General features: G+C 37.4%; 6 protein-coding genes, 2 long non-coding RNA genes and 1 pseudogene across 11 annotated transcripts; 2 read left to right on the top strand and 7 right to left on the bottom strand.

The window, feature by feature from the left end:
• Positions 1-800: 800 nt before the first annotated feature.
• On the top strand, positions 801-4,217 carry LOC103411525 (G-type lectin S-receptor-like serine/threonine-protein kinase RKS1; annotated as a pseudogene).
• A 2,897-nt stretch (positions 4,218-7,114) lies between these two features.
• Positions 7,115-10,636, top strand: LOC139196586 (G-type lectin S-receptor-like serine/threonine-protein kinase At1g11410). 2 transcript variants are annotated; one of them, XM_070822864.1, is made up of 8 exons: positions 7,345-7,646; positions 7,841-8,611; positions 8,698-8,835; positions 8,944-9,086; positions 9,257-9,467; positions 9,588-9,825; positions 9,949-10,099; positions 10,181-10,636. In XM_070822864.1, exons 2-8 carry the CDS (start codon positions 7,843-7,845, stop codon positions 10,481-10,483), a joined length of 1,953 nt encoding a protein of 650 aa, XP_070678965.1. In that variant the 5' UTR covers positions 7,345-7,646; positions 7,841-7,842; the 3' UTR covers positions 10,484-10,636. The 2 variants fall into 2 exon arrangements, with proteins under 2 accessions (XP_070678964.1, XP_070678965.1); XM_070822863.1 differs by having other exon boundaries at positions 7,115-8,611.
• Positions 10,637-10,854: 218 nt separating this feature from the next.
• Positions 10,855-11,650, bottom strand: LOC139196289 (receptor-like serine/threonine-protein kinase SD1-6). Its single transcript, XM_070821979.1, has 2 exons — positions 11,507-11,650; positions 10,855-11,046 (listed from the first exon to the last, which is right to left on the bottom strand). Exons 1-2 carry the CDS (start codon positions 11,648-11,650, stop codon positions 10,855-10,857), a joined length of 336 nt encoding a protein of 111 aa, XP_070678080.1.
• A 6,291-nt stretch (positions 11,651-17,941) lies between these two features.
• On the bottom strand, positions 17,942-19,136 carry LOC103411524 (G-type lectin S-receptor-like serine/threonine-protein kinase At1g61480). The gene is made up of 4 exons (XM_029103604.2): positions 18,811-19,136; positions 18,514-18,674; positions 18,313-18,420; positions 17,942-18,204 (listed from the first exon to the last, which is right to left on the bottom strand). The coding sequence occupies exons 1-4, from the start codon at positions 19,134-19,136 to the stop codon at positions 17,942-17,944; spliced, it is 858 nt and encodes a 285-aa protein (XP_028959437.2).
• Positions 19,137-20,893: 1,757 nt separating this feature from the next.
• On the bottom strand, positions 20,894-24,717 carry LOC103421745 (G-type lectin S-receptor-like serine/threonine-protein kinase At1g61480). Of its 2 annotated transcripts, none has more exons than XR_003773766.2 (7): positions 23,204-24,705; positions 23,007-23,114; positions 22,631-22,833; positions 22,325-22,535; positions 21,975-22,198; positions 21,734-21,884; positions 20,894-21,622 (listed from the first exon to the last, which is right to left on the bottom strand). XR_003773766.2 is itself a non-coding variant. In XM_008359788.4 (7 exons), exons 1-7 carry the CDS (start codon positions 24,498-24,500, stop codon positions 21,323-21,325), a joined length of 2,508 nt encoding a protein of 835 aa, XP_008358010.2. In that variant the 5' UTR covers positions 24,501-24,717; the 3' UTR covers positions 20,894-21,322. The 2 variants fall into 2 exon arrangements, 1 of the variants encoding a protein (XP_008358010.2); XM_008359788.4 differs by having other exon boundaries at positions 21,961-22,198; positions 23,204-24,717.
• Positions 24,718-27,980: 3,263 nt separating this feature from the next.
• LOC114825191 (uncharacterized) lies at positions 27,981-31,262 on the bottom strand. The gene is made up of 4 exons (XM_070821978.1): positions 31,055-31,262; positions 28,844-29,218; positions 28,593-28,736; positions 27,981-28,494 (listed from the first exon to the last, which is right to left on the bottom strand). Exons 1-4 carry the CDS (start codon positions 31,260-31,262, stop codon positions 28,145-28,147), a joined length of 1,077 nt encoding a protein of 358 aa, XP_070678079.1. The 3' UTR covers positions 27,981-28,144.
• An 8,746-nt stretch (positions 31,263-40,008) lies between these two features.
• LOC114825023 (G-type lectin S-receptor-like serine/threonine-protein kinase At1g61480) lies at positions 40,009-43,983 on the bottom strand. Its single transcript, XM_029103234.2, has 7 exons — positions 42,324-43,983; positions 42,127-42,231; positions 41,807-42,003; positions 41,476-41,686; positions 41,048-41,285; positions 40,790-40,940; positions 40,009-40,715 (listed from the first exon to the last, which is right to left on the bottom strand). Exons 1-7 carry the CDS (start codon positions 43,612-43,614, stop codon positions 40,416-40,418), a joined length of 2,493 nt encoding a protein of 830 aa, XP_028959067.1. The 5' UTR covers positions 43,615-43,983; the 3' UTR covers positions 40,009-40,415.
• Positions 43,984-45,581: 1,598 nt separating this feature from the next.
• On the bottom strand, positions 45,582-50,216 carry LOC108173423 (uncharacterized). 2 transcript variants are annotated; one of them, XR_003773758.2, is made up of 8 exons: positions 50,156-50,216; positions 50,030-50,067; positions 49,683-49,884; positions 47,282-47,765; positions 47,079-47,186; positions 46,530-46,784; positions 46,290-46,355; positions 45,582-45,899 (listed from the first exon to the last, which is right to left on the bottom strand). It is a non-coding gene; the product is annotated as an uncharacterized lncRNA (long non-coding RNA). The 2 variants fall into 2 exon arrangements; XR_011581652.1 differs by having other exon boundaries at positions 47,079-47,138.
• Positions 50,217-51,265: 1,049 nt separating this feature from the next.
• LOC108170637 (uncharacterized) lies at positions 51,266-52,475 on the bottom strand. The gene is made up of 4 exons (XR_003773763.2): positions 52,352-52,475; positions 52,092-52,163; positions 51,855-51,965; positions 51,266-51,573 (listed from the first exon to the last, which is right to left on the bottom strand). It is a non-coding gene; the product is annotated as an uncharacterized lncRNA (long non-coding RNA).
• Between the last annotated feature and the right edge of the window lie 863 nt (positions 52,476-53,338).

The following is a 53,338-nucleotide window of genomic DNA, read 5'->3' as shown; positions in this document are numbered from 1 at the left end:
CACCACCCTTTTGGTATGTCCAAAAGTAAAGAAGCATATATTTGAAGTCTCTGCTAAAATATACTACATGATGATTACATAAAAACCAAACCTCTCGTCTCAATGCAGATCACAGAAAAGGGTCCTTGTTGGATTGAAAAAAAACGCTTTGAAATCACCAACGGGGTTGCTCGTGAAATTCTGTATCTTCATCAGGACTCAAGACTTAGAATTATGCATAGGGATTTAAAAACCAGCAATGCTCTTCTAGATGCTAAGATGAACCTAAAAATTTTAGATTTCGGTATGGCAATAATTTTCAATGGGGATCAACTGCAGGATAAGACCAACAGAGTCATTGGAACATCATAAGAAAAACGAATAATATTTGGCTACTTAAAGGATAAGTATGATTTTCTATTCAAAATTGTTTGTGGCCGAGTTATAGAATTTCATGTTTAAAATCGAAATCATTATTTTTATAAATAACTTTATAAAGATTGTCTTTACAAAAAAGCAATTTATTAAAGTTGTTTAGTCATTAAAATGTATAAAAACAGATGAACGAAATTGGTAAAAGTATTAGAAACTGTCTATGTATTTCCTACAATAAATTGACTAAACGAACTTATTTTTAATTCATTTTTTACGAATATGATCTTTACATAATGATTCATAGTGGTTTATGGTTTTGAGTAGTGAGTAGAAGTTCCTAGGAGTTTCTATTATCTTAAGTAAGAGTTTCTACAAAATCCTGTAATTCGAAAACAAAGAATTTTGAGTTGGAGATCTTACTATTTTTCAGAGTCAAGGTATTATTGAAGAAAAAATCAATAATCAACTTTGACGCAACTGATTAGCAATTTAACTGTCAACATCCAACTCTCCTTGATTTGATTCGAGCTTGCCGGTTGCCGGCCAAATTATTCAAACAACCACAGAAATTCCAACAGAAAAACATAAACATCAGCGACAATTCTTCATCGTGGATGCGAAATCCCGAATCCCCAGAAGAGAAATGTTGTTCTTCAAACCTCTGTTTCTGTTGTTCCTCCTCCTCTCGCCACTCTGCGCATCCCGTATCCCGAGAAGGGAAATGTTCTTCAAACCTCTGTTTCTGTTCTTCCTCCTCCTCTCGCCACTCTGCGCATCCATTGACACCATAACACTCAACCAACAGCTCAAAGACGGCGACTCTATAGTCTCCAAAGACAGAAAATTTGAGTTGGGATTCTTCGGGCCCGACAACTCTAGTAGTTCCAGGTACGTCGGAATCTGGTATGCAAATCAACCTGAAAAAAACAGTTGTTTGGGTGGCAAACAGGGACAAGCCCATCAACGATAGTTCTGGAGTTCTAGCAATTAACAGGTACGGAATTCTGGTTCTTTCTGCTGCTGGGAACATTTCCATTTGGTCCACGGATGCGTCTGTCCATGTCCAAACCAGAAGCACTTTTGTAGCTCAGCTTTTAGATTCCGGAAATTTAGTGGTTTTCCAAGAAAATAAAAGTGAGAGCTTTATTTGGCAGAGTTTTGATTACCCAACTGACACTTTACTTCCAGGAATGAAAGTTGGGTTCAATTGGAAAACTGGGTTGGAATGGAAATTGACATCTTGGAATTCCGAAAAGGACCCTGGAACCGGGGACTACAGTTTTAGGGTAGTTCCCAATTCAACTGCCACCCCTCTAATTGTTGTGTTTAAGGGTTCGAGCAAGTATTGGAGATCTGATCCCGGGCCGTGGCCGACTTTTGTGAGCAATGATGAGGAAATGTCCTATTATTTTGTTCCGAATGATAGCGACTCTGTAGCACGATCGGTGTTGAGGGATTATGGATTGTATCAACAACTGAAATGGAATGATGCTGATGATCATTGGGAGGAATATTGGGCTGCACCAAAATATCGGTGTGACAAGTACGGACAGTGTGGTGCTAACAGCAGATGTAGCCCTGACAATTTTAATGCGTTTCAGTGTGAGTGCTTACCTGGGTTTGAACCGAAATCTGTGAATGATTGGAATCGGAGAAATGGGTCAGATGGGTGCGTGAGTAAGCGAATTGGGGGGTTGAAATGTGAAAATGGGGACGGGTTCGTGACGGTTCAAAGAGTGAAAGATCCAGATGCATCGATAGAAGCACGGTTGGTCAGAAGCATGAGTGCTAAAGAGTGTGAGCAGGCGTGCTTAAACAATTGTTCGTGCACTGCGTATATGAGCATAGAGTGGGAAGGGCGGCTGGATTGCATGACATGGCAAGATGATTTGATGGACATTGTAGGGCGCACAGAGTTGGGACGAGATTTATATGTTCGCGTGGACAAAATTGAATTAGGTAGTGATTTTGCCGGTCTGGTTAGGTGTCCTTACTAGTTCTGTTTTTCATAGTTTCCTAATCCTTTGTCCGACTTGAATGTGTAGCTAAGCATACCAGTAAATCAAAAGGTTTTTTGAGACGGAGGGGTGCTCTGGCTATTCCAATAGTTTCGGTACTGCTGGCATTGGTACTAATCATTGTGTTTGCCTGCTGGCAGCAAAAGAGAAAGAGTAAAACAAGAGGTATGAGAAGTAGTCATCCCCTCTGAATTGTTTAACGGTTTGATCTAAATAAAAGCAATGCGATTTCATCTAAATGAATGTCTACAATTGGTTCATGTGATAGCACGCACAGACTATGCGGAGGTAGATGAACTTGAGGAAGCTAAGAGACACCCTGAGTCGCAATATTTCAGTCTGAGCACCATAATAGCAGCCACAGATAACTTCTCACCCATTAACAAACTCGGCCAAGGGGGTTTTGGCATTGTTTATAAGGTAAATCCCAATTCAGAAGTCCTACACATTTTACAATTGAATGATTTCTTCTAAGCAGTATACAATAATTTTGTTCTGTTTCTTCAAGTCTCCGACTGTTTTTTGTTTTGTTTTTTTGTTTTAAAGCATGAAAGCCTAATAGTAATACTGATTCGTTACTTCAGGGCCACTTGCCAAATGGTCAGATTATTGCTGTAAAAAGATTGTCAAGAACTTCAGGACAAGGGGTCGAAGAATTCAAAAATGAAGTTGTGTTGATAGCAAGACTTCAACACAGGAATCTGGTGAAACTTTTGGGCTGTTGTATAAATGGAGAAGAAAGGATATTAGTCCTGGAACACTTGCCAAACAAAAGTTTGGATTACTTTCTTTTTGGTATGCCTAGAGGAAAGATTCATTTGTTCATATTGTTTCTGAAATGATGTATAGATATATAACATGTATTTACATAAAGAGAAATATCTTGATGCAGATCACAGAAGAAGGTCCTTGTTGGATTGGGATAAGCGTTTTGAAATAATCAATGGGGTTGTTCGTGGGATTCTGTATCTTCATCAGGACTCAAGAGTTAGGATTATCCATAGGGATCTAAAAACCAGCAATATTCTTCTAGATGCTGAGATGAACCCGAAAATTTCAGATTTCGGCATGGCAAGAATATTCCAGGGGGACCAACTGCGGGATAAGACCAACAGAATTGTTGGAACATAGTAAGAATTTACTTATGCTCAAACATTTATTGATGCAATGAATAACCAAATATTCACATCATACATTCAATTTAACTATAATACTATTATTATTTATTTGGCTTTAACTCTTTCTTTTTATCATATGCAGTGGCTATATGTCACCAGAGTATGCAGTGTTTGGGAGATTTTCAACAAAGTCGGATGTCTTTAGTTTCGGGATCATATTGTTGGAGATTGTAAGCGGCAAGAAAAACAACGGTTTATATCAGGAGGATCATTCCTTGAATTTGATAGGACATGTAAAAAACACAAATTTTGGTTGCAAGTTACCCCTCCTACTTTTTTCGTGCCTGGTCTCATACGAAATACTGTCAACTGCAGGTTTGGCAGCTGTGGAGAGAAGACAGAGCTTTAGAAGTTGTGGATTCGTCATTAGAGTCATATCAGTCCGAGGAAGTCATGAGATGCATTCAGGTTGGGCTTTTGTGTGTGCAAGAAGATTCAGCGGACCGCCCAACCATGGCAGCCATTGTTTTCATGTTGAGTGGCGAAACATCTCCTCCAGCTCCTAAGCAGCCTGCATTTGTCTTCAGAAAAAAATCTCGTAGTAATGCCGATCCATCAGTTTCGAACGAATCATGTTCTATAAACAACTTGACAATAACTAAATTTCAAGCTCGATAATGATGCAGGTTCTTTTGCTTGCATAGTTATCAAACTTCTATTCTTTTTATTCCCATTGAGTCTGTTTCTATACTCTTGGCATGTCACGGTTTAGTTAATTGTTATATACCGCAGCATTTGTTGGCCTCTGTATGACATACCGGCAATGCGTTAGAAAGCAATGTGCGATTTCTATACATGCGTAGGCAACCAGAACACGAATTTTTAAGCAATAATGTGAATACGGATCCGGTCTAAGCGATTGGGAGTTTGAGCTCAGATGACGTAGAAATTTTAAGATATTGAAGTATCTTTCTTGTTGCAATAATTCTGATTTTATTTATTTTTGTTATATTGTTCTCCTTAGTCTTTCCATTTTTTCGAACTTGCTATGATCACATTACCAACATTACCAACATTGTCAATGTATAGGTACCAAAGTCAATTGTAGCTATGATCCCTTAACTTTAACTTAATTAGAACAATGGTCATTCAACTAAAAATTCATTACCATTGGTTCCCCAACCATGGTCTAAAATATCCATAATATCCCGATATTTCCATCGAAATTTCCGTGTTTTTGGACTACCGATATTTTTTTAGACTTCGATATTTCCGATATCATCGATATTTTAGACCTTGCTAAGTCACTCATATATCTTACCATGCAATGTATAAAGTGCAAAATATTGTACTAATTCATTATATATAAATGATTATGGTGTGTTTAAACTTCTTTCATTAATTTACATATTTTCTACACGCACAATGTTTACCAGCTCGCTATATAATCAACTTAAATCAGTTATATCTATCATGCAATGCATTTTCTTCCAATTTTTTGTGATAAACTAATAGATAATTGACTAAATAAACATCGTACAAAGTTTCAATAAAAATTTCCAAGTTTTTCTTACAATTTCGGTGATTTTTATTCAATTTTTATCGATATCGATAATATCCTGATATTTCCATTGAAATTTCTGTGTTTTTAGACTATCGATATTTCTGATATCATCGATATTTTATACCTTGCCCCCAACTCATCAAAACGTGCAGTTATGGTTCCTCAACTAAAAATTCATTATCATTGGTCTCTCAACTTTAATTCAACTGGAGAAATGGTCCCTTAACTTTAACCCAATTGTAGCAATGGTCCTTCCAACATAATTTGTTTTGACAAAAAAATTGATGTAGTTGACGAAAATGACCATAATTACACACTTTGATGGGTTGAGGGACCCTAATTGTATAAATAGTCATTCCAGCATAACTTATTTTGACAAAATTTTGATGAAATTGATGAAAATGACTATAGCTACACATTTTGATAAGTTAAGGGACTAATGGTAATGAATTTTTAATTGAGGGATCATTGCTACAATTTGATTAAAGTTAAGGGGCCATTGCTATAATTTATTCAATAATTAAAGAAATTGAAGAAACTAGGAGACACCCCAAATTGCAATTTTTCCAGTTGCTGGGTAAACTACTCTACTCAATAAGCAGCAGAAATTCCAAGAGAAAAAGATAAATATCAGGATAATTCTTCATCGTGGATGCGAAATCCCAAATCCCCAGAAGAAAAATGTTATTCTTCAAGCCTCTGTTTCTGCTCTTCCTCCTCCTCATGCCACCTGCACATCCATTGACACCATAGCACTTAACATTTATTTAACTATAAACTATAAACTATTATTTGACTAGAAGTCCTAGATGATCTACACAGTAAATCTTGTTTGTCTGTGAAGTGTAATCATATAATGTACACTGCGAAGTGAAGTCATACCTTTTGAAGAAAAACTTAAAGCATATAAAGTGCTTAGCAGTAGCCCAGTTGGTGCGGGTGAGTGGAAATATGGGTTAGTATAAGGATTTCATTCCGTCCATTGTAACAAAAAAAATAATAAATCATGCACGGACGTATGCACTGTTTTTCTCTGTCGCCGTCTAATGTTGGCAGCTGTGGCATGAACACAGAGCCTTAAAATTTGTGGATAGTCATTCGCGCCTGACGAAGTCATGAGATGCATTCCAGTTGGCCTCTTGTGTGTCGAAGAAGAGACCATCCATGTTAGTTGTTGTTTTTATGTTGAGCCGCGAAGCATCTCCTCCATCTCCTCAGTAGTGTGCATTTGTTTTGAGAAACAATTCATGTGGCGATGCTGTTGATCTGTCAGTTCCAAAAGGATCATACTCTATCAACGACTTACAATAAATAAATTCGATACTCGATAACGATGCAGGCGATTTTTGCTTGCACATTAGTGTTATTCATTTACATATCATGGAAACTTGATATACAAAAGATTTGATTTGTAGTATGAACCCTCCACATGAGTAATTTTTTGATGTGACATCACACCTTCATGAGTAATTTTCCTTTTTATTGTGGTTTTATTTGTTTTGTTGGAGAAAATGGTGGCACACGGCCTGAAGCCCAAATCCTTTCAGACTCAAAAACAAAAGCTACTACCCATTCGAAAAGTCGGCCCATGGTTGACAAATCTATCGGTTGCTCTGGTTTCGGTCCAATAACTTGCTAGACCTATATCCATAGTTCCGAAAATATGAAATATATGCGAGGGAGGTGATGAAATAGAAAGTCATCGTGTATTGATATATGTTCTTAATTACTTGAACTATAAGTTGCGTAGCCCAATGCTTATCACCTAATATTTAAGGATTATTAATCTCAAATGGTTTAAATCGTTCAAACGCACATTACCTTATGTTCGTTTTGGTAGTCAAAGGAGAAATTCTGTCTTATAGTCAATATAACATTTGAGTCAAATAATGATAAAATTGTGGGAATTAGAATAAGCTCTAAGTCGAGTGGCATTATGAAACACAAGAGGCGAGTACTGAGGGACATTATTAGATAGCGGTGTCATTTGAATTGTGTCGGTTTTGAATGTCAACTTATTCAAAACGAGGGCACTACAATATAATCAACAGATGATTATGTTGGAGAACACAACCAGAGATCCCAAGCCTTAATTCTCATTCAAATCCTAATTACTAGTGTTAGAGACAAACCTAATATAAAACCTATTGAAGCACAAAACTCCAGCCGATTATTCTTCGACGAAGCTGATATGACTGTCAACATCCAAAGTCTCTTTGACTCGAGCCATGCTTGCCAGTTGCCGGGTAAACTAGTCCACTCAAATAAGCAGCAGAAATTCATCGTAGATGCGAAATCCCAAATCCCCAGAAGAAAAATGTTATTCTTCAAGCCTCTGTTTCTGTTCTTCCTCCTCCTTATGCCATTCTGCACATCCATTGACACCATAGCACTCAACCAACAGCTCAAAGACGGCGACACTCTAGTCTCCAAAGACAGAAAATTTGAGCTTGGATTCTTCAGCCCCGACAACTCCAGTAGTTCCACGTACGTCGGTATCTGGTATGTAGATCAACCTCAAAAAACAGTTGTTTGGGTGGCAAACAGAGACACCCCCGTCAACGATAGTTCCGGAGTTCTAGCAATTAACAGGTACGGAAATCTGGTTCTCTCTGCTGCTGGGAATATTTTGATTTGGTCAACGAATGTGTCTGTCCATGTCCAAACCAGAAGCACTTTTGTAGCTCAGCTTTTAGATTCTGGAAATTTAGTGCTTTTCCAGGAAAATAAAAGTGAGGGCTTTATTTGGCAGAGTTTTGATTACCCAACTGACACTTTACTTCCAGGAATGAAAATTGGGTTCAATTGGAAAAGTGGGTTGGAATTGAAATTGACATCTTGGATTTCCGAAAACAACCCTGGAACCGGGGACTACAGTTTCAGGATAGTTTCCAATTCAACCGCCACCCCTCTAATTGTTGTGTTTAAGGGTTTGAGCAAGTATTGGAGAGCTGATCCCGGGGTGTGGCCGAATTTTGTAAGCAATGATGAGGAAATGTACGATTATTTTACGCCGAGGGAAAACGGTTCTGTAGCACGAGCGGTGTTGAGGGATTATGGATTGTTTCAGCAGCTGAAATGGAGTGATGCTGATGATCAGTGGGAGGAAACTTTCGCTGCACCAAAATATCGGTGTGACAAGTACGGACAGTGTGGTGCTAACAGCATATGTAGCCCTGACAATGTTAATCTGTTTGAGTGTGAGTGTTTACCTGGGTATGAACCGAAATCTGTAAATAATTGGAATCAGAGAAATGGGTCGGATGGGTGCGTGAGTAAGCGAATTGGGGGCTTGAAATGTGGGAATGGGGACGGGTTCGTGACGTTTCAAAGAGTGAAAGATCCAGATGCATCGATAGAAGCACAGTTGGTTAAAAGCATGAGTGATAAAGAATGTGAGCAAGCGTGCTTAAGCAATTGTTCATGCTCTGCGTATATGAGCATAGGGTCGGAAGGGCGGATTGATTGCATGACATGGTACGATGATTTGATGGACATTTTAGTGCGCACAGAGTTGGGAGGAGACTTATATGTTCGCGTGGACAAAATCGAATTAGGTAGTGATTTTGCTGGTCTGGTTAGGTGTCCTTACTAGTTCTGTTTGTCATGGTTTTCTAATCCTTTGTCCAACTCGAATGTGTAGGTAAGCATACCAGCAAATCAAAAGTTTTTTTGAGACGGAGGGGCGCTCTGGTTATTCCAATAGTTTCGGTACTGGTGGCATTGGTACTAATCATTGTGTTTGCCTGCTGGCGGCATAAGAAAAAGAGCAAAACAAAAGGTATGAGAACTAGTTGTCCCCTCTGAATTGTTTAACGGTTTGATCTAAATAAAAGCAATGCGATTTCATCTAAATGAATGTATACAATTGGTTTATGTGATAGCACAGACTACGTGGAGGTAGATGAACTTGAGGAAACTAGGAGACACCCTGAGTTGCAATATTTCGACCTGAGCACCATACTAGTGGCCACAGACAACTTCTCGCTCGTTAATAAACTTGGCCAAGGGGGTTTTGGCACTGTTTATAAGGTAAATCCCAATTTAGAAGTCCTGCACAATTTATAACTGTATGATTTCTTTTGAGCAGTATAATTTTGTTCTGTTTCTTCAAGTCTCCGACTGTTTTTTTTTTTTTTTTTTTTTGTCATTTTAAAGCATGAAGGCCTATTAGTAATAGTAATACTGATTCATTGCTTCAGGGCCAGGTACCAAATGGTCAGATTATTGCTGTGAAAAGATTGTCAAGAACTTCAGGACAAGGGGTTAAAGAATTCAAAAATGAAGTTGCGCTGATAGCGAGACTTCAACACAGGAATCTGGTGAAACTTTTAGGCTGTTGTGTAAAGGGAGAAGAAAGGATATTAGTCCTGGAACACTTGCCAAACAAAAGTTTGGACTACTTTCTTTTCGGTATGTCTATAGCAAAAGATTCATTTGTTCATACTGTTTCTAAAATGATGTCGAATATACTCGAAGCTTCATAGTGAGATATATAACATGTATTTACATAAAGAGAAATATATTGTGCAGATCACAGAAGAAGGTCCTTGTTGGAGTGGGATAAGCGTTTTGAAATCATCAACGGGGTTGCTCGTGGGATTCTGTATCTTCACCAGGACTCAAGAGTTAGGATTATCCATAGGGATCTAAAAACCAGCAATATTCTTCTAGATGCTGAGATGAACCCGAAAATTTCAGATTTCGGAATGGCAAGAATATTCCAGGGGGACCAACTGCAGGACAAGACCAACAGAATTGTTGGAACATAGTAAGAATTTTACTTGTGCTCAAACATTTATTGATGGAATGAATCACCAAATATTCACATTACATAATCAATTTAACTATAAACTATTATTTGGCTTTAACATTTTCTTTTCATCATATGCAGTGGCTATATGTCACCAGAGTATGCAGTGTTTGGGAGATTTTCAACAAAGTCGGATGTCTTTAGTTTTGGGATCATTTTATTGGAGATTGTAAGCAGCAAGAAAAACAACGGTTTATATCAGGAGGATCATTCCATGAACTTGATAGGACATGTAAAAAACACAAATTTTTGTTGCAATCTACCCCTCGTACTTTTTCATGCCTTGTCTCAAATGAAATACTGTCAACTGCAGGTTTGGCAGCTGTGGAGAGAAGACAGAGCCTTAGAAATTGTGGATTCGTCATTAGAGTCATATCAGTCCGAGGAAGTCGTGAGATGCATTCAGGTTGGCCTTTTGTGTGTGCAAGAAGATCCAGAGGACCGCCCAACCATGGCAGCTGTTGTTTTCATGTTGAGTGGCGAAGCATCTCCTCCAGGTCCTAAGCAGCCTGCGTTTGTATTCAGAAGCAAACCCTGCAGTAATGCTGATCCATCAGTTTCGAAGGAATCATGTTCTATAAACGACTTGACAATAACTAAATTTCAAGCTCGATAATGATTCAGGCTTTTTTGCTTGCACAGTTATCAAACTTCTATTCTTTTTATTTCTCTTATAATTGAGTCTGTTTCTGTACTCTTGCGTGACTAAAAGCCCTAGATGATCTGCACAGTATATCTTGTTTGTCTGTGAAGTGTAATCATATAATGTACACTGCGAAGTGAAGTCATACCCTTTGATTCTTTGAAGAAAAACTTAAAGCTTATAAAGTGCCTAGCAGTAGCCCAAGTGGTGAGGGTAAGTGGAAATATGGGTTAGGATTAGGCTAAGTTAAAGGATTTCATTCCGTCCATTGTAACAAAAAAATAAATAAATTAAATCGTGCACGGACGTATGCACTGTTTTTTCTGTGTCTCCGTCTAATGTTTTTATCGTGACTTGTTTACAGAATCGGAAAGTGGTTCTCCCGGATTGCTTGAGAATGACGACAAATCTGTTTGACCTGCATTCCTTCCTAGCCAAAAACCAGGGCTTGGGCTTTTTGGCTGGGGCATTGTTGCATCTGGACTGCTCAGCATGAAAACCACAGATGGCATTAGAGGCCTATCGACCACCTGCTCCTGGACGCATGAAGTGCCATTTATATATTTATATCTTTTATCTTTTAAACATAGTTATCTATGTGTTTAATTGGTGTGTAAAGCATTTCGGTAAGATTAATCAGCAAACGAGCAGACATTAATACTCCAAAAAAGTCACGGTGCACTTTTCCTTTTTTAATTAAAAAAAAAAGGTTTATCAATTTAGCACACCAAGAAACTATGAAAAACTTCTTGAAGCACAAGGAAAAAAAAAAGCCACACTATAAAAGTGCAATGTACGAAGATGGACTGAAAAAGTGCAATGTACGAAGATGGACTGAAAAAGCCACACTATGAAAAACTTCTTCATCTACTAAGTCCAATCCCCTGCCTTCGTTCCATATGTGCCATGACTGAAAAATTCATAGAGATTGCTTAAGCTATGCGAAAGAGAAAGTGCATACAATTTCACATTAGTATTTTTAGGATGTGAACTTACATATGCTAGGAAGCCGAGCTGTTTTTCATGGTGATAAAAGCTGGTATTCTTCATCCCGCTAAGAATCTCCAACAGCACAACGCCAAAGCTATAGACATCAGATTTTTCAGAATGTATACCGCCCATGGCATACTCCGGAGCCATATAGCCCCTGCACATGCAACTCATTAGTATTTAACAGACAAAAATAGCTGGCTTGTGTTTAGAATGATAATACGCTAATCTGAGTGATGTGAGAACAATTCGGAGAAATGTAAAAAAATGGTGCTTACCGTGTTCCCACAACCTTGTGAGTATTCTCTAGATTTTGTGTCCCTTCAACAATACGTGCCAATCCAAAATTTGAAATCTTTGGATTCATATTCTCATCCAAGAGAATGTTACTGACCTTCAAATCTCTATGGATTACCTTTAGACACGAATCGTGAAGGAGATAAAGAAGCCCTCTAGCAATCGGAGCTTTGGATCTAAGTAATGCACCCATTCAAAATGTAAGGTATGGTGTCACTCATGCATCCCATGTATTGTACAAAAAATTATTCAATTCGGAACAAGACAGCTAACAAAGAGAACTTGCAGCCATGAATAAAGTCGAGTGAAACTAACTGAATAGAATAGTATCCAAGCTTCCGTTTGGCATGAACTCGTAAATTAGTAACTTCTCTTCCTGTTTCACACAGCAGCCCATGATCCAAACAAGATTTTTATGTTGGAGTTTGGAGATCAACAGCTTCTCATTCTTGAACTCTTCTACGCCTTGCCCTGAGTTACTTGATAGTCTCTTTACTGCTATTTCTTTCCCTTCTTTTTGCTTACCCTACAATAAGTCCACAAATTAACCGTTCAATCCCTGTGCGTCTCTTGCAGCTAATAATTTTCGTTTGGGATGCCCCTTCCCCGAGTTTGTTTGGGATGCTGAAATTGTTTGGGATGCCCCTTCCCCGAGAGAGAAGGAATACAAACTCACCTTGTAAACAGGGCCAAATTGTTGTGCTAGGACAGCACCAAACCTTATGGAACCAACTCAAGCTAACCCACAGGAAATTTATCAAATGAAAATGCAAGAACAAAATATTAAAGAACACCAAGATTTTAACGAGGTTCCTCAACAGTCAGTGTAACTGGAGTACGTCCTCGGAGCAGTAGGAGCTCACCCAATAATCCACTATCAACCAAATGGGAGTTTACAAAGTGTTGGCAATCTCACAACCCAAATAACCCAATACACCCAATAGCTCTCACACACCACATAAACAAATAGAGAAAGAAATATAATGTATAATTTCTTCTCTATACATATAGCTTAAAGCTATTACAACAACAATTATGATGGATGATTGCTAACCAAAAAGAAGAGCACTTTCTTCTTCTCTTCAACGAAGGGTTGCTGCACCCTTTATATTTTTTCTAATGCTCTGCAGCTTGCACTCCTTTTCTCTGCAGCTCTCTCCTTTTTCTTCTCTAAAACAAAATGAGCTTTTATTTCTCACCCTTTCTTCTACCCGTGACTTCTCACATGGACCAAAGAAAAACTTTAGACAAAGTGTGCTTTTCTTTTCCCCAAAACAAGGAAGAAACATCATCATGTTGTCTTTTTTCTTTTGAATTGTTTATAGCCAAAAGTTGGCCACTTGGCCACATACTCCAACAATCTCCACCTTGGCCAAGTTCCGAAATCACCGTGATAAGCCAACCAACACAAAAACACTCCCAAACACTAGCAAGAGAACAATTCATGCAGAGCCAAATGCTCCAAAACTCCTACTGCTCAACGCCTTCTTTATATAGGCATAATGTGAGCCAAGTTCAAACAGTGAACAAACTTGGCTACACCAACAACCTTAGTCAACATATCAGCGGGGTTGTCTTTAGTTGGAATCTTCTGAAGAATGATTTCCCCTTCACCAACAATTTCACGAACAAAGTGATAACGCACATCTATGTGCTTGGTCCGCGCATGATGAACCTGATACTTAGCCAAATAAATGGCACTCTGACTATCACAATGTACCTCCACCTGCTTCTGATCAACCCCCAAATCTCTAATCAGCCCATGTATCCAAATGGCCTCCTTTATAGCTTCAGCAACTGCCATATATTCAGCCTCTGTAGTAGACAAGGCAACAGACGACTGCAAAATGGACCTCCAACAAACTGGTCCTTTAGCCATAGTAAACACATAGCCTGTAGTAGACTTCCTTCCATCCAGATCACCTGCATAATCTGAATCAACATAACCAACTGCAAAATGACCAATACCAGAGTCATCCCTCTCAAAGCATAAACCAACATCTCGAGTACCATGGAGATATCTCAATATCCACTTAGCTGCTTGCCAGTGCTCTTTACCTGGATTATGCATATATCGACTCACCATGCCAACTGCATGAGCAATATCCGGTCTAGAACATACCATTGCATACATCAAACTACCAACCAAATTTGCATATGGTATATTTTTCATTTGCAGCTTCTCTTTATCAGTTTTAGGACACTGTAAAGAACTCAATTTAAAATGAGGAGCCAAAGGGGTACTAACCGGTTTGGTTGAATCATGAACTCCAAACTTCCGAATCAACTTCTCAAGGTATTGTCTTTGATTCAAACTGACCAAACCCTTCTCTCTATCTCTAGTGATCTCCATGCCAAGGATCTTCTTCGCTTCACCAAGATCCTTCATCTCAAACTCATTCTTCATTTGCTTCTTCAATTTTTCAATCTCTTCAACATTCTTTGAGGCAATCAACATATCATCAACATATATCAACAAATAAATGAAAGACCCATCTTGCAACTTCTTGAAGTACACACAATGATCATATTGACTTCTAGAATAATTTTGGCCTCTCATAAATTTATCAAACCTCAAATACCATTGCCTTGGAGATTGCTTCAAGCCATAAAGTGATTTCTTCAATTTGCAAAACAAATTCTCCTTCCCTTTCACTATATACCCATCCGGTTGACACATATAAATCTCTTCATTCAAATCACCATGTAGGAAAGTCGTCTTCACATCGAGTTGCACAAGCTCAAGATCATATTGTGCAACAAGAGCTAACATAATATGAATTGAGGAGTGCTTCACAACTGGAGAAAATATTTCATTGTAGTCAATGCCCTCCTTTTGTGCATACCCTTTAGCAACTAATCTTGCTTTAAATCTCACATTGCTTTTCTCATTAGCATCTTCCTTCTTGGCATACACCCATTTGCAACCGATAGCTTTCTTGCCCTTAGGCAATTTAGCTAACTCCCAAGTCTTGTTCTTCAAGAGAGAATTCATCTCATCACCCATGGCATTGCACCACCTATTATTCTCCTCACTCTCAATAGCTTCCTCAAAATTGGATGGAATCTCTTCAGTGATAATAGGAAGAGCAAAAGCAACATAATCACTATACCGAGCTGGCTTGGTAATTTGTCTCTTTCTTCTGTTCTTGGCAATAGACTCTTGAGGTGAAACTTGCTCTTCAACTTGAATAGAATCTTCAAGTTCAACTTCTTCAACATCCTCATGGTCTCCAACTTCTTCACTTGTAGTGGCTTCGACATCAGCGGAAATAGGATTTGAAGTACCAGAGGCAACTTTCTCAAGCTCCACCTGTTAGACATCTTTCACATTCTTCTCAGAGTCTTTGAACATACTTTCTTCATCAAATGTCACATCTCTGCTGATTACAAGTTTTTTCATCTCTGGGCACCACAACCTGTAACCTTTGACACCACTACTAAAACCAAGAAAGATAGCCTTTTTGGCTCTAGGATCAAGTTTATTTTCAGTCACATGAAAATATGCAGGTGAACCAAAAATACGGATATAGTCATAATCAGAAAAAGGTTTTCCAGTTCATACCTCCATTGGTGTCTTACCCTGAATAACAGCTGAGGGTAACCGGTTGATGATGTGACATGCATAATTAACTGCTTCTGCCCAAAATGACTTGCTTAAACCCGACTGAGACAACATACATCTAACCTTCTCAAGCAAGGTTCGATTCAATCTTTCTGCAACTTCATTTTGTTGTGGAGTTCCCCGAACACTGAAATGTCTCACAATTCCTTCTTCTTTGCAAACTTTAAAGAAAGGATCGGATGTGTATTCACCACCATTATCCGATCTCAAAATCTTAATCTTTCTCCCAGTCTGGTTCTCAACCATTTTCTTCCAACCCAAGAAAATGCTTAACACCTCACTCTTGTGCTTCATAGTGTAGACCCAAGACCTTCTTGAATAATCATCAACAAAAGTCACGAACCAATGTCTACCACTCAAAGAGGGAGTCTTTGTAGGACCCCAAACATCCGAATGCACATAATCAAGAATGCCCTTCGTCTGATGTACAGCAGTACCAAACTTCACTCTAGTTTGCTTCCCCAAGACACAATGCTCACAGAAATCAAGCTTACAAGTCGTGGCACCTTTTAGAAGACCTTGTTTCACAAGCCCTTGTAGAGCTTTCTCACCGGCATGGCCTAATCTCATATGCCACAGTCTAGTAGTATCTGAATCAGATGTGCCCATATTTTCAGAGACTACAGATGCTTCACCTGTCACAGTATTTCCCTGCAATAAATACAAATGGCCACATCTAGGAGCTTTCATCACAACAAGTGCACCATAAGTAACTTTCAATGTCTGTCCATCTGAATGAAACCTGAAACCCTTGGATTCCAAAGTACCAAAAAAAATAAGATTTTTCTTCAAATTCGATACGTACCGAACACCTGTCAACTCTTTAACCATGCCATCATGCAACTTCAAACGAACTGTACCAATCCATTTTGTTGTGCAAGGATTGTCATCTCCCATGAACACAACGCCACCATCAAACTCTTTCAAGCTTGAAAACCAATCCTTGTGAGGAGTCATATGATGAGTACAACCCGTATCCAACACCCACTTAGTAGCACAATCAAATGATGAGGAAGTGGTTAAAGCAAAATCAGAAAAATCTGTTTCAACCTCATCAACATTAGCTTCAGAACATTCTTTGCCTTTGGTCTTCAATTTAGGACAATCTTTCTTCCAATGGCCCTTATTACGACAAAAGGCACATTCATCCCTTTCCAAAGGTTTTCTACCTTTAGAGTTTCCTCTAGGTCGAGACTGTGATTTTTTTCTACTAGAAGATGACTTCCTCTCCGATGATCTACCTCTAACAAATAAAGCTTCAGAGGTACTATCATGATTTTTATCTCTATGCCTCATTTCATAATTCATCAAGGCATTTGACACATCTTCAAATTTCACAGTTTCTTTACCGTGCATAATAGTGGTAACAAAATGCTCATAAGAGTCCGGCAAGGAATTCAACAATATTAAGGCCTTATCTTCATCCTTAATATCCTCATCTAAATTTAACAAGTCAGCAATCAACTTATTAAAAGTATCAAGGTGTCTAATCATTTTTGTACCTTCTTTGTATTGAAAGCGGTAGAGCTTTTTCTTCAAGTGTAGCCGGTTCTCTGCACTCTTCGTCATATACTTGTCTTCCAATTTTTACCACAACACACTTGCTACCGTCTCCCGCATCACAAAATACTTCTGAGTTTTTGCAAGGCATAACCGAATTGAAGAGCAAGCCCACAAATTTAATTTCTCCCATTCCGGCTTCGACATAGTTTTCTGCTTCTCTCCTAAAGCGGCAAGTAGATCTTGTTGAGCCAACACATCTTTGACCTCACATTGCCACATCCCGAAGTTGTTTGTGCCATCAAACTTTTCCACTTCGAACTTTGCATTTTGCACCGTAGTTCTTGCAAACCCGGAGCTACTTCCAAAAGGATTCTCATCTTGCCCGTCTGACATCTTTGGCAACTAGATAGTACCCAAGAGCAACCAGTGCTCTGATACCAATTGTTGTGCTAGGACAGCACCAAACCTTATGGAACCAACTCAAGCTAACCCACAGGAAATTTATCAAATGAAAATGCAAGAACAAAATATTAAAGAACACCAAGATTTTAACGAGGTTCCTCAACAGTCAGTGTAACTGGAGTACGTCCTCGGAGCAGTAGGAGCTCACCCAATAATCCACTATCAACCAAATGGGAGTTTACAAAGTGTTGGCAATCTCACAACCCAAATAACCCAATACACCCAATAGCTCTCACACACCACATAAACAAATAGAGAAAGAAATATAATGTATAATTTCTTCTCTATACATATAGCTTAAAGCTATTACAACAACAATTATGATGGATGATTGCTAACCAAAAAGAAGAGCACTTTCTTCTTCTCTTCAACGAAGGGTTGCTGCACCCTTTATATTTTTTCTAATGCTCTGCAGCTCTCTCCTTTTTCTTTTCTAAAACAAAATGAGCTTTTATTTCTCACCCTTTCTTCTACCCGTGACTTCTCACATGGACCAAAGAAAAACTTTAGACAAAGTGTGCTTTTCTTTTCCCCAAAACAAGAAAGAAACATCATCATGGTGTCTTTTTTCTTTTGAATTGTTTATAGCCAAAAGTTGGCCACTTGGCCACATACTCCAACACAAATCCCCCTTCCCCGAGTTTGTTTGGGATGCTGAAATTGTTCGTAGCAATTGATATGCTGTCAAACCTATAGAGGAATAGCTCCGACCGCTCATGTTCTCTTATATATTCTTGAACAGTGCCGCCACTTGAATTTTCATTCAGATCAGTATGTTCAAACTTTGCTGTTGCCTTGATGTTTCCTAATTTGGCAACTACAACAATCAAATAAACAATCGTTAAGATCCAATCTCAAAAGAGTAAGCTTGCAACTAGTAAATATGCTTAACTGCTACCCCTCTATATCATTATCTCTCTCTTACCCCTTCGGTTAGCTTGCAATCTGTGAAAAACGTACACTATGGCAACCAAGAAATTGATAAAACAAATAGCCGAGAGGCCGGCAATTAACTTTGTTCGCTTTCCTTGACCTGAAAAAAATGAATTTATAGTACGAAATGCATGAGACAGAAACTAAAGATACTGCATATTTAAGTTGTTGCGTAATCACTATTATAACTTACCAGATTTTGTGTGTTGGAGGCGAATAAAAATATCTTCTCCATTAGATGAAAACTCCTGAATATCTATTAGTTCATTGGACCAGATCAAACATCCGATGTTGTCAACATACACGTAAGCCAGGCAAGAGCAATTACTTAGGCATTGTATCTTGCACTCTTCTCTATCCAAGAACAAAATTAATTCATGAAAATCTGGTAGTTTTACACTTGACATCTTCGAAAACGTCTTCATTTCCTCTCGAAGCAACTGACTGACTTGTGGTACTTTCACAAAACAATTTGGCTTGCCTCACACACCCTTCTGCCCTGTTTCCTCTGCTCCATTCCTCATGTGACTTCGGCACGAACCCTTTCAAACACTTGCAGATTGGAGATTCAGAAGATTTGCAAACCCCAAAAGGCCCACATGCTCCATACTTGTCACATGGATTCTTTGCCGCTGGGGCTTCCCAGAAAGTTTTCCAGTTCTCGCTATGTTTTGTATAGATAAGCCTTAATACACCTTCGAAAGAGACGTCCATAAATGCTTCAATAGTTTTAGCAAACAAATTAAAAGAGAAATACTTTGTTCCCTGCTGCGCATTATCCTCGAGATTAAATCCACTTCGATATTGATCATCCATTCCTGGCACGCCGATGAACTTTGATTTATCCCACGGCCCGATTCTCCAATAGGGAGTCGATCCATTGATCCAAATTACCAACAAGCATTCGCGGTAGAAGTGTGTCACTAGGATAATGAAAGCTCTCCCACAAGTACCGATCAGCTGGTACACCTACATTAAATTTGACAACAAAGTTTCCATTGTCCAAAAGAACTGCAACAAGCTCCAAATTCCCATTGCTGCTGATTGTCAAACCAGCCAAGGTATCTGTAACTGCAAGAGGCTTTTCTCTGTTGGCAACCCACACGACTTTTCGAGGAAGTATATGTTTGTACCATATCCCCACGTACTTATTAGCAGAATTATTAGGACTGAAGAATCCCAACTCGAAAACGTTGCCTGCCGAGACAAGAGTTTGTCCCTGAGCTAACGGTCGCAACGGAGTTATGTCGTGAACTTCTACGGCACGAGAAACCAGTGACAGAAGAAGCAAAGTGAAGAAAAGTAAGGTGAAGAAAACACAAAAACTTTGAGTGTTAAGAACCATTTGTATCCAATTAACTTTTGTTCAATGATCATTAAAACAATGAATGATGGCACTTAAGTACTGAATTTTTAGCTAATGTGGTGTTATCTACTTATCGTCCGAAACCTTAATGACGATAATTAGGTGGTGGTTAAATGTAATCAAGTATCGTTAAGTTTTTTTTTAAGGGAACCTTAACGAAAAGCTCCCGAGATTGTTCACTTTAAAGAAAAATCACATTTTAAAACTAAAAATTCAATCCTGGTACACTTTAAAGAAAAATCACATTTTTACGATAATTAGGTGGTGGTTAATTGTAATCAAGTATCGTTAAAACTCAAAGTTTTCAATCCCTTTTCATTAGTTTTTTTTTATTTATTTTTTATCAAGTTTACTTTCTCTGGTAGGCTGGTAGGCAATGGCAGATCCAGGATTTGAATCTTGAGGGTCCTGGTGTTTTTTTAGATAGAAACAGAGCGCAAAGCGCTAAAAAAATGTTTATTCACTGAGACATTTAATCTAACACTTGGCGGGCTTGTTGTTGACCGCCACCATATTGTGCACACGTCAACAGATAACAGCATATGCCGAAACAATCTGATGAATGGTATAGAGAATTTGTCGAGTGCTGTTGACGTAACCTATCGAGATATGTCTAGCATGCATTACATCAAACACTTAGAATGCACAAAAATAACAAGTAACAAACACTCGAAATTTTTTCGAAAGATCTTCACATGTATATGTTTTGGACTCCAAATGGTCCTGGCACAATCTTGATCCTCCTTCCATCTGCCCCAGTGGCAGGAATGGTCAACTTTGTCACACCCTTAATTTCAGTAGTTTGATAGTCGATTATTCTGTCGGCATTAGCTTACACTCTTTTGGGGTTGGTACTTTTGGGTCCCTTTGTTTGTTCCCAGTTTCTGGTCTCCAACCCTTTTACTAACCATAACTTTGAGAGTATTTGGGAAACTTGAAGATGTCATGATAAATTAACAGGAAAAAGAAAGAAAAAAAACGTATAAAAGTAATGCTTGCGTGAGAGGACCAGTGACGAATTGTCTTCACCCATCATAATAAAATATTATGAGCAGACAACGATTTTGTAAATTTCTACAAAAATTATTATCAAGTATTTTCTCAAGTCATTATAAAGTATTTTCTCGTGTCATTCTCGTCGTATTCGAAGTTTTTTAAAATTTATATTGGACATGATGAATCTTAAAAAATAAGAACACGAACACGATTAAAACACGACGATTAAATTAGAATAAGTATTACATATATTAAAAAAAACTACTCACCTAATCAAAATATGAAATGCTTGCCTCTAATTTTGGAGTCAATGAGTTTTTATATTTATGATACTGCCCCACCCCCCACCATAAAAGGAACTTATAAACTTCAGGTTTTATAAGTTTTTATATTTACAAACTGCCCTCAATTGTTTTATATTTACAAAACTGCCTCAAACTTTTTATTTATCTCCAAAAATGCCCCCAATTTTTTTTGAAATTTACGGAAAAGCTCTTGTCTTGTCTTGACCTTGTCCAAACCGTATCCGGGGCGTGTTTGACATTCCCACACTTCGGGGTTTCGGAGTGTCTGTGCAACCAAGTTTGGAAGGCATTAGAGGATGTTAACATTTCACTGTGAAATAACATTTAGCTTCTGCCTATCGTCCTTCAAGAAGCGTTATGGTGGCTTCATTGGCGGAGCAAGTATTGTCATACCGCGGCCTACGATCAGAAACTGAGTTTTGGAAAGTGAATATAGGCCGCTTAGGTTGTGGACGATGTGTCTCACTACTTAGCATGAAAACCACTTCCGGCATGGTTGGCCTATCTGCAGCATTGTCTTGTACACAAAGAAGCCCAACATGCAAGGATCTCGTTGCTTCTGATGCGGAATATGAATCCGCCAATACTTCGTCTACTAAGTACAATCCCTTGCCTTCACTCCAGTTGTGCCATATCTGGAAACAGTCATGTATATCGGCTACAAATGTTAGATGATGTTGTATTAAGCTTCATATAGATTGTTTAAGCTTCACAGTTTCACATTAAGATTGAGAGTTTGAACTTACATAAGGTAGGAAGCATAGCTCTGTTTCATGGTCATAGAAGCTGGTATTCTTACAGCCGCCAATAATCTCCAATACCAAGACCCCGAAGCTATAAACGTCAGATTTTTCAGAAAATATACCGCGCATGGCATATTCTGGAGACATATAGCCACTGCACAGGAAATTCATTAGTACTCAACTAACAATTATCCACTAGAATTCTGAGATTACAAAGAAACGAAGCTTACAGAGTTCCCACAACCTTCTGAGTGTTTGCTAAGTTCTGTGTTCCTTGAAAGATACGTGCCAGTCCAAAATCCGAAATTTTTGGGTTCATGTTCTCATCCAAGAGTATATTACTTGCCTTCAAATCTCTATGTATTACCTTCAAGCAGGAATCATGGTGGAGGTAAAGAAGTCCTCTGGCTACACCTTGAATAATATTGAAGCGTTTTGCCCAATCAAGCACTCCTCTTCTCATTGGATCTAATCAATGAACACATTATAAATGTAACGAAGTATTGCATTCATATATCCGATGCATATAGTACAATGAAAACATCGATCTTAACTAGAAAATGAAGGCAAATATAAAGGGCCAGTTAAACTAACCGAATAGAAGAGTATCCAGGCTTTTGTTTTGCATGAACTCATAAATTATTAACTTCTCATCGTCTTTGATGCAGCAGCCCATCAACCTTACGAGGTTCTTGTGTTGGAGTTTGGAGATCAACAGCATCTCATTCTTGAACTCTTCTATCCCTTGCCCCGAGCTGCTGGATAGTCTTTTTACTGCTATTTCCTTCCCTTCTTCTAGCTTACCCTACATGCATGAGGTCCACATATTACACATTACATTTATGTCAATATAATTATATATTTTCCTTTGAAATGAAGAAAACGCAAACGAATAATCACCCTATAAACTGCTCCAAATCCTCCTTCTCCGAGCTTGTTTGTGATGCTGAAATTGCTAGTAGCAGTTAATATGCTATCGAAATCATATTCATAGATTAATAGCTCTGATGGATCATGCGTTCGAATATATTCCTGAAGACTTTCCCTTGATGAATCAATTGTATCAGTCAATGTAATCTCACTTCTCGTCACTTTGATGGTTCCTGATTTTGCAAGTATAAAACAACCAAAATTCAGAGTCAGAGAAACAACAAAGAAGTCAGATCAATATGCTCATCTAATTACCTTATTATATCAAAGGTTACAAAGATATATGGCATCGTAAACTGATGAATTGCTAATCTATTGACTGCATCCCTCTACCTCACGCTCTTACCCTTTTGGTTGGCTCGCAACTTGTACAAACCGAACACAATGGCAGCCATGATGATAAAACAAATCAATGCGAGGCTGACAATTAACTTTATATGCGTTTGTTCTTCACCTGAAAAGATGAATGTGTATGCATAAAGTATAAGACAGAAAACAACAGATATTTGTAAGTAAAGTTGTGCAAACAATATTGTCACTTACCGAGTTCTGCGTTTGCTAAGCGAATATAAAGATCTGCTCCACCAGAGGAAAACTCTGAAATATCAATAAGGTCTTTGAACCAGACCAAACACCCTATAGCGTTAACGTAAGCATAAGCCAGGCACGAACAATTATCTCGGCAAAGTATCCTGCAGTCTTCGTCATCCAAAGACGAATATTCATGATAATCTGGTAGTTTTACACTTGACATCTTCCAAAACCCATCTTCTTTTTTGCTCAAAGAGACTGACTGATTTGTGTTACTCTCACAAAACAATTCGGTTTGCCTCACACAACCGCTTGTCCTGTTTCCCCTGTTCCATTCATCTACTGACTTAGGCGCAAACCCTTTCAAACACTTGCAGATTGGAGTTGTTGAAGATTTCGAAGCTTCGCATACCCCAAAAGGTCCACATGTTCCATAGATGTCACATGGAAATTTTGGGGTCTCCCAGTGAAGATTCCAGTTTTCTCCATATTTTGAATACATATACTTATGTTTCCCTTCTGAGGAGATGTACAGATATGCTAGAGTCTTGCCGAATAAATTGTACCAGAAATACTTTGTTCCCTGCCGCAAATCAGCATCCAGATGAAATCCACTTAGATATTGATCATCCATATCCGGTATGCCGATGAACATTGCTTTATCCCATGGACCGCTTCTCCAATAAGGAGTTGATCCATTAATCCAAATGAAAACCTGTGCCGGGTTCTGCGGTGTCAATCCAACCAAGAATTTCCCGGTTGATGGATCATTCTCACTTTTCCAAGAAGTCGAGAAACTCCGCTTTCCAGATTTACTATTGAATCCCAGCAGCATACCCGGTAGAAGAGTGTCGCCAGGATAATCGAAGCTCTTCCACAAGTACTCATCTCCTTTTTTGAGTTCGATGACAAAGTTTCCGCTGTCTAAAAGAAGTGCAGATGGAGAACCATTCGATGAAACCGAAATGTTCGTTGACCAAACTTCATTCCGCTTCTCATCTACGAGCTGCAGATTCCCGTTGCTGGTGATTGTCAAGCTAGCCAATGCGTCTGTAACTGCAAGAGGGTTGTCTCGGTTGGCCACCCATACAACTTTCCGCGGAAGTATACTCTTGTGCCATATTCCGACGTACTTATTACCAGAACTGTTAGGACTGAAGAATCCCAATTCGAAAATGCGGCTGGGGGAGACGAGAGTTTGTCCCTGTGCTAATGGTTGCAGAGAAGTTATGCTATAAACTTCTGCAGCACAAGAAATCTGTGACAGAAGGAGGAAGCTGGAGAGGAATACTAAATTACAAAAACCCATATGTTCTCTTCATTAACAAATCAAATTAATGATTATACTTTGAATAATGGATGTATATTTGGAGCTTGCGACTATTCTTACCCAATAAACATGGGGTTTATCATGCTGTCATCCAAAGCTTTAGTGACGAGGATTAGGTACTCTTTGTGGCTAGCTTTATCTAATAAAGTCCATCTTCTCGCATGGTCAAACTTTAGCTGTTTCTCTCTCTAATCTCTCCATCTTATTCAACTTTATGAAAGTAATATGCTATCCAACACAGAAAATTTTTAGTTGTGAAGGAATACGGATGATACATCATGTGTTTTTATACAAGTGATGGAAAATTTTAATTTTTAAGTTATTAACCTTTTAAGACACATAACCCACCATTTATACAAGAACACATGGTATTCCACTTCGTGTGACAAAAATACTAAAAAATCTCTAAACGACACTAGTTTTTGAGGAACTAGATTCAAACTTCAGTGTAAGAAAACGAGTAAAATACACTAACTAACTTTATTTGTTTCTTTCTGACGTACTCAACTATATTTATAAAAATAATATTCTAAAGGACTCTAATTTTTAAGAAACCGTCTGAAACTTAACTAGTGGACCTAACCTATTATTGTCGAGCCTTTGACCCTTGATCTTTTTCGTTTTTAAATTCAAACTACAAAGTAGAAACTTTATTGTGAAAAAGAAAAGAATAAAACACAAATATATCTGCTGGCAAGTTATATAATCACAATAGAGAAAACGAAAGGAATGTATTGAAAAAAGATAATGTTAGAGAAATTAAATTTAAAGATTAAATTTATAAATTAAATGATGGATCATCAATTGAAATAAAGACTTTTATCAACGTTTAAATAATAAATTAATTATTAACTCTTATATTCTTTAATTTTTAAAATTTTGTTTACAAATTTAGTTTATATAGTATTACTATTGGAAAAGTGAAAAACGTGAATATGGTGTGGGAAGTTGAAGTCAAGATTCCCAGCACCCAACTTTGACTAGCCAATTTTAACTTAAATGTCTAAACCAATTCCACTCATTAATAATTAGATGCCCGGTGTGATTGATTTGAATTAACACCTGCCCCGATCAAATTTTGCTTTCGCCTATCTGATAGACGATAATTATGATTCTTAACTTATTATGATCTCTAATTAATATTTTTGTATAAATCAGATTTTTTTTTTTTTTTAAATCTTGATGGATACGAAATTTTTTTATTGATATGAAAAAAAGAAGTACATTTAGTCAGAAAGGAAAAATCTTTATCTCTTGTAAAGCAAGAAAAATCAAATGCAAGAAAAATCAAAGATAAGAAACAGAGGAGGGACATACATGTAAATTGGGATGTATTCAATTGAGATTTTAATTCTTTTAATGAATCTAAAGGTATTTAATTATGATTTTAAGTGATTTTTTGAAATTTAAAGTGTATTTAATTAAGATTTTAAGATAGTTTATTAAAAGTCTTATAAATCTCATATCTTCTCATGAGATTTTTAAAAAATTGAATCAAAATTTTACCTGAAATATTTACAACTCAATTTAAATATCTCAAATTCTCTATTAAACACAGGTTGGATGAGAATCAACCTTCAAAGTCAAACCATCAAGGACTTCGGCCACACAACTTTCACGCTCTTTTCATTGTTGTGCCAAACTGTTAAAAAATATTAAAGTACGCAACTCTAATTATATGGCTAGAGGCAAGATAAGTAAACTAATTATTTGTATTGGAAATTGTTATTAGTATTTGAAAAATCTCATTTTACATTCAAAATTTCTATATTAGAAAAAATATATATACTTGTGATGAGTGTAAAATAAGATTTTTAAAATGCCAATAACATTTCCCATTTGTATTTCACTCATAATATATTACAACACTACTTCACAAGGAAAACAGCCACACAACTTTATTACAAGCTAACACTCTCTTGCTTGTTCCTTACACTTGCATATATCAGCCATCGTACAGATGATACTAGCCGACTTTGTTAGGTCGGTGCCATGGCTGACCACAGGACAAGGATTGTCTGCCCTCCTAGTTGTGGTACCCTTTCATGCCCTCTTATTTTGTGCGATCACGGTTAAGCCACGTCAATATTTTATATTTTAATTATTTTTTGTTTTATTATCTCATTAAAAAATTAATATAAAATATTAACGTGATTTAACCGTGACCGCACAAAATAGGAGGGCATGGAAGGACACCACAACTAAGAGGGCAGACAATCCAAGTCCCTGACCACAACCCAGCCACTATTTAAGACAAGTTCGAGTAATATTCTAATTACAACCGACTAGCCGACTTTGTTAGGTCGGTGCTATGGCTGACCACAACCCAGCCACTATTTAAGACAAGTTCGAGTAATATTCTAATTACAACCGATAGACCACCTAATTATTTTACAATCACAACGTGTATTCATTCTCATGTGGTCGTAATATTTATCATTTATTTATTATTATTGAATAAATTTAAATTTTAAAATTTAAACAAGGTTTTTTAGTTAAAATGATCGTTAAGATTTGCATAACTCTTCACTTTGATTCCTGAGATTTCAAATCAATAGAAGTGATCCCTGAGATTGTCCACCATCTATTATTTTGGTAATTCCGTTAAAAACTCCGTTAAGTGTCCCGGAGCTCTTGGCCGGAAGTTTGGGCAATTTTCAAAACTTCGTAACTCAATTGTTTCTTAACCAAATTCGACCCATAATATATCAAAATGAAGATAGGAAAGTGTAAAATAAGATTATACATATTTGCAAGCCTAATGGTTGCAGGAGATGATCGGAAAATAGCCTCAAAGTTGACTGGTCCGAGGGAAAACTAGAAAATTTGTCGGAAACTGGATAAACTTTAAACGTTCATAACTTCTTCAATACTCAACGAAATCAAGTAATTCAAAAATGAAAATAATACTTCTCAACGAGAAAAAGAGAATGGTACCTTTTTTTTATGGCTAACTCATAGTGGTTTGGTCGAAAAACGGCTTGAAAAGTAGCTAACCCAAGACCGAGCACTTTAGGGCCGTTTTCCGTCCAAATCACGGCGATTTAGCTGCTGAAAAAGGTACCATTCTATTTGTGTCATCGAGAAGTATGATTTTCATTTTTTAATCACTTGATTTCGTTGAGTATTGAAGAAGTTATGAACATTTAAAGTTTACCAAGTTTCAGACGAGTTTTCTAGTTTTCCCTCGGACCAGTCAACTTTGAGGTTATTTTCTGACCATCTCCGGCAACCATTGGGCTTCCAAATGATATAATCTAATTCTACACTTTCCTATCTTCATTTTGATATATTATGGGTCGAATTTTGTTAAGAAACGATTGAGTTGCGAAGCTTTAAAAATTGCCCAAACTTCTGGCCAAAAGTTCGGGGACACTTAACGGAGTTTTTAACGGAATGACCAAAATAATGGCTGGTGGACAATCTCAGCGACCACTTCTATTAGTTTGAAATCTTAGGGACCAAAGTGAGGAGTAATATAAATCTCAATGACTATTTTGACTAAAAAGCCTTTAAACAAAAAGGGTTGAGCGATGGGTGGTGAGAAAAATATTCTCCCAACCACAAGTATGGTTTGTTCCTAGATTTTTCACTAACATTCGCTTACAACAATCTTAAGATATTTATTTAGACAATTCTAGATAGTGCTTAGACTTTGACTTGTAGATTTGTGTAGGGACTTCAGCGAGCTGGGCAGGTTCTCTTTTATTATCGTCCTTCGAGAAGTGATATAGTGGCTTCATTTGCAGACCAAACATGGTTATATCAGACAGAGAGTTTTGGAAGGTGAATGTAGGCTGCTTAGGTTGCACACGATCTGTCTCGCTCCTTACCATGAAAACCACATCTGCAATGGTTGGCCTATCTGCAGCATTGTTTTGCACGCAAAGAAGCCCGATATCCATGCATCTTGTCACTTCTGATGCCGAATATGAATCTGCCAATACTTCATCTACAAAGTCCAATCCCTTGCCTTCATTCCATAAGTTCCATGCCTGAAAAAAGTTATATATGTTGGCTACAATTGCTAGACTGAACTGCTGTATTGAGTTTTCATATAGAGGAACTTACATAAGCTAGGAAACCTAGCTTTTGTTCCTTGTAAAAGGAGCTGGTTTCTTTCTGCCGACAATCTCCAATAGCAAGACCAAGCCATAGACATCGGATTTTTCAGAAAATATCCCGTCCATGGCATACTTCGAAGACATAAAGCCACTGCACAGGCAAATTCAGTCCCACTTAATTGACAATTATGTGCTATTTATGGGTTAAACTTTAGTTGGTGAACAACGATTATGAGAATAGGAAGAAATGATGCTTACAGAGTTCCCATGGACCGTTTCTCCAGTAGGGAGTTGATCCGTTAATCCAAATGAATCCCTGAGCTGGGATCTCTTGTGCCAATTCAACCAAGAATAACCCTCTTGATGGATCATTCAAGCTTTTCCAGGCAGTCAAGACATTCCGCTTTCCTGATTCACTATCAAATCCCAGCGCCATTTCTGGTAGAAGTGTGCCACCAGGACAATCAAAGCTCTCCCATAAGTGATGTCCTTTATCATCTGCAACAACGAAGTTTCCAGTGTCTAAAAGAACTGCAGCTGAACTATTTGATGACTCCGGAATATTAATTGACCATGTGGATTTCTCTTTCCCATCTACAAGTTCAAGATTCCCATTGTTAATTGCTAAACTAGCTGTTGAGCAAAAATTGTACATAATATGTAAACAAATAATTCACTCAACACAATTTCACCCTCGTTCATTTTTTCGAAGAGGGTTTTATTAATTCGAATTCAATCCATTCTAGGCTACGTGCCTATTAATTACAACCATTCTTTTGGAAAAGGAATACCATTTGATTCCAATTCGAATAAATCGTAATTTGAGGATTTTGGTGTTTGTTTGATTTTGTGACTGCACCTAGGTCGAATCCTAGATTGCCTACGTACCCTTTTGAGGGATCAAGTCACTCGTAATTCGGGTATTTGATACTTGTTTGGATTTGATGCCTTGTGCAGTTTTAGCTCATGCGGGCGAGGAGCATAGTGCCTTATGCAGTTTCAGCTCATGCGGGCGGGGAGCATTTGAAAATTTGATATGGCTTCATGCCATTCGAGACTTTTCTTCGACTTTGTGCCATTTGAGACTTTGATACGGCTTCCTGCCCTTTGAAACTTTTCTTCGGCTTCGTGCCATTTTGGTATTTAATAGCAGGAGTGAATTTAGTTTATATAAATCAGGGATTCATTTCGGTTTCACGGTTGCATCTAAAACTTGATATTAGACTGCCTACGTATCCTCAACGAAATCAAACCGGCGTAGTTCGTTAAAATTTGTTGCGGCAATGAGGTTGCAAAGGAGATGAGAGCGGTGTTGTTGTTGTCGATTTGGGATTTTGGCTTAAGACTTTGGCAAACGCAAGGTGTCCATTTGATTTATTTGAACCAAAAGATGATGATTGGCAAAAATGAATTGATGGGTTTTGACAAGAATGACCCATGTCTTTTCCTTTAATAATCAATGCCTAGTGCTTTTAGGATGAGACCTAGACTTTTCTTTCTTTTATTTGCCTTGCTTTACATTGTCTTGAAACCCATGTCATTTTGTCATCATGCATGTCCCTTAGTCGTCACCTTTTATCTTTGCACAGTAACACAACAAGCCTTTGATTTCATATTGTTTAATAAAAGCAAGTGGCAGAGCACTATTTTTTATAAATGCATTTTCCAAGCTTTTATAGTCAGACTTTCTCTTGAAAGAAACCACTGTTGTAAATATTATGTGGATGGTCCACATGAATAGTTTGTTACTATTTATGCACAATATTTTCACTATTCATTTGTGGAAAATTTGTAAAGTGAATAGTGCTTTCTTTTGTTTATATAAAGGAAGAAGAGGAGATAAAGTGAGAAGAGTTCACGGGAAAGATGGGAATGAAAAGAAGAAAAGAAAGAAAGAAAGAGAGGAAGGAAGGAAGAGGAAGATGAGAGGAGATAATAGAGAGAGTTATCTTTGTACTCCTATTATTTCAAATTATAATGAAAGCACCACTGCTGCCCCGAGGACGTACTCCAGTCACACTGACTGTAGAGGAACCTCGTAAATTTTGTGTCTTGTTTCATTTATTCCACTGCACCCACAGTCGATTTTACAACACGTTATCAGCACGAAAAGCTCTCATGTCAGTGGAAAGCACAACATCATAAATCTGGTGAAGCATTATCTACCTCTCACCTCGGTCAGCTAAAATCTCACAGAGTAGAGACGGCAAGCCAGACATGTCAAACAGGGAAGATCATCTTGTCAAAATTCCATCAACCTTTCTTTTATCACTCTAACTATTGATGTGCTAATCCTTATCCCTGCTAGACCTGCAATCTATTTTTTCTCTCGTGGACAAGAAAGATGGAGAGATCTTACAGACAAACAAAGGTGCAGCAAAACAAGCAAAGGTATGTCCATTTTTCGTTTCTCCCACCGCGCCAGAAGCGCCCCACCGAATTCCGGTGCGAATTGAAATTTCCAACGACCTGAAGTCGTCACGAGATAAGAAAACTCGTACCTGACAACTGGTTTCCAAAGATCCAGAAGAATCTCATTAGACTTGGAAACCCAGATCGTGTCGTTCTCAATGGATCTCGAGGACCTCCATGAATCCTCAGTTGTCTGAGATGGTGATGGCATGACTGACTCCACACATGCCTCCCTCTCTTGTGCCTTCGTCAACCTCACTGTCATCTATGTCTATATGGAGAGGTTCTTGCTTTGCGATGCCATGTTCTTTGGGCCATGCAAGAACAACGCCAGTCTCTGGTAGCCTTTTTGGATTGAATAGGTTTTGTGTAACCCCCACAACAACCCAGCTGGTACTGGGTTTCGAGACTGGTAGAGATAGACAAAGAAAAGGGGAAATGGGGCCAATGATTTAGAAAGGTGCGTTGCACCATGTAAAATAAAAGAAATAAAACCAAAAGTTTTTGGAATGTTGTAGCATGTGAATGAATAAGAAAAATAATAATAAAGGTAAAGGTTTTTGGATGGTGTTACACCATCTGAAAAGAAAGAAGAAAATATGTATATATTTATTTATGTGCATGGTGTTGGTTTAAAGCCCATGTCACAAGTTCTATTTACTTTAAAGCAATTTATTTATCATGGACGGTTTTACCGCCTACTGCTTTAAGTTTTGATTTATGTGAATGGTGCTGAATTAAAGCCCTTGTCACAAGCTTTAATTTATTTATTGTTCAATTTATTTACTATGGCTGGATTACCGCCTATTGCTTTAATTTATTTATTGCACTTATCTTTTGTTACAATGAGTATATATAAGACCTAAAGTTCATTGATCAGATTAGAACCTGCAGTTTCTTGATCCTCATCATATACAAATGATTGTACCTGAAGTTCCATCATACAAAAAGATCAGGCATGAAGTCCTTTGATCCTGAAGATCAGGTCATGAAATTCCTTGATGAGTACCGTAAGTTTAAAGTGTCGCAGTGCCTCAACTTAACCATAATAAAGGACATAAGAGTCTCAGTTCACAGACTATTAAACAAGGACCAGAAGTTCCTCATGTCCATACTCAAAATGGTTTAGCAGAAGCATTTATTAAGTGGGTGAAATTGATTACCAATGTTCTGCTCATAAAAACGAAATTGCCAGTTTTCTACATGGGGACATGTAAACTTTACATGATGCATTATTAATTCGGTTGAGATATGTTATCAACCATCAATACTTCTCAGTACAACTCGGGTTTGGGAACCAACCAAACATTATACATTTACGAGTTTTTGGTTGTGTTGTCTATGTGCCTGTAAGACTGCCACAACGTACTGAAATGAAGCATCATTGCAGATTAGGCATTGATGTTGAACACCATCTATCATTCAATATTTGGAACCCTTAACTGGGGATATGTCTACCGCATGATTTGCGGACTATGATTTTGATAAGACAGTTTTCCCGCCATTAGGGGAGAAAATAACATCGTTCCAGAAGAACGATGAGAAAATATCATTCCAAAAGAATGATGAGAAAATATCATTCCAAAAGAATGATGAGAAAAGACCGTTCCAGAAGAACGAAGAGAATTTGTCTTATTTTGATTCACGAAGCAATCAATGAGAAAATGAAATATGAATAATTGAATGATGCAACGAAAGTGATGAAATCATATATACTTACTGCAAATGTGCCTACAAGAATTGATGTCTCTGTTGAATAAAATAATGAGACAGTAAATGATTTATCTGTTGCACGCCTGAAGCGTGGCAGATTTTTAGACTCAAAAGGTTCAGTTATTCGAAAGAAGAATAATATGGCACTACTGAACTATTGCATTCCCGAAGCATAACTGTTGCATGCCAGAAGCATGACAGTCACCGCATGGATACACGTCCCAGATAGGACAATCCACAGACATGGGAATGTTGATGTCTCATACATAGAGCATAATAGACATATAGGTTCCAATGACTCAACTCCCGGAAGTGGAGATTAAAATCCAAGCTCTATAACGCTCAAGATGAGGTTATGATCCACATTCTCTAAATTATGACTATCCTGGAAGAGATAGCGTCATGCCCTTGAAGAGGCACTGGATATCCAAAGAAATGAAAAGCTTTTATGCATGCGCATGCACATGAGAATATGGGATCACGGATTGATGATAACCAATGGTAATTTTGGTTTTTACAAGTAGCTACTAAATTCATCAATGAACTGTGTTAATATTGAGTCACGTTCTTTTGTTCGTCGACAAAAGAAAAATTATTGGCCAAAATGGAGAACGGCAATTCCATTACAATTTTGTAAGAACGTGGGCAAATGAACCTATATATATTTGAATACAATACAAATAGCCAAAAGATGTTGAACCAAGGAGGTTATATATGGGCATTTGTAATACAGTGTAATACACTTACATGATATGACACAAGGTTGTAAACGAGTTCATATGAATGGAGAATTATATACGAAGGGTTGTGAGTCGCCCACATTATATCTCCAGTAAATCCCTCAAGTATACATGGGAGCAAATTGCTCTGTATAAATTCTAAAGGAAAATGTGTCATGAAGTGTAGAAAACCTTTGAAGGATTCAAATTGCTTGAAGTAAGCATCTGAAGGGTAAAACATAAAATATGTACTCAATACCAATGGATGATATAAATTGCCTTAGTGAGTACTATCATTATGATATTGTTGCAACATACTAAAATCTCTTGCAAGAGTCAATGACATTAAATTAGAACTCTTGAAGAGTTGATGATATTAAATTGGGACTCCTGAAGAGTCTAGAAAAATTATAAAGTGTTGAAGGAATTATTGTCTCGAGTTGCAGATCGAACAATCTACCAACACGAATCTTATCCATGATATTTATGATATTAAAAAAACCATATGGATTGAAGATTATGAGTTGAATACTCATATGATGAAGACACTAAGAATAATCATTTATCTTCGTGAGGGTAAAGATAAATTAATATTTGGTCCAGAAGTACCACATCTTAGTGAAGTATATGCTTCATTGTATTTGGCACAATACATTGAATGAAATAAAGCTTATTTATATCTCCAAGAAATTACAGATATATACATACACATGAGTTAAAACAAACAAACAGGATGGAGCCTTCACAAAGGTTGCTCATGTGAAGCCTCAGTACTCGGAAGTACCCCAGAAGGGGGAGGCACTGGAGATTGATCATGTGGCACCCCAGTACTTAGCAAAACACCAGAAGGGGAAGCATCAGTTGCTTTCGGAATCTAGCAACGAACCTCTGGTGATCACTTTGAATCCGACTTTCAGATTCCTGTAGTTGGACGAGCTTTCTTTTCATGCTCGTAGAGTAATTATTTGCAAGCACGTGTAACACCCTATTCTCGTGCTTGAGCCTTCTGATCTCTTGTTTAAGACTTGCCACCTCCGCCATCAATGATTCAACTTGGCGAGTTTGAGCAAGTAGGCGTTGGCCCATATTGGACACAGAGCCAGCACACTGAACACTGAGAGCCAAGGAGTCTTGAACGGCCGACTCTTCAGACCGTTATGAAAGGATCTTGTTATCCCTTGGAGTGAGAAGATTCCTAGCTACCACAGTAGCGGTTATGTTATTCTTCATCACAGAGTCCCCAACCGTAAGAGGACCATTAGAAGATAAGAGGGACGGGCGCCATATATTATCCTGACGCTGCTCGTCTGTATCACTCCTAAGACTCAAATCTAAGCAAATGTTAGATGGGCAAGTCATTTTTCAGAAATGATGAAGGAAAAACAGAGGTCAAAATAAAATTTCAAAGGTGCAAGATAGGGGAAATTTCTACAAGCAGCAACTTTCTGAGCATACTCTTGAACACAATTGATGTCTTTATAAAAGAAGAGGCAGCAGAGCCACTTGTTCAAAGATCGATGAGGCACCGCTCTCCAAATTTCAAAAGCCAGATTTTCCTGAATAAAATTCGTTGGCATTTTTCAGACGTAATCTCAGCTTTTCAGATATCGCGTGCAACTTTGTCAAAGATCTCTGAAAAAGTTGAAAACGCATAAATCTTACTGTTCTATTTACACCACAGTTGCTGACAAGAGTAAAAGCACAGCACCACCACTTGCTATTGAGAAATCTCTATATATGTCGACCTCTGTTCTCCATGACAAGGTAGACCCGCAACACTGCAAGAATACCTAACTCTTCCTCATCTCTGAGAATGCATCTTCAACATAACATCTCGAAATACTCAATTTTCTTCCTCTCCAAGAATACCTCTTCAAACATGTCACACCAGAGCAAGATTATCACATATCTTCAGGGACCAAAGCAAGATTATCTCATATCATGCAATCTCCTTGTCCTTTCCTTTGTCCTTATTCTTGCCTGCAAAGACAAGGATAAAGAAAGCAATATGTCAGAACCTCCACTCAAACTCCCGGTAAGGAACCGACTGCCTGGAACCTTTCCTGATTGCTTACCTAGTATTGCTCTCGAGTAGTCATTTTCAACGGTTGGAGCTGGGTCTCCAGTCACCAAGAAGTGATGAACCATTCAAATGCAAGGGTTTGCATTCCTTTCCTGCATCAGGGGACAAATCCTACAAGAGAAGATGCCACACATGTAGGGGAAAACCAGGGAAAATACCACTTAAGCAACGGGAGCAAGTAAGACAAGTGAAAATGATACATTGAAGCATGTGGAGACAAGCACAACAAACACGTGTTGATTCATTCCCGACAAAACCGAAGATCACTTGCCACATGAAGCTCTTAACGGTACAATTTCTTTCAAGATCAAGCCTCAAAGTCTTTGAAAAAATCATAAGTCCGATTCAAGATCAAGTGTCCACCACTTTTGAATCAAATTCCGCTCCAGATAAAAGGAGTAAATTCAGATATTCGATGCTAGTCTAGCAGAAAGTCCTACAACCCAGTTCAAGAAAAAACCTGTGGAAAGTTAACAACAAGTAAAGCAACTCTTTCAGCAACTCTTCTTACTAAGAGACTAAAGCAGAACGATCAACGATCAACCTAAATGATTTGAAATCAGGGGGAGATACTCATCAGGGGGAGCATCCAAGACAGATCAAGATTTTAACGAGTCAATCGAAGATTTGTGGCCATCCAAGGGGGAGTGTTGTAAATATTATGTGGATGGTCCACATGAATAGTTTGTTACTATTTATGCACAGTATTTTCACTATTCATTTGTGGAAAATTTGTAAAGTGAATAGTGCTTTCTTTTGTTTATATAAAGGAAGAAGAGGAGATAAAGTGAGAAGAGTTCACGGGAAAGATGGGAATGAAAAGAAAGAAAGAAAGAGAGGAAGGAAGGAAGAGGAAGATGAGAGGAGATAATAGAGAGAGTTATCTTTGTACTCCTATTATTTCAAATTATAATGAAAGCCCCACTGCTGCCCCGAGGACGTACTCCAGTCACACTGACTGTAGAGGAACCTCGTAAATTTTGTGTCTTTTTTATTTATTCCACTGCACCCATAGTCGATTTTACAACAACCACATGATTTTATGTTTGAAGAGCTATGGCATTTTACAGTTGCCACGTGAGTATCTCTCCCATTTGATTTGGGGCGTTGTCAGCAAGCTTTTTTTTTTCTTTCTTTGTGAATTTCATCTCTTCCAAGCCCCGTAGGACTTTACATGGAAATAAACATCTATTTGTTTCCCTCCTGCAGTAACTTTTTTTTTTTGGTGGGATTCATGCCACGGAGTGAAAAGGGTTTTAAACACCTTTTGCTTTTGGTTGGTTGAAGAGGTTCTGAAGTCTTTGATTTCTTTTTGAGAGTTTTTATTCAAATATGTAGTGTAGTGAAGACCCATGAGAGGAAGATAACAGCCTTATTTTATTCCTCTACCGTTTCTTGTTCATCCGCGAGAACGGAAGGATGATACACCACTTCTTTGTTGTTGCTGCTTGTCTCCCTCCATCTTTGACTTTCGACGAAAACGGGCGGCATGCCAAACTCTTCCTCCACTTTGAAGACTTCAAACTTTCCTAGTCTCAAATAATACAGCACGGTCGTCGGATATGGATGCAGGAACTTCACAGAGAGCCTTTGAGCCTCTGCAATCTGTTTTAAAGTGTAGCTTTAGAACCACTTCCGCTACATCCTTGGACCTGGGGACGTTTCTCTTTTCCCAAATTCTCGGCTTTCTTGCCTTCGGATGTCTTCCACATTTTCTGAAGGTTTTGGATTATTCTCGCCACTGTCAGTGGGGTGGGGATGGCTCATGGCGATTAGTGTTGCATTTTTTCTTTCACTTCTTCACACTAACCATTGCTGCCATCTTCTCATACGAGCCTTTGTCGAATTTGTTGATGGTCTGGACCCACGTGCCTAACTACATCACTCACCGTCCTCGGAGTGCGGATGGCACTGCCCTTGGGCTTCTTCCGAAGGACTGCCGGAAACAACAGTTGAAGAGTGGTGGTGTTGCGGTTTGCTTGATTGCTTGGTTCACCGTCCTCGGGGCCTTTGGGCTTCTTCTGAAGGACTGCTGAAGACAACGGTTGAAGAGCGGTGGTGTTGCGGTTTGGTTGCTACATCAACACCTGCTGCCATCGGTTGAGTAGAGAAGAGAAATTTCCCAAGTTTTCTTCGTAGGTCTTGGTGAATAACCAGAGAGAGAGAAAAAGGATCTGGGGTTGCTTATTTAGAATCTCTACCTTCATTTTTTGCTCTGGGGAATGGGACAGTTTGAAGAAGCAAAGTGCTTCTTTTCTTCCTACAAAGCAGAGAAGAGAACCAACCCAGAAAAAAAAAATTAAAAAGAATGAAACGGCTTTACCTTCAAATGCCGTGTAGTTTCTCCTGCTCTTTGTTCTTGCCTGTAACTCTTAATTTCTTCTTCTTCTTTCTTTTCCTTTGTTGTGCCTTTGCTCTCTTGCTTTGCCTTTCTGTTGTCTTCTCTGTGCTTTTCAATTTCTGCCGCGTCTCCTCTCTTGTTTCCCTTTTTTTTTTTCTTTGTTGCGACTGATGCCTATTTATAGGCATCATAGGGAGTCTCTAGAGCTTTTACGTGGGGAAGATAGAGGCCTTCTCTTTCGCCACTTTCTCTTAACCTCTCCCACTAACTGTGTAACCTTCCACGTCTTGTTTAGAAAAATAGGAAATCTTGCTCCCCGTTACTTCCCCCTTTTGTAGGAAGAAATACGTATCTTCTTTTCTTTTATTTTTGGTTCCTGTTTCTTCTCTCTGTCGACTTGGATTTCCAAGTCTAAACAAAACTTCACGTGGGCAATACTTTTCTTTTGAGAAGTTTGTTTGATGCAAACTTCTTTTATATTTTTTTTATATTTTTTTATTTTATATATATATATATATATATATATATATTTTGTTCAACACTAGCCAATGCATCTGCAACTGCAAGAGGCTTTTCTCTGTTGGCAACCCACACAATTTTGCGTGGAAGAATATTCTTGTGCCATATTCCCACATACTTATTTTCGGAACTGTTGAAGAAACCCAATTCGAAAATGTGGCTGGGAGAGACGAGAGTTTGTACCTGTGCTAATGGTTGCAAAGAAGTTATGTTATCTACCTCAGCACAATAATGCTGTGTCAGAAGCAAGCTTAAGAAGAATAGGAAGAACATGGAGGAATTCATAGCACTAAAAGCACTTTCGGTTCTAAAATTCAGAAGAAAAACTCTGCCAGTAGCAGATGGACCGCAGAACTTCTTAGTGAACTTCATTTGTGTTCGCTCTATCTTTCTTTATATTAACAGATACAACAGCAGAAACTCCATTGTGAAGAAAATTGTACCAATGCTTACAAAATCATGTGCTGGCTTGTAACAAATTGATTGTTCAGGCGGAGGAGGCCCCTCCCCGGTTGGGGTCTACCTTTAACGTTGCATTTGGTATTGATGATGTAGCCATTAATTGATTAATGATGATAATCCTTGGAAGAGATTGAGCAGGGCTACTCCTAGATGTGATAATCCTATAAAAATCTTGCTTATATGACCATTTAATCAGTTAGTAATATAGTAATCTTCACCCATATAGAGTCAGTTCGACTAAATGTGTGTATAGATGCAGTCACAATACCATTGAATCAGAACATTAAGAAGATGCTTTTTTTAGTGAATTAGCGAGATGCATTTGAAGAATACCACATCAACAATATACATTAAACAACGTGTTTTCCAGTGCTATTTATCTTTGTAATCTGCTGCTTCTTAAATGGTTTGAAATTAATTTTATTTGAATAGCCGAGGTTATAAAATTCTGTATATGCTTAAATCTGTGTTTTGCAATGAAAAAGAAGCTTCTAACAAATTGCCAGAAAAACAACAGCTTGCAATGAACTTTGACTAAGCTAACTAATGAACAAAGAAATGAAACAACAGTGAGTATTAACAACACCTAATTTACCAGACCAAACACCCTATATTATTGGCATATGCATAAGCCAGGCAAGACAATTTGTTTAGGCATTGTGTTTTGCACTCTTCTGCGTCCGAAGACGTGATATATTCATGAAAATATCGTACTTTTAACCGCACCATCTTCAAAAACCTGTCTTTATTTCCTCTCGAAGTAACTGACTGACTTGTATTAGTCTCACAAAACAATTTTGTTTTGCCTCACACACCCCCTGTTTCCTTTGCTCCATTCCTCATGTGACTTCGGTACAAACCTTTTCAAACACTTGCAGATCAGAGTCGTTGGAGATTCAGAAGCTTTGCAAACCCAAAACATCCACATATTGCGTACTTTTCACATGAATTCTTTTATCCTAGCCAGTCAATATTCCAGTTCTCTCCACGTACCGAATACATAAACTTTAGTATACCGTCCGAAGAAAACGTCTAGATAGGCCTAAGTGTTGTCAATGAAATTAAGAGTTTGTTCTTCTGATAATGGTTGTGAGGACTTATCTCATAAACTTCGGCGTAATGGTGCCACGACAGAAGAATCAGGCTGAAGACGAATAGGAAGAAAATGAAGAAATTCAAAGCATTAACGGTAGTTTCGGTTCTTATTCACACTCGAATAATTAAAATTTTCCAGGAAAGCACACTATCAATGGCCGGTGGATTCTCAACAGTCCTATTTATCACTGGATGAGTTAAATTTTAAGATTTGTGTCTATCTACCACATAGATCTTAAAATTTAAATTCATCTAATGGTAATAAATAGGGTGGTGAGCATCGTCAACACTTGAGGGTGATGAGCAAAAATATTCCCCCAACCACGTGTGGTTTGTTTCTAGATTTTTCACTAACATTCCATGACAACAATCTTAAGAGATTTATTTAGATATTCTAGATAGTGCAGCGCTCTGACTTTTGACTTGTAAATTTGAGTAGGGACTTCAATGAGCTGGGGATGTTCTCTTTTAACACGTATTCTTTTACTATCGTCCTTCGAGAAGTGATATGGTGGCTTCATTTGCAGACCAAACATGGTTATGGTGTGGTTGAAGATCAGATAGAGAGTTTTGGAAGGTGAATGTAGGCTGCTTAGGCTGCGCACAATCTGTCTCGCTCCTTAGCATGAAAACCACATCTGCAATTGTTGGCCTATCTGCAGCATTGTTTTGCACGCAAAGAAGCCCGATATGCATGCATCTCATCACTTCTGATGCCGAATATGAATCTGCCAATACTTCATCTACAAAGTCCAATCCCTTGCCTTCATTCCATAAGTTCCATGCCTGAAAAAAGTTATATATGTTGGCTACAATTGCTAGACTGAACTGCTGTAATGAGTTTTCGTAGAGGAACTTACATAAGCTAGGATACCTAGCTCTTGTTCCTTGTAAAAGGAGCTGGTATTCTTTCTGCCGGCAATAATCTCCAATAGCAAGACCCCAAAGCTATAGACATCGGATTTTTCAGAAAATATCCCTCTCATGGCATACTCCGGAGACATATAGCCACTGCACAGGCAAATTCAGTACTACTTAACTGACAATTATGTGCTATTTATGTGTTAAACATTAGTTGGTGAACAACGATTATGAGAATAGGAAGAAATGATGCTTACAGAGTTCCCACCACCTTCTGAGTGTTTTCTAAATTATGCGTCCCTTGAACAATGCGTGCCAGTCCAAAATCTGAAATTTTCGGGTTCATATTCTCATCCAAGAGAATATTACTGACCTTCAAATCTCTATGTATTACCTTCAAACAGGAATCATGATGGAGATAAAGAAGTCCTCTAGCGACACCTTGAATAATATTGAAGCGTTTAGCCCAATCAAGCACTCCTCTTCTCATTGGATCTGATCGGTGCACATATTGGAAATGTAATCAATAATGTCATCCATAAGTACAGTGTATAGATTGGTCTGATATATTACATTAAAGTCGATTTTGAGGTCTAGACACTGAAACCAACAGATGATATTGAAAGATAGGTAACAAGGAGAAATTGTAGCAAGACATAAAGAGGGCTGGTGAAAGAAAACTAACCGAATAGAAGAGTATCCAAGCTTCTGTTTGGCATGAACTCATAGATCAATAACTTCTCGTCATCTTTAATGCAGCAACCCATGATCCTAACAAGATTTTTATGTTGGAGTTTAGAGATCAACATCACTTCATTCTTGAACTCTTCTATGCCTTGCCCCGAGCTACTAGACAGTCTTTTTACTGCTATTTCCTTCCCTTCTTGTAGCTTTCCCTAAAAAGAACGAAAAGTTAACCACTGAATTCATGCCTGTATCTCGCGGTGGTAGGCTTGTGGCCAGTGTCATGATACTACATTTCCCTTTAGAAATAGCAAAATAATCAAAATAATCACCTTGTAAACGGGGCCAAATCCTCCTCCCCCAAGTTTGTTGTTGATGCTGAAATTGCTCGTAGCAATTAATATGCTATCAAGATCATAGATTATAAGCTCTGATGGATCATGTTTTCTTATAAGTTCTTCGATAGTGTCCCTTGAATTCTTAGTCATGTCATTCAATTCACTGCGCATTGTTGTTACTTTGATGTTTCCTGATTTTGCAAATATAACAACCAAATTCAGATTCAGAGAAACAACAACGAAGTTATACTGATTTGGTTAATACAGAGATCGTGTTAATACATTGATTACATGCCTCTATTTCATTATCTTACCCTTTTGTTTAGCGCGTAACCTGTGCAAACCGAACACTACTGCAGCAATACTGATAAAACATATAGATGTAAGGCTGACAATTAACTTTGTTCGCTTTCCTTCGCCTGAAAAAAATGAATTTGTATTACTGTTTATTCAAGATAGAAAAGAAGGTATATTGCTTAATAGAGTTGTGCAAGTGGATACCATCACTTACCAAATTCGGCATCAGCTAGGCGAATAAAGAGATCCACTCCGCCAGTGGAAAACTGCTGAATATCTAAAAGGTCCTGGGACCAGATTAAACAACCTATATTGGTAACAAATGCATAAGCCAGGCAAGAACAATTATTTTGGCACTGAGTCCTGCAGCCTTGAAAATCCATATTCAAAATATACTCATGAAAATCTGGTGGGTTTACGCTTTCTATTTTTAGAAACCCGTCTTCTTTTCCTCCTGAAGCAACTGGCTGACTTGTGTTACTCTCACAAAACAATTTGGCTTTCCTCACGCACCCTCCTGTCGTGTTTCCCTTACTCCATTCCTCAAGTGACTTGGGTACGAACCCTTTCAAACACTTGCAGATTGGAGTTGTTAGAGAATCAGTAACTTTGCAAACCCCAAAAGGTCCACATGTTCCATAATAGTCGCATGGAGTCCTTTGGGCCTCCCAGTTAATACGCCAGTTCTCACCATGTTCCGATACCATAGTCTTCAGTCTACCGTTTGAAGAGATATCCATATATACCAAACTTTTGTTATATGCACTACTGCAGAAAAAGGACGCTGCTCCCTGTTGCTCATAATCAAGCACCATATGACCACTAAGATATTGATCATCCATTTCGGGTATGCCTATGAACTTTGATTTATCCCATGGACCGCTTCTCCAGCAGGGAGTTGATCCGTTAATCCGAACGAATATCTGAGCTGGGATCTGTGGTGCCAATTCAACCAAGAATAACCCTCTTGATGAATCGTTCAAATTTTTCCAGGCAGTCAAGACATTCTGCTTTCCAGATTGACTATCAAATCCCATCAACATTCCAGGAAGAAATGTGTCACCAGGATAATCAAAGCTCTTCCATAATTGAGCTCCTCTATCATCCGCAACAACGAGGTTTCCAGTGTCTAAAAGAACTGCAGCTGAGCTATACGATGACTCCGGAATATTGATTGACCATATAGATTTCTGTTTCCCATCTACAAGCTCAAGTTTCCCATTGTTAATCGCTAAACTAGCCAAGGCGTCTGCAACTGCAAGCGGCTTTTCTCTGTTGGCAACCCACACAACTTTGCGAGGAAACATATTCTTGTGCCATATTCCCACATACTTATTTTCGGAATTGTTGGGGCTGAAGAAACCCAATTCGAAAATGTGGCTGGGGGAGAAAAGAGTTTGTCCCTGCGCTAATGGTTGCAAAGAAGTTATGTTATATACCTCAGCACAATAATGCTGTGTCAAAAGCAAGCTTAAGAACAATAGGAAGAACATGGAGGAATTCATAGCACTAAAAGCACTTTCGGTTCTAAAATTCAGAAGAAAAAAACTGTGTCTGTTGTGAAATAAATTGTACCAATGCCAACGAATTGACTTTCCAGGCGGCGAAGTCCCCTCCCCGGTTGGGGTTTACCTTTAATGTTACACTAGGTATTGATGATGTGGCCATTAATTGATTAATGATGATAATCCTTGGAGGAGATTGAGCAGCAAAAAAATAATCACCAGCAGAAAGAACTTTGAATTAGTCTTCGGCTACTTCTAGATGTGATAATCCTATAAAAATCTTGCTTATATGACCAGTAAATCAGTTATTAATATCATAGAGTCAATTTGACTAAATGTGCAATAGCATTGGATCAGAACGTTAAGAAGATGTTTTTTCAGTGAATTAGCGAGATGCATCTGACGAATACAACATCAACGATCTACATTAAACAAGTGTTTTCCGGTGCTATTTATCTTCGTAAGCTCATTCTTCTTAGATAGTTTGAAATTAATTTTGCTTGAATAGCCGAGATTATAAAATTCTATGTCCCTTTTTTATCCTGTATTTTCTTTTTCAAAAGGGGTAAAGTGTATGTCCTCCACCCTCTTTGTATTTCGTTTTTCTTATTCAATGAGGGGTAAGGTTTATGTTTTTCCTAACTAGGTGTAACTTCTTTTTTCCTATCAATAAATTTACCTCGTCCCGCCGAGGTTTTCCAAAAAAAAAAAATTTAAAAAAAAATCTGTATTCTCGTTCAGTAACTAATAATAAGCTCACATCTGAAATTGCCCGAAAACCAGCAGCTTACAATGAACTTTGCCCAACCTAACTAATGAACAAAGAAATTGTAGAATAGTCAATTTTGGACAAGGATCCTCTCCGGATCCTCTTTGTGGGGATCCGGAGGATCAATCAATGGTGTCCGTTTATCGTACATCGTACGGTTAGAAATCATTTTAAATTTAAAATTTAAAATTAAATATAAATAGTATCTAATTCACTGAGGATCCGGAGAGGATCTAATCAATCAATAAACAGACAAGATTGATTGATTCTCCGAATCCCCACAAAAAAGATCAAAAGAGGATCCTTGTTCGTCAATTTTAACCAATCTCACTTTGTTCTAGCGGATTCGGCGCAATCTTAATAAAGAGACAAATTATATATCACATTTTGGAATGACCGGAAAGTCGTTGCATTGTGATGCAAGAATTTCCTACCGTCCTACGATCATTTTTATCCGGTAGCTTCATTTGGGGAGAAAATTAACGTACTACGGTTGAGGATCAGATACGGCCTGGTTCGCCAGCAGGGAGTTTTCGATCCACTAATCCAAACTACAGCTTGTGATGGCACCTCTGGTGTCAATCCAACAAAGATCACTCGCTTTTCCCCGAAGTCAAGAAATTCGTCTATTGAATCTCAGCAGCATAAGACGTGACAGAAATTTCCAGTTTGACATTTTATTTCAACGGCTGAGATTATAAAACTGGATACTTTCATTCAATAAATGATATAAGTTTACATCTGTGTTTTATACGATGAAAGAAGCTTCGACACGAACTCTGACTAAAACCAATTTTAACAATCTGACAAATTAATGTACAGTACTGATAAACTAAGGCTACGACTAGTCTATTAACCAAACGGTCCAAACCTAACAACTCACGTGAGAGAAAGAGGGTTTGAGAGGTGCTTCTAGGAAGATGGTGGGCTGATTTTAATTATGATAATAAAACATAAAAGATGAGGATTTTAAATAATAAACTAGTTCAATATTTTATTTGTTAAAATAATTGTAAGTGTTGGAGATGCTTATGATAAATTGACTAGTTGTAGGAGTTTATGTCATTTGGCTAGCTGAAATAGCAAAAAACTAATAACATGTCCGCGCGTTGCTGCGGGACTTGAATGCGCCAGCTTTAACTACATGAATAAGACACATTTAACTTGAAAAAAAATTCAACATAATCATGAACGAACAAAAAGGATAGATGAGTGAACGGTGTCGGTAAAATAAGCAGCTTAGCTTTTATATACATTCAACCTAGCTGATTACAAAAAATGTGGTTGCAAAAAAAATGCTCTGTTTCCTGAGAAATAGAAGCAACACGCATTTTACACATATATTGCCCTTGAAGTTAAGATGGTAAAATATATGTCATGCAGGTCAGCCACCTGTTTTAGCAGTTAAACAAAAAAAACATAAAAAGTGTTTCGTTCTTGTTTCAGCAGGTAAGCAACTAAGTAGAAGAATGTTTGTTCAAGTTGATGCGATGAGAATTCTCCTGATAGATCAACACTAAGCAAAATTAACTGGGTTAGTTTGTGGATATGCAACCCAAAATTAACACTAATAAAAATAGCACTTGAATCAAATGCATAAACAAAAGCAGATGTTAAACATGAGAAAAATTACATGGAAAAGAAAACAATGTTAATCCTAGGTGCTCCATTTATAATTATTCTCTATTTCTATATATTTAAACTACCAATTATCAGCACAAATATTTCATTTCCTTGCAACTACCACAACTACATATAAAACATACTTGATAGAGCATGTAATTGCTTTAACTACATCTTTATTAAAAAAATCATTGGGTAGGAAACGCAGAGTGTTGCAATGGTAAGACCAAAATGCACAAACATGCAGCAAAAAGAAAGAAAAAATCTTGTTAGAAAAACTTACCTTTAATAGTGATTCTAACGAAAACAGAGAGTTTGATTGAACCTACAGATCATGCGCAACCCTCTCCTAAAACCAAACCAAACCAAACCAAACCAAACGCAAGATAAGCTAAATAACAAATAACTTCATTCAATAAATTTACAAAATTAACTCCAAATCATTAAATTAGGCTCCTGAATTCGGCCAGAGAACTCATCAGGAAACCCAACATTTTTTTTAGAATATGATTAGCATTCTCACCTGTCATTTTCAATGTGAATTTCACACTTGGTTTCGACTCTTGCATTGTCAACCACCTTTGTTCCAAATCTTGTATTCCAGTAACCGGTCCCAACATCTTGCAATTTAATAAAAGAGCATTGTAAGATTATAGAGATGCATAGAACAGATAAAGCTAATGACAAAGAGCTAAGCTACTTCACCTCTTCCATAAGTCCACGTCTCCACCCAAGCCTAAACATCCCGACATTGCCCCGATAGGTGTGTCATCCTGACCTGCAAGATTTACAAAGAAGAAGCAGAGAAATTGATGCATAACCACAAATTAAAAAAGTGCACACAGAATAAAAGGAACAAATTGAAAAACACTAAAAAGAAAACAACCAACTGACACATGGTACCAACCGAATCACAACAATCCTCCAAACGAAAACAAACAACAAAATGACTTCAAGAAAAATCTCTATCATTTCTTCAATGAAGCACCCTAAGTTGGAAAAGAGTAAAATTTAAATTGAAAAACAATAATCTAACAGAGACAAATTTCAAAAGAGGAAACAATGAAATCACCTTAAGAAAAATCCATCATTATTCCATGTGTGTGATCTGAGATGTTTGAGAGTTGAAAGTCTTGAGCAATCGGTGAGAAAAACGTGAAAAGGCGAGAGCTGGTTCGAACTGAGAGAGAGAGAGAGAGAGAGCAAATAAGTCAGTCGGTCTGGCATAAAAGAAAGAAAATCAACTCTAGAAACCACAAAAGCCTGTTCTCTAACCTAACTCAACAGTAAATGTTGGAGCGGAAAATTTTGGTTCCTTTAATCCTCCAACAAGTAAATCTTGTAACCATGTTGAGAAGCCTTCAACTCCATCTTCACTCGCCATCAATGAGGGAGAAGGGGACCTGCAAGAAAACACTCTGACGCTCAAGTCAGTATTTGTTCAGAATGCTTATAAAATATAGAACGATCTTATACCTCTCTTTTCTCCATCTTTCCCCCCTGTTCTGATGGGATTCTAGGCCTTTTATAGGCATAAAAAGCTTGGACTTCCAGTCCCATTATCTCACTCCATGTTCTTTAGTAGTGGATGATTCATGTTGCTTTATTTTAGCCCAACTCCCTTGTTTTTAGGATGCATGGGAAATCGCTAGTTTTTAGGATGCATTGACCCTTAATTTTTGCACCCACAATAAAGAAAAGATCTGAATGGTTTTTTTCTACCTCTTCCTTCTCTGTGTGTGCCTGCTGATGACATCAGCTGTGAAGATCAAACCATATCCATACAAGAAAATTTAAGTCAAATATTTTATTTTATTTAAAACCTCAGGATCCTAAAAACACATCATATGAACTCAAACATAAAAAAAAATTAATGAGTACAAAAGATTACTATGTAGAAACATCTCATGAAGCAGACAAACTAAGACTCAACTATTTTTTGTACAGATGCAGAATCATAAAAAAAATCACTGGAGAAAAACATATATACTAAACTAAAGATTTATCTGTTCAAAAATATATACAAACAAAATAAAAGAAGCAATATACTACTTGAATCACCAGTTGAATGACTTTTATACAAATAGACTTGCAGTGTATAATACCATAGTTACCAGATACGGATACGGTTCGAGTTCGTGATTCGGTTTAGGTACGGAATTCGGTGGTAACCTAAAGTATCATTCGTTAGAGAGTACACATAGACAGTACGATATTCAGCTCGATTCATTCTTAATTCGTTAAAAATATAAATTAAAAATATTTATAATATACATTTTACAATAATATTTATAGTTATTGTAAACAATTATTTTTGTTTAAATTGATTATTCTGTAAGCAACTATTTATTTACAAATAAAAAACAATTAATTCACGTAATTGTCTAATCAAAATAATATAAATATTAAATTAATATGGAACTTGGGAAATGCTATCAGCCTCCCACTCTTTACTTCTCAAAAAAATCAACACTCCAGATGGGTCTCCCAACTAGCACAATAAAAAAAGTAAAAGATTACAATTAAACTAAACATTTTCTCTCTTCCTCTCCTTCGGCTGCCCTTTACCTGATGAAAACCAGAAGCACAGAACTTCCCAAAATTCCAGTTGTTTCCATCCTCTCTTCCCAAAAATTATAGGTGTTTTTTCTGTATTCTGATTAAAAATTATTAGAGATTATTGGATGAACCACCGAATCCAAAAAGTACTGATACGCATGGACGGAACCAATGAAGTCTTACTGGGGACAGATGCCCCCACTCAAGTAATTCGTTTGTTTAGTTGCAGACTACAATTATATAATATAAACGGGTTATCTTTAAAGAAAATATATGTATCTAATATCTAACATACATTCATTCTACTTATACTCTATATCAAATATTATATGAACAATAGTGCTCTTGTTCTGTCATTCAAACCAAAAAAACCCTCTCCCGCCTATCATGTACTTATATTTTTCGCATCACTTTGCCACTTTCCACTACTATATTGAAATTTTTGTAACATTAGAATTGTGATAAATCGTCATTTGAAACCATCCTTCATATCATATTGCGTACAACCATACTATAATAAGGTTTTCTTAGTTGTTTTCAGTTGCCCCCACTAGAAGAAATTTTTGGCTCCGTCCCTGCTGGGACGTACGTACCGATACAGGATTCGGACACCATTTCACCGAATCCAGCAACTATGTATAATACTGTAATGTAGATACAATGCGGTATAAAACATACAATCTATATTTCTGTGTATGATTAATATCCTTTTAAGCAAATACACTTCCAAATTGGCCTATCAACTAATAGCTTGTCATTGAGTCACATCATTACCTTTGTGGCCATTCTGTAATAGGCCACTGTGTCAATTAACGACCCAGTTGGATTAACACTGACAAAACTTATGTTTTCGTTTGAACTTGAAAAACAAAATAAGCAAATACAATTTTTATTTGAGATAAGAAAAAAAATTACAGCAACGACTGAAAAGAAGGCACAATCAAGTTTCATAACAAAAAATTCATCAACCCTAAACCCTAATTCCGAGAAAATACCCATAATACCTCTAAAGACACTTAATTTGCATGATTCACAACAAAAAGGGTATAAATACACCAATTTTCGCTCTTAAATTCAAAAGAGGACAAAATTAGGATTGGAGTCTTACGGTTCTTACCCAAATTTGGCCACATTCAAGTATACTGACAACCAATCAAGTTCGTACATCCTCAAATGATCATCACCCAGACCAACGTTAAACATGCAACACAAAAATGAATCAAATCCCTAAAATTCCAAAAGTGGGGATATTCCAAATATGGACAAAAATCTAAAATAGCTTACCTTCTTGCGTAGAGCTTGTCATCCAGAATTCAAAGCTGAAAACGGAATGACGTTCAAAGTATGATGAAGAAGCAGAAGAATTAAAGAGTTGTGCCTATGAAAAAATAAATGAGAGAGCAGGTACCAGAACAATCTATGAAGAAAAAGAATTTGAGGTGAATGAATGGATAAATTGCTTACATAAAAAGCTCATTTCAGATCGAGGATCCCTTTCTCACCTTAATAACATTTAATAATTGCAATTAGTAAAATTTTCTTAATAAGGGGAAAGGCGGAAGTAATAAGCATTAGAAATGGAAACCTTACATAGTGATTAAGGCCCTTGAATTAACTCGCAAAGCTTGAATAGTCAATCTCTTCACGCGGCTGCAAGAACCAATCATTAATTTGGAAATTATTCAACATGTGTTAAAACATGAATCAGAAGCAAATTGATGAAAAAAAAAATAGAAGGGAAAATGTAACAATACTTAGTAATTTTATATGTTACGAAATAGCAATACTCTTACGACTTATTAATTTTAGGAAAAATTAGTATCCGGTCCCTTGTTTTTACTGTTCATTGACTAAGACCTTATTAGTTCTCAAATTTTGATTCAAGTCCCTAGCATTAATGTGATAATGAATTTACATGTTTATTATATAATTTTTTAATATAAAAATTAGTAATTAATTTAGGGTTTAATACTCACACCTCTATTAAACTTCTAATTCTTTTTCAATTCAAACATTTCCAAAATAATAAAAAATCAAATTAAATTAAGTTTGTACCTATTTGTTTTTTTTATATATATAAAAGGATTCTCAATTTTTTAATCTTAAATGTACCCATTCATATAATTTTTCAATTTTTTTAATCTTAAATGTACCCATTCTCAAATATATCAATTTGTTATATGTAAAATGTACCCTTTTTTAATATAAAATCCATTCAAAATTTTTAATCCATGTTTAAACTTATATGGGTACATTCTTTTTCGTTGATGTGAGAATGTATCCATGTTTTGGTACAATAACTTTTTTTGTTAATTTTGGTTAATGTATCCATACATATATGTGTATATATATATACACACACACACACACACACAATATAATAGAGTATATAATTTATATTTTATTATTTTTAATCCCATAAATTATGGGTTTTATTTAAAATCTCATTAATATAAACAATTACAAATTTCAATTTTTAATTTTTAATTAAAAAAATATAGTAACTTACATTATTATATTAATATCAGGGACCTCAATAAAAAACTAAAAACTAACAAGGTTTCAATCAAAGAATATTGATAGCTAGGGACCGCATCCAAAGTGTCCCTTAATTTTATATGTTACAAAAGAGCAATACTCTTAAGCCTTCAATCTACAAACCTCAGGATCATTAAAAGCAAGAAAAAATTGGAAAAAAAGTTGCTTATAATCTGTTTATTTGGTGAAAAACTGCAAAAAGATGCAGGATGCCTGTTTATATCAGAGGCAGAGGATTAGAGATTCACAGTTCTTACCCACATTTGAGTTCATTTCTATCCTGTGCAAAAAAAAAAAGACAACTACTTTAATTAAAAATGTAATAAACAGCAACCAGAAGGCTTTATGAATTCTTGCCAATTAACCCGGCATTGGCGAAACAAAGCCTTCACATTATCTTCCCAATCACGCAATGCAAAGTCTGTGTCCAACAATGCTCCTTCTAGGTCTCCTAATTTCAACTTGCAAGCCTGAACAAAAAACTAACCTATCAATCAAGTGGAAAAAGGGAAATTTATTTCTTTTTAGTTGATGACATTAAAATCAATGTACCACAAAAGAATACAGAATCCTCATGAACATAATCAAGTTAGCCTTTAGAGAAGTATTAACGCGAGGCCTGATTACTATATTCATAGTTGTCTTTTTGGTTTCACTCATTTCAAGGATTCTTCAGAGCAACTCAAAACCAACATTAATTTTCATTTTGTCTAACAGGCTTAATTTAAGTATGATTAAGTTACTATCATACAATTTCGATGTCAATCATTGCCACTCATAAATGTCCACTTTCTGCAATAACCATAGTTCAACAACTTGTCATTTACACTGCTTTCTGCAATAACCATAGTTCAACAACTTTCTGCAATAACCATAGCAAACGACAAATTAGAAATACAAAACAAAGGAAAAAAAAAACAAAAACCGAAAAAACCCAAATGCAAAAAGAAACGAACGGGTGTTGCTTTGAATGTAAACGGGGAAATACCTGAGCATCAGAAGAAGAGGACTTATTTCTTCATTTGGAAGCGACATGACTCTGCTAAATGGGATTATAAACCTACCCAAAATACAGAAAATTTATTAGAATTCATCGCCAAACAAAAGAAGAAATCGTTTTTCAAAAGAAAATTTGATATTAAATCAAGAATTTAAGAGTATATGTATATCAGCTCAGAATTTATAAGTATACTGATCGTGTAATTGAATTGATTGAACTGAGAGAGAGAGAGAGAGAGAGGGACTTACTGACTGTTTCGAAGGTCTAGATCCAGCCCATACCCCCTTGCCGAAAATCCTCTCCCCTCTACCCTAAATCCCGGCAAACCTCTCCCCTCCAACCCGTCAACCCTTCTGTCCCCCTTCCCTCTCTCCCGGACTCAAGGTCTAGATCCAGCCCAAACACTGAAAAACCGTTCTTTAAGTCCAGTGGCAATCTTGTAAATAAAGCAAATTTTGGGCTAAAATCAGCCCGGTGGCAATTTTGTAAATAAACTGAAATTCACTCAAAATTGCACAGTGCCACTCTTCCCCCTACCTTATTTTATGGGAAAAAATTTGACTGCAGCAAAGCTACAGACAAACCCCTTCAACTTTATTCAACAACAAACACAAAAGTACAAGCAAAACACAGGCCCAACTTACAACTATACAAAAACAGAAAACGGCCCAAACCAAAATAAAAAACAGAACAAGGGTCAAACAGCACAATAGCTCAAAAACACACAACAGTCCACAACAGCCTAGAAACTTCTACAAAAAGCTCCTCCATCAACAGAGAGCGAGGCCAGCTAACTAAAACATCCTTTGCCACCGAGCAGTGCCGCCGCAGACACCATCGCCAAACCCAAACAGTACCTATATACTAGCCAAGAACAAGAGGTAGTTGGCACCAAAGAGGGATTAGCCAACTACCACGAAGAAGCTCGGGGAAACCCAAGAGCAACACTGTCAAAACAACAGACGGCAAGGAGTATGAGGTGGTGTTGGAAACACCCAAGCTAGGGAAACCGTCCTAGCTCTACACACGAACTCAATAGGAAAGAAAATAGTGGATGAAGATCGGACTGAGGGAGAGATGGGGGAGGGATACCGATTGGGAAAGGAGAACAGGGCAGGCCAAACGGAAAATTGAGGAAGAATGTGAAATCTCGTCCCCGAGATTTTACTATTCATTACATATCTCGTATTTTAAATTCGTATTTCGCAATTACGTTATCTTTATTAGTTAATTTT

Source organism: Malus domestica, chromosome 05 (assembly GCF_042453785.1).
Source record: "Malus domestica chromosome 05, GDT2T_hap1".
Taxonomy (NCBI): Eukaryota; Viridiplantae; Streptophyta; class Magnoliopsida; order Rosales; family Rosaceae; genus Malus; species Malus domestica.
The sequence above is the reverse complement of the archived record's forward strand: the minus strand, read 5'-3'. Positions and strand labels throughout refer to the sequence as shown.

What these genes read in the sequence shown, in the direction of transcription:
- LOC139196586 (XM_070822863.1), top strand. Translation starts at nt 7,246, where the DNA reads ATGACTGTCAACATCCAAAGTCTCTTTGACTCGAGCCATGCTTGCCAG. An exon ending in GAAAAAGAGCAAAACAAAAG is followed by an intron (nt 8,836 to 8,943) that starts GTATGAGAACTA and finishes GTGATAGCACAG; the next exon opens with ACTACGTGGAGGTAGATGAA. An exon ending in CCATGAACTTGATAGGACAT is followed by an intron (nt 10,100 to 10,180) that starts GTAAAAAACACA and finishes TGTCAACTGCAG; the next exon opens with GTTTGGCAGCTGTGGAGAGA.
- LOC139196289 (XM_070821979.1), bottom strand. Translation starts at nt 11,650, where the DNA reads ATGGCTCCGGAGTATGCCATGGGCGGTATACATTCTGAAAAATCTGAT. An exon ending in AGCTCGGCTTCCTAGCATAT is followed by an intron (nt 11,047 to 11,506) that starts GTAAGTTCACAT and finishes TCATGCGTCCAG; the next exon opens with GAGCAGGTGGTCGATAGGCC.
- LOC103411524 (XM_029103604.2), bottom strand. Translation starts at nt 19,136, where the DNA reads ATGGATGATCAATATCGAAGTGGATTTAATCTCGAGGATAATGCGCAG. An exon ending in AGAGGAAACAGGGCAGAAGG is followed by an intron (nt 18,675 to 18,810) that starts GTGTGTGAGGCA and finishes GTTCTTGGATAG; the next exon opens with AGAAGAGTGCAAGATACAAT. An exon ending in CCTCCAACACACAAAATCTG is followed by an intron (nt 18,421 to 18,513) that starts GTAAGTTATAAT and finishes CATTTTTTTCAG; the next exon opens with GTCAAGGAAAGCGAACAAAG.
- LOC103421745 (XM_008359788.4), bottom strand. Translation starts at nt 24,500, where the DNA reads ATGGGTTTTTGTAATTTAGTATTCCTCTCCAGCTTCCTCCTTCTGTCA. An exon ending in GTTGCGAGCCAACCAAAAGG is followed by an intron (nt 22,834 to 23,006) that starts GTAAGAGCGTGA and finishes TTGCAAAATCAG; the next exon opens with GAACCATCAAAGTGACGAGA. An exon ending in GATTTGGAGCAGTTTATAGG is followed by an intron (nt 22,536 to 22,630) that starts GTGATTATTCGT and finishes TCATGCATGTAG; the next exon opens with GGTAAGCTAGAAGAAGGGAA.
- LOC114825191 (XM_070821978.1), bottom strand. Translation starts at nt 31,262, where the DNA reads ATGACAGTGAGGTTGACGAAGGCACAAGAGAGGGAGGCATGTGTGGAG. An exon ending in TTATCTCGTGACGACTTCAG is followed by an intron (nt 29,219 to 31,054) that starts GTCGTTGGAAAT and finishes TTTGCTCAACAG; the next exon opens with CTAGTTTAGCAATTAACAAT. An exon ending in AGCTAGGTTTCCTAGCTTAT is followed by an intron (nt 28,495 to 28,592) that starts GTAAGTTCCTCT and finishes TATGGAATGAAG; the next exon opens with GCAAGGGATTGGACTTTGTA.
- LOC114825023 (XM_029103234.2), bottom strand. Translation starts at nt 43,614, where the DNA reads ATGAATTCCTCCATGTTCTTCCTATTGTTCTTAAGCTTGCTTTTGACA. An exon ending in CCTAGCTGATGCCGAATTTG is followed by an intron (nt 42,232 to 42,323) that starts GTAAGTGATGGT and finishes CATTTTTTTCAG; the next exon opens with GCGAAGGAAAGCGAACAAAG. An exon ending in CTTGGATACTCTTCTATTCG is followed by an intron (nt 41,286 to 41,475) that starts GTTAGTTTTCTT and finishes TGCACCGATCAG; the next exon opens with ATCCAATGAGAAGAGGAGTG.